The sequence below is a fragment of the Salmo salar genome, chromosome ssa12 (assembly GCF_905237065.1).
Source record: "Salmo salar chromosome ssa12, Ssal_v3.1, whole genome shotgun sequence".
NCBI lineage: Eukaryota > Metazoa > Chordata > Actinopteri > Salmoniformes > Salmonidae > Salmo > Salmo salar.
The window spans coordinates 3,926,114-3,998,202 of NC_059453.1; the positions used below are offsets into that span (position 1 = coordinate 3,926,114).

The window sequence follows — 72,089 nt, forward strand, 5'->3', positions numbered from 1 at the left end:
AGCAGTAAGAGTCCTTCAGAGGAACCAGACCCAGAGACTCCCAAACCAGTGAGACGACTCAACTGCTCTCAGTGTAATAAGAGTTTCAAGTTGTCATGGAACCTAAAAGAGCATGAGGGCACACACGGGAGAAAAGCCTTTCCACTGCTCCCAGTGTGGAAAGAGGTTTCCACGATCACAGAACCTAAAAATACATCAGAGGACACACACAGGGGAGAAGCCTTTTCTCTGCTCCCAGTGTGGAAAGTGTTTTACCCAGTTATGGAGCCTGAACAAACATAATAGAATACACACAGGAGAAAAACCTTACCACTGTTCCCATTGTGGAAAGAATTTTAGGTTGTTGGATAAGCTGAAGGAGCATGAGAGGACACACACAGGGGAGAAATCTTACCATTGCTCCTTGTGTGAAAATAGTTTTACCCAATTAGCTTACCGAAAAGAGCATGAAAGGAAACACACTGAAGAAAAAACTTACCAATGTTCCCAGTGTGGAAAGACATTTTCACGATCACAGGAACTAAATTCACATGAGAGGACACACACAGGGGAGAAACTTCACCACTGCTCCCATTGTGAAAAATGTTTTACGCACTTAGGGAGCCTGAACAAACATAATAGAATACACCCAGGAGAAAAGCCTTACCCCTGTGCCCATTGTGGAAAGAGATTTTCTAGATGAGAGGACACACACAGGGGAGAAACCTTACCACTGCTCCCTGTGCGGAAAGGATTTTACCCATTTAGGGAGCCTGAACAAACATAAGAAGAGAATACACTCTGGAGTGAAGCCTTACTCATGTTCCCATTGCCTAATGAATTTCAGGTTGTTAAATAACCTTAAGGAGCATGAAAGGACACACACATCTTACCATGCTCCCAGTGGAAAATATTTTACCAATTTAGGGAAACAATAAGATCATGAGAGGACACATGGGAGAAATCACGCAGTTGTTCCCAGTGTGGAAAGAGTTTTACCCAGTTAGGGAGCCTGAAAAGGCATGAGAACATACCCACACACACACACACACACACACACACACAGGGGAGGATAAGCTCACATTTTGGAAAGAGTTTTAGTTAGGGAACCTAATTGCGGAAAGACATTTTCCTAGACGGAGGACCTGAATTCACATGACAGAATGGACAGGCAGTGTTCTGACTTAAATCATATTGTTTATATGAAATATTAATCAAGAATAGGCATGTTTTATTATTTTTGTCATCTGGAGACATGATTATGTCTACAATCAGATCATTTTAAAATGTATTTTCTTTTGATTCTAGACTTTGATAGATTGGATACATGTAAGAACCCTTAGATGTTCATGACATGATTTCGATATATTAAAATGTAAATTATTAATTGGATGAATATTGTGTGTATTTCTTGATTCTACCCTTGAAACCTCAGGAAATGTAGTTGTTTGGTTTCATTTAGTTCATTTGTGTTCTAGTCCCCAAGCTAAAGATGTATGAAAATGTATTGATTTTCTGATAAAGTTGATAAGTTAACATGAAAACATTCACGACCTCTTGAATGTTCCCATTAGTATAATTCCACCATGTCAGAGAAAACACAGCTGCTGATTGTAAAACACATTTGATTAATGCAACATTTTTATCTGAATAAAAATGAACTTGATATTTTTAACTGTGTTAGCCACTAGTGGACATTGATTAAATACATCTACATCTATGTACTTATAGAAATGAGCTCTTCTGAATGGGTGATTGGATGGCTGGAAGGTAGACAACACAACATGTCAGTCAGAACATCACTAGAGGTCTTCTGAGTGGGTGATTGGATGGCTGGAAGGTGGACAACACAACATGTCAGTCAGAACATCACTAGAGGTCTTCTGAGTGGGTGATTGGATGGCTGGAAGGTGGACAACACAACATGTCAGTCAGAACATCACTAGAGGTCTTCTGAGTGGGTGAATGGATGGCTGGAAGGTAGACAACACAACATGTCAGTCAGAACACAAGGAGAGGGAAGTTTTAGCAATTTTTTTACAATGCTTTTGCTAATTTAATTCAAGGTGACAGACAGTGACACATTCAATATCACCTTACACACTCTTGCCTGCATCTAGCTGAATCATTACTCCATCAGTTGCAAAATATCATTTCTATTGGACAAATTCAGGTATGTTTATCCCCGTTTCGTAACGTTTTTCAACAGAATCAACAGACCCCTTTGCTCATGGTGTAATTCTTTCTCACATCTACGCGCTCTCCTCTTCTCACCTTTTCCTTCGTTTGTGGATTTCAATGCACAACACATCAGCTGTATGTGACCGGGTGAAAAAGCCTTTCCAAACCGTATCATAACCGCTACACACAGCTTTCATCATTGTCCTCATATTAGCTAATGTAACGTCATAGTCAACATAACTAATAGGACTAACATGTTAGTTACCCTGCTACAATCATGCAGTAACTTTACAGTGCAATTAATGAGTAAAACCAAAATCTTACCTTGACTTGGAAGAGTTCCAGTGTTGGATAGCCAGCTAGCTGACATGGCATCCTCTGTTTGAGCCGGGTGTCTGAGTACATTTACATTACATTTAAGTCATTTAGCAGACGCTCTTATCCAGAGCGACTTACAAATTGGTGCATTCACCTTATAATATCCAGTGGAACAACCACTTTACAATAGTGCATCTAAATCTTTTAAGGGGGGGGTTAGAAGGATTACTTTATCCTATCCCAGGTATTCCTTGAAGAGGTGGGGTTTCAGGTGTCTCCGGAAGGTGGTAATTGACTCCGCTGTCCTGGCGTCGTGAGAGAGCTTGTTCCACCATTGGGGTGCCAGAGCAGCGAACAGTTTTGACTGGGCTGAGCGGGAACTGTGCTTCCTCAGAGGTAGGGAGGCGAGCAGGCCAGAGGTGGATGAACGGAGTGCCCTTGTTTGGGTGTAGGGCCTGATCAGAGCCTGAAGGTACGGAGGTGCCGTTCCCCTCACAGCTCCGTAGGCAAGCACCATGGTCTTGTAGCGGATGCGAGCTTCGACTGGAAGCCAGTGGAGAGAGCGGAGGAGCGGGGTGACGTGAGAGAACTTGGGAAGGTTGAACACCAGACGGGCTGCGGCGTTCTGGATGAGTTGTAGGGGTTTAATGGCACAGGCAGGGAGCCCAGCCAACAGCGAGTTGCAATAATCCAGACGGGAGATGACAAGTGCCTGGATTAGGACCTGCGCCGCTTCCTGTGTGAGGCAGGGTCGTACTCTGCGAATGTTGTAGAGCATGAACCTACAGGATCGGGTCACCGCCTTGATGTTGGTGGAGAACGACAGGGTGTTGTCCAGGGTCACGCCAAGGCTCTTAGCACTCTGGGAGGAGGACACAAGGGAGTTGTCAACCGTGATGGCGAGATCATGGAACGGGCAGTCCTTCCCCGGGAGGAAGAGCAGCTCCGTCTTGCCGAGGTTCAGCTTGAGGTGGTGATCCGTCATCCACACTGATATGTCTGCCAGACATGCAGAGATGCGATTCGCCACCTGGTTGTCAGAAGGGGGAAAGAAGAAGATTAATTGTGTGTCATCTGCATAGCAATGATATGAGAGACCATGTGAGGATATGACAGAGCCAAGTGACTTGGTGTATAGCGAGAATAGGAGTGGGCCAAGAACAGAGCCCTGGGGGACACCAGTGGTGAGAGCACGTGGTGCGGAGACAGATTCTCGCCACGCCACCTGGTAGGAGCGACCTGTCAGGTAGGACGCAATCCAAGCGTGGGCGGCGCCGGAGATGCCCAGCTCGGAGAGGGTGGAGAGGAGGATCTGATGGTTCACGGTATCAAAGGCAGCAGATAGGTCTAGAAGGATGAGAGCAGAGGAGAGAGAGTTAGCTTTAGCAGTGCGGAGAGCCTCCGTGACACAGAGAAGAGCAGTCTCAGTTGAATGCCCAGTCTTGAAACCTGACTGATTAGGATCAAGAAGGTCATTCTGAGAGAGATAGCAAGAGAGCTGGCCAAGGACGGCGCGTTCAAGAGTTTTGGAGAGAAAGGAAAGAAGGGATACTGGTCTGTAGTTGTTGACATCGGAGGGATCGAGTGTAGGTTTTTTTCAGAAGGGGTGCGACTCTCGCTCTCTTGAAGACGGAAGGGACGTAGCCAGCGGTCAAGGATGAGTTGATGAGCGAGGTGAGGTAGGGGAGAAGGTCTCCGGAAATGGTCTGGAGAAGAGAGGAGGGGATAGGGTCAAGTGGGCAGGTTGTTGGGCGGCCGGCCGTCACAAGACGCGAGATTTCATCTGGAGAGAGGGGGAAAAAGAGGTCAAAGCACAGGGTAGGGCAGTGTGAGCAGGACCAGCAGTGTCGTTTGACTTAGCAAACGAGGATCGGATGTCGTCAACCTTCTTTTCAAAATGGTTGACGAAGTCATCCGCAGAGAGGGAGGAGGGGGGGGAGGAGGATTCAGGAGGGAGGAGAAGGTAGCAAAGAGCTTCCTAGGGTTAGAGGCAGATGCTTGGAGTTTAGAGTGGTAGAAAGTGGCTTTAGCAGCAGAGACAGAAGAGGAAAATGTAGAGAGGAGGGAGTGAAAGGATGCCAGGTCCGCAGGGAGGCGAGTTTTCCTCCATTTCCGCTCGGCTGCCCGGAACCCTGTTCTGTGAGCTCGCAGTGAGTCGTCGAGCCACGGAGCAGGAGGGGAGGACCGAGCCGGCCTGGAGGATAGGGGACAGAGGAAATCAAAGGATGCAGAGAGGGAGGAGATAAGGGTTGAGGAGTCAGAATCAGGAGATAGGTTGGAGAAGGTTTGAGCAGAGGGAAGTGATGATAGGATGGAAGAGGAGAGAGTAGCGGGAGAGAGAGAGCGAAGGTTGGGACGGCGCAATACCATCCGAGTAGGGGCAGAGTGAGAAGTGTTGGATGAGAGCGAGAGGGAAAAGGATACAAGGTAGTGGTCGGAGACTTGGAGGGGAGTTGCAATGAGATTAGTGGAAGAACAGCATCTAGTAAAGATGAGGTCAAGCGTATTGCCTGCCTTGTGAGTAGGGGGGGAAGGTGAGAGGGTGAGGTCGAAAGAGGAGAGGAGTGGAAAGAAGGAGGCAGAGAGGAATGAGTCGAAGGTAGACGTGGGGAGGTTAAAGTCACCCAGAACTGTGAGAGGTGAGCCATCCTCAGGAAAGGAACTTATCAAGGCGTCAAGCTCATTGATGAACTCTCCAAGGGAACCTGGAGGGCGATAAATGATAAGGATGTTAAGCTTGAAAGGGCTGGTAACTGTGACAGCATGGAATTCAAATGAGGAGATAGACAGATGGGTCAGGGGAGAAAGAGAGAATGTCCACTTGGGAGAGATGAGGATTCCAGTGCCACCACCCCGCTGGCTCGATGCTCTAGGGGTATGCGAGAACACGTAGTCAGACGAGGAGAGAGCAGTAGGAGTAGCAGTGTTATCTGTGGTAATCCATGTTTCCGTCAGCGCCAGGAAGTCTAGGGACTGGAGGGTAGCATAGGCTGAGATGAACTCAGCCTTGTTGGCCGCAGACCGGCAGTTCCAGAGGCTGCCGGAGACCTGGAACTCCACGTGGGTCGTGCGCGCTGGGACCACCAGGTTAGAGTGGCAGCGGCCACGCGGTGTGGAGCGTTTGTATGGCCTGTGCAGAGGAGAGAGAACAGGGATAGACAGACACATAGTAGACAAGCTACAGAAGAGGCTACGCTAATGCAAATGAGATTGGAATGACAAGTGGACTACACGTCTCGAATGTTCAGGAAGTTAAGCTTACGTTGCAAAAATCTTATTGACTAAAATGATACAGTACTGCTGGCTGGTGGAGTAGGCTAGCTAGCAGTGGCTGCGTTGTTGACTTTGAACGTGTAGCTGGCTAGGTAACCTCGGTAGTTTCAGTACTACACCTTGTCATGATACAAAGCAACTTTGTAGCTAGCTAGCTAACATAACACTAATCAAGACGTTCCTTGTGGTGTATTTAGTTTCAACAATGCTGCTCGTCGGTAATAGTTGGCTGGGTTAGGAAAAATGGCGTCGCGGGGGACGGAAATAGCTGGCTAGCTAACCTCGATGGCTGGCTAGCTAACAATTATCAAGCTATGACAAAGACAACTAAGTAGCTAGCTAGGTAACACTGCACTAGTCAAATCGTTCCGTTGTAAAGTATTAGTATCTACAGCGCTGCTAGTCGGTAACGGTTGGCTAGCTGGCAGTGGGTTAATGATGACTAGGTGTGTTGAGTAAGTCTGGCGCCGCGTCGCGGCTGGCTAGCTCACCTCGATAATACTCAAACTCAAACTACACAATTATCTTAGATACAGAGACAGCAAAGACAACTATGTAGCTGGCTAACTAACACTACGCTAATCAAGTCGTTACGTTGTAATGTAATAGTTTCTGCGGTGCTGCTAGTCGGTAGAAGTTGGCTAGCTAGCAGTGATAACTAGCTAGCTAGCAGCTAGCAGTGTTGACTACGTTAGGAGGACGAAGATAGCTAGCCTCGATAATTACTCAGTTACTCTAAACTACACAATTATCTTTGATACAAAGACGGCTATGTAGCTAGCTAAGAAGAATTGCTCAGATCAAACAAATCAAGCCGTTGTAATGTAGTGAAGTGTAATATTACCTGTGGAGCGCAGCGTGATGCGACTGCTCGCTCCAAACCGGAAGCTCTTGTAGGCTAAACTAGCTAAACTAGCTAGCTGCATTCGCTATTAAGTGAAAGTGAAAAACATACTATGAAATATAGCTAGCTCTCGCTTTTTCATTTTTGAATAAATTATTTGTTCAAAAATGTTCAACTATTGTCTTTCTCTCTTTGAGTCAACTACTCACCACGTGTTATGCACTGCAGTGCTAGCTAGCTGTAGCTTATGCTTTCAGTACTAGATTCATTCTCTGATCCTTTCATTGGGTCGACAACATGTCAGATCATGCTGCAAGAGCTGTGATATGTTGGAGGACGTCCTCCGGAAGTTGTCATAAGTATTGTATAAGTCTATGGAAGGGGGTGAAAACCATGAGCCTCCTAAGGTTTTGTATTGAAGTCAATGTACCAAGAGGAGGACGGAAGCCAGCTGTCCTCCGGCTACACCATGGTGCTACCCTACAGAGTGCTTTTGAGGCTACTGTAGACCTTCATTGAAAAACAGTGTGTTTCTATAAATTTATTTGGTGACGAGAATATATTTAGTATAGTTTTATCTACTTCTGAGGAGCCTCCAATGGAAGACATCTGTTGGGTTGGTAGCATGTCGAAAGAGGCTGTTGGGTTGGTAGCGTGTGGAAAGAGACTTTTGAGAGCAGTCCAAGACACGTCTGTTGGGTTGGTAGCGTGTGGAAAGAGGCTGTTGGGTTGGTAGCGTGTGGAAAGAGACTATTGAGAGCAGTCCAAGGCATTTTGGGCTGTTTTTCACTACTGTCATAACTCTCCTGTGACGATTTGAAGGATCAGGTTACAGTGGGTCCGCTCTACAGCATGCTCTCTCTCTAGTAGAGGGGGAATGTCATGACTCTCCTGTGATGATCTGAAAGATCAGGTTACAGTGGGTCCTCTCTACAGCGTGCTCTCTCTCGTAGAGGGGGAATTTCATGACTCTCCAGTGAAGATCAAAAGGATTAGGTTACATAGGGTCCTCTCTACAGCGTGCTCTCTCTCGTAGAAGGGGGGAGAGCGAGAAGTCGACTGTTTTATGGTCGGTCATACAATACGCTGCCCCTATGCTCTGTAGTGTTCGAGATTGGAATGTAAACTGTGGAACACGGAGAGACCCTTGGACAATCAAAAGTTTGAATAATTAAACAATATTTATATTTTTGAGAATATGGGAGTGCTCCGTGGACACTTAAGGGTCAGTCATGACGAGTGTGCTTTATTTAGTGATCTCATGAAGGACAGGAAACACTCCTTACTGTGTCTTTGGTTGTGTACACTTTTTAATTATTGGGGTTATATCTACATATTGTGAAACATATGTGATTAAACATGAAACTATTTGTGAAAAGATGTAATGTGATGTTAACCTTCTAAATGAGAAAATATGGGTTTTCATGTAAAGTTAACAAAACCAGGCGCCACGGCAATGTGAGCATAGACATCATGTCGGCATCATGGACCACCCTTTTCTCAGAAGTATATAAAACCCACTCTTGACGAAATTTACATCAGACCACGTAAACGTAAGCTAAGCTTGCAAATGGTTGAATTTCTAAGATCAGAAAATATGAAGCGGTAGCTACAAGTTCAAATGGTTGCACTACAACTCTACCAAAGGACAAGACTATACAGCGTGGAGCATTGGCTACACGGCTGGAAATGGTTAAACTCTGAGACTATCGATTCACTACAGAAGTAAGAAGTCCTAGGCCGTCAAACTACCAGTCTGCAGCCAGAAATGTACGAAGCCTAGGACAAGAATACCGACAACCGCCAAAACATCTACAGTATTCTATGCGACAACCATGCCTGACGTATCCATTATGAACACAACCAGACTTTGTCGATTGACTCTCCAGCAGATGGACCGGCGACCACAGAGAGAGACAACAAGACATAGTCGTAAATATGTCAATTAAATTTATTTTCAAATGGGCGGTAGTTCATGTTAACTTCTTTTGGCTCAAATCCCGTTAACGGGATCGATTTGACAACAGCCAGTGAAATTGCAGGGCGCCAAATTGCAGGGCGCCAAATTCAAACAACAGAAATCTCATAATTAAAATTCCTCAAACATACAAGTATTATACACCATTTTAAAGATAAACTTCTTGTTAATCCAACCACAGTGTCCAATTTCAGAAAAGGCTTTACGGCGAAAGCATATCATGCGATTATGTTAGGTCAGCGCCTACTCACAAAAAAACACAGCCATTCTCCAGCCAAAGAGAGGAGTCACAAAAAGCAGAAATGGAGATAAAATGAATCACTAACCTTTGGTGATCTTCATCAGATAGCACTCATAGGACTTCATGTTACACAATACATGTATGTTTTGTTCGATAAAGTTCATATTTATATCCAAAAATCTCAGTTTACATTGGCGCGTTATGTTCAGTAATGTTTTGCCTCCAAAACAACCGGTGAATTTGCAGAGAGCCACAATTTATAGAAATACTCAGCATAAACTTTGATGAAAGATACAAGTGTTATACATAGGATTAGAGATAAACTTCTCCTTAATGCAACCACTGTGTCAGATTTGAAAAAAGCTTTACGGTGAAAGCACACCATGTGATAATCTGAGTACAGCGCTCAGCCACCAAAACAAGCCATACAGATACCCGCCAAGTTGTGGAGTCAACAAAAGTCAGAAATAGCGTTATAAATATTCACTTACCTTTGATGATCTTCATCGGAATGCACTCCCAGGAATCCCAGTTCCACATTAAATGTTTGTTTTGTTCGATAAAGTCCTTCATTTATGTCCAAATACCTCCTTTTTGTTCGCGCATTTAGTTCACTAATCCAAATGCACAAAGCGCGGGCACTAAGTCCAGACGAAAAGTCAAAAAAGTTCCATTAAAGTTCGTAGAAACATGTCCAACGATGTATATAATTAATCTTTAGGATGTTTTTATCATAAATCTTGAATAATATTCCAACCAGACAATTCCGTTGTCATTAAAAAGGAAAGGGAACAGAGCTCATGGCCACGCGCTAGACTAAACTAAAGGCTTTCAGCCTGACCAATTGTTGAAACGGCTCTTATTTTCTCCCCTTTCACAATAGCAGCCTGAAACAACTTTCTAAAGACTGTTGACATCTACTGGAAGCTTTAGGAAGTGCAATCTGACTCAATTTACACTGGATATTGGATAGGCAATCACTTGAAAAACTACAAACCTCAGATTTCACACTTCCTGGTTGGATTTTTTTCAGGTTTTTGATTGCCATATGAGCTCTGTTATACTCAAAGACATTATTTTAACAGTTTTGGAAACTTTAGAGTATTTTCTATCCAAATCTACTAATTATATGCATATTCTAGCTTCTGGGCCTGAGTAACAGGCAGTTTACTTTGGGCACGCTTTTCATCTGGACGACAAAATACTGCCCCCTTGCATCAATTTCTATGAGTGTAGTTATCAGCTATGAGTTGACCGCTCTTGAGCAGTCCACACTAGAGGTCGACCGATTATGATTTTTCAACGCCGATACCGATACTGATTATTGGATTGCCAAAAAAAGCCGATCCCGATTATTAGGCCGATTTTAAAAAATTAAATAAAAAAAGATAACATTTTTTTTTTACATTTATTTGTGATAATGACAATTACAACAATACTGAATGAACACTTATTTTAACTTAATATGATGCATAAATACTACCAATTTAGCCTCAAATAAATAATGAAACATGTTCAATTTGGTTTAAATAATGCAAAAACAGTGTTGGAGAAGAAAGTAAAAGTGCAATATGTGCCATGTAAAAAAGCTAACGTTTAAGTTCCTTGCTCAGAACATGAGAACATATGAAAGCTGGTGGTTCCTTTTAACATGAGTCTTCAATATTCCCAGGTAAGAAGTTTTTGGTTGTAGTTATTATAGGAATTATAGGACTATTTCTCTCTATACGATTTGTATTTCATATACATTTGACTATTGGATGTTCTTATAGGTACTTTAGTATTGCCAGTGTAACAGTATAGCTTCCGTCCCTCTCCTCGCTCCTACCTGGGCTCGAACCAGGAACACATCGACAACAGCCACCCTTGAAGCAGCGTTACCCATGTAGAGCAAGGGGAACAACTACTCCAAGTCTCAGAGCGAGTGACGTTTGAAACGCTATTAGCGCGCACCCACTTACTAGCTAGCCATTTCACATCGGTTACACCAGCCTAATCTTGGGAGTTGATAGGCTTGAAGTCATAAACAGCGCAATGTTTGAAGAATTGCGAAGAGCTGCTGGAAAAACGCACGAAGGTGCTGTTTGAATGAATGCTTACGAGCCTGCTGCTGCCTACCATCGCTCAGTCAGACTGCTCTATCAAATATCAAATCATAGACTTAATTATAACATAATAACACACAGAAATACGACCCTTTGGTCATTAATATGGTCGAATCCGGAAACTATCTTTTCGAAAATGAAACGTTTATTATTTCAGTGAAATACGGAACCGTTCCGTATTTTATCTAACGGGTGGCATCCCTAAGTCTAAATATTCCTGTTACATTGCACAACCTTCAATGTTATGTCATAATTATGTACAATTCTGGCAAATTAATTATGGCCTTTGTTAGGAATAAATGGACTTCACACAGTCCACAATGAGCCAGGCGGCCCAAACTGCTGTACATACCCTGACTGCTTGCACAGAACGCTAGAGAAGTGACACACATTCATGTTAGCAGGCAATATTAACTAAATATGCAGGTTTAAAAATATATACTTGTGTATTGATTTTAAAGAAAGGCATTGATGTTTATGGTTAGGTACATTGGTGCAACGACAGTGCTTTTTTTCGCAAATGCGCTTGTTAAATCATCACCCGTTTGTCGAAGTAGGCTGTGATTCGATGAGAAATTAACAGGCACCGCATCGATTATATGCAACGCAGGACACGTTAGATAAACAAACTAGTAATATCATCAACCATGTGTAGTTAACTAGTGATTATGTTAAGATTGATAGTTTTTTATAAGATAAGTTTAATGCTAGCTAGCAACTTACCTTGGCTTCTTGCTGCCCTCTTGTAAGAGGTAGTCAGCCTGCCATGCAAGCTCCTTGTGGAGTGCAATGTAAGGCAGGTGGTTAGAGCGTTGGACTAGTAACCGGAAGGTTGCAAAAACGAGTCCCCCCTGAACAAGGCAGTGAACCCACGTTCCTAGGCCGTCATTGAAAATAAGAATGTGTTCTTAATCTGACTTGCCTAGTTAAATAAAGGTGTAAAAAAAAAGAAAAGTAAAAAAATATATACATAAATCGGCAAATCGGTGGCCAAAAATACCGAATACCGATTGTTATGAAAACTTGAAATCGGCCCTAATTAATCGGCCATTCCGATTAATCGGTCGACCTCTAGTCCACACCCCCTTTCTTTTGACTACCAAGCCGTCATATCAGTTTCGTCCACTAGGGACTTTTTCTTTGTATCATGTAATACCCCTTGTATGAACTAATTGTGTGTGTTTTCATGTATTTCTGTGACTTGATTAGTTAGTTAGTAAATAAATAATTAAACCAATTTGTATACAGCTGATTCATAATTTATGCTAGGGTTCGTGCAGATATCCAAGGGTTTGCGATGTTCAGTAATCAGAACTGATGAGGTACAATTCATTAATAAGCGACTGTTTTGATAAGATATGAAAAGAGTTGATTTGGGAAATAGATACTATAAACATTTTCTCGTGGTGCCCCGACTTCTTAGTTAAAGTTTAAATGATTAGTATAATCACATAATAATAATTACACAGAGAATTGATTTGATAAAATAAGTCTTCACATTTTTAATGATAGTCACGGAATGACACTACCTTGACATTTTGTCTTCTACAGTGGTCCTCCTTTATGGGATAAACCAGTCCTTTATGGTTATGGGTTCAGCTGTATAGGATAAACCAGTCCTTTATGGTTATGGGTTCAGCTGTATAGGATAAACCAGTCCTTTATGTTTATGGCTTCAGCTGTATAGGATAAACCAGTCCTTTATGTTTATGGGTTCAGCTGTATAGGATAATCCAGTCCTTTATGTTTATGGGTTCAGCTGTATAGGATAAACCAGTCCTTTATGGTTATGGGTTCAGCTGTATAGGATAAACCAGTCCTTTATGTTTATGGCTTCAGCTGTATAGGATAAACCAGTCCTTTTATGTTTATGGGTTCAGCTGTATAGGATAAACCAGTCCTTTATGTTTATGGGTTCAGCTGTATAGGATAAACCAGTCCTTTATGTTTATGGGTTCAGCTGTATAGGATAATCCGTGTTGACTCACCCTGTCGGCATCTCCGAGTTCCATCGGTCACTCACAGAGGCTTCGGTATGAAACCGCTACCCAGCTTACCAGCTTCACTTGAAGTCAGGTCACTTCTTCCTGTGGAGAACACGATGTCCAGGACTTCAAACAAATGTCTATAGAGCTCAGCCTCCGGCATCTAGCCAGGAGCTCCCCCGTACTGAACTAAAACATCCCCTTAAATTTCCCAGGTGTGTTGCAGCCGAACGAGGCTGAGTGGCCTTAGGTGTAGGCGTTCTATAGTTTCTAGCCAATCACACTGGTTGTTCATTCTATAGTTTCTAGCCAATCACACTGGTTGTTCATTCTATAGTTTCTAGCCAATCACACTGGTTGTTCATTCTATAGTTTCTAGCCAATCACATTGGTTGTTCATTCTAAACAGAAATGGTTGCTATGCAGGCTGACGAACATTCTTCTCCCTTGCTAGCTAGCCAACTAAAGCTAATAGTCACATCAACCTCTGCAGCTGGAATGAAACTAAACAAACTAGATGTATTGTTTTAGACTGTTTTTCTATTGATATTTCTTTGTATAAGATAATAATATATTCCTAATAGTGCTGATGCTTGATTTCACCAGGCTGGTTTAGAAAAGATTGTCTCATCCGGTCAGTTTGTTCCTTATGGCAGGGCAGAGATCACGTTCGTTCCCTATGGCAGGGCAGAGATTACGTTCGTTCCTTATGGCAGGGCAGAGATTACGTTCGTTCCCTATGGCAGGGCAGAGATTACGTTCGTTCCTTATGGCAGGGCAGAGATCACGTTCGTTCCCTATGGCAGGGCAGAGATTACGTTCGTTCCTTATGGCAGGGCAGAGATCACGTTCGTTCCTTATGGCAGGGCATAGATCACGTTCGTTCCTTATGGCAGGGCAGAGATTACGTTCGTTCCTTATGGCAGGGCAGAGATCACGTTCGTTCCCTATGGCAGGGCAGAGATTACGTTCGTTCCCTATGGCAGGGCAGAGATCACGTTCGTTCCCTATGGCAGGGTAGAGATCACGTTCGTTCCCTATGGCAGGGCAGAGATTACGTTCGTTCCCTATGGCAGGGCAAAGATCACGTTCGTTCCCTATGGCAGGGCAGAGATCACGTTCGTTCCTTATGGCAGGGCAGAGATCACGTTCGTTCCTTATGGCAGGGCAGAGATTACGTTCGTTCCCTATGGCAGGGCAGAGATCACGTTCGTTCCTTATGGCAGGGCAGAGGTCACGTTCGTTCCCTATGGCAGGGCAGAGATCACGTTCGTTCCTTATGGCAGGGCAGAGATCACGTTCGTTCCTTATGGCAGGGCAGAGATCACGTTTTAAAATGTCAACATTGTTTCTGTAGTGGCTTCAAACAACGTCTCAATATTCTAATTAGCCACTTCCTTTAGACCTTTACAAGGATGTTTTAACACGTCTCCATGTGTCCATGAAAAGGCCTAAGATATATTTTATTGGTTGAACAAAATCACATTTATTACATTTAAGGGTTTGTCACAGTTGTTTTGTTGTTGAATGGTAAAGAAAGCAATTTATCCTGGTAAACACAGACCGGTCCCAGATGATAATGATGGTAAACACAGACCGGTCCCAGATAATAATGATAATGATGGTAAACACAGACCGGTCCCAGTTGATAATAATGTTAAACACAGACCGGTCCCAGATGATAATGATGGTAAACACAGACCGATCCCAGTTGATAATGATTGTAAACACAGACCGGTCCCAGATGATAATGATGGTAAACACAGACCGGTCCCAGTTGATAATGATAATGATGGTAAACACAGACCGGTCCCAGTTGATAATGATAATGATGGTAAACACAGACCGGTCCCAGTTGATAATGATAATGATGGTAAACACAGACCGATCCCAGTTGATAATGATGGTAAACACAGACCGGTCCCAGATGATAATGATGGTAAACACAGACCGGTCCCAGTTGGTAATAATGGTAAACACAGACCGATCCCAGTTGATAATGATGGTAAACACAGACCGGTCCCAGTTGATAATGATGGTAAACACAGACCGATCCCAGTTGATAATGATAATGATGGTAAACACAGACCGATCCCAGTTGATAATGATGGTGAACACAGACCGGTCCCAGATGATAATGATGGTAAACACAGACCGGTCCCAGTTGATAATGATAATGATGGTAAACACAGACCGATCCCAGTTGATAATGATGGTAAACACAGACCGGTCCCAGATGATAATGATGGTAAACACAGACCGGTCCCAGTTGATAATGATAATGATGGTAAACACAGACCGATCCCAGATGATAATGATGGTAGAAACAGACCGGTCCCAGTTGATAATGATGGTAAACACAGACCGGTCCCAGTTGATAATGATAATGATGGTAAACACAGACCGATCCCAGATGATAATGATGGTAAACACAGACCGGTCCCAGTTGATAATGATGGTAAACACAGACCGGTCCCAGTTGATAATGATAATGATGGTAAACACAGACCGGTCCCAGATGATAATGATGGTAAACACAGACCGGTCCCAGTTGGTAATAATGGTAAACACAGACCGATCCCAGTTGGTAATAATGGTAAACACAGACCGATCCCAGTTGGTAATGATGGTAAACACAGACCGGTCCTGGTTGGTAATAATGGTAAACACAGACCGATCCCAGTTGGTAATGATGGTAAACACAGACCGATCCCAGTTGATAAAACAGGTTGTAATTGATATTGATGGTAAAACAGGTTGTAATTGAAATTGAGGGTAAAACAGGTTGTAATTGATATTGATGGTAAAACAGGTTGTAATTGATATTGATGGTAAAACAGGTTGTAATGTGATATTGATGGTAAAACAGGTTGTAATTGATATTGATGGTAAAACAGGTTGTAATTGATATTGATGGTAAAACAGGTTGTAATTGATATTGATGGTAAAACAGGTTGTAATTGATGTTGATGGTAAAACAGGTTGTAATTGATATTGATGGTAAAACAGGTTGTAATGTGATATTGATGGTAAAACAGGTTGTAATGTGGTGTTGATGGTAAAACAGGTTGTAATTGATGTTGATGGTAAAACAGGTTGTAATTGATGTTGATGGTAAAACAGGGTGTAATTGATATTGATGGTAAAACAGGTTGTAATTGATATTGATGTTAAAACAGGTTTTAATTGATATTGATGGTAAAACAGGTTGTAATTGATATTGATGGTAAAACAGGTTGTAATTGATATTGATGGTAAAACAGGTTGTAATTGATATTGATGGTAAAACAGGTTGTAATTGATATTGAGGGTAAAACAGGTTGTAATTGATATTGACGGTAAAACAGGTTGGAATTGATATTGATGGTAAAATAGGTTGTAATTGATATTGATGGTAAAACAGGTTGGAATTGATGGTAAAACAGGTTGGAATTGATATTGATGGTAAAATAGGTTGTAATTGATATTGATGGTAAAACAGGTCCCAGTTGATATTGTTAGTAACCCCTTATGTACCATTCTAGCCCCATCTTAACTTAACCCCTTATGTACCATTCTAGCCCCATCTTAACTTAACCCCTTATCTACCATTCTAGCCCCATCTTAACCACTTATGTACCATTGTAGCCCCATCTTAACTTAACCTTTTATGTACCATTCTAGTAGCAAACCAACAATTAGCCACTAAGTGTCATTATAGTAATTAAAGAGATTACACATAAATATATAAACATGTTCCATACATTGCTGTTTAATAATGAGTCACCAAAATAAGTTTTATACATATTTTCTTTTACATACAAAATGTGTAACATTTGCCGAGGTTGGAGAGGCAAATAGCACGATTTGTACAAATCCCTTCTGTTGCAAACCAAATGCTAGTCTGTAAGCATGGGGTAATAATGTCTAGATGAGTCTTTTTAGTGGAGATTAGTTTATGAATTGCCTGGCAGGGCTGTGGGACAGTGGTTGTGTAGGAATAATTCAAATGGAACTGCTAACAGCCATTACCTGGGATGAATGTGAATAACTAACAGCTATCAACCAATCAGGATCCACATTTTGTGTTTCATAATAAGGGATCTAGTCTGGATTAAACCTCATAGGAAAACAGTTTTATAATGGAGGTTTCATTCAGGTCTCTCTGTTTAACTAAATACTCTGTTTAACTAAATACTCTGTTTGTCTTTGGCAGGAGAGAGACTAGACTCTCAATCTGACAGCAGAAAGAGTCCTTCAGGGGAACCAGACCCTGAGATGCCCAATCCAGCGATGCAACACCACTGCTCCCAGTGTAATATGAGTTTTAAGTGGTTATGGAAGCTGAAAGAGCATGAAAGGAAACACACAGGAGAAAAGCCCTTCCAATGCTCCCAGTGTGGAAATAGATTCTCACGATCACATGACCTAAAATCACACGAGAGGACACACACAGGGGAAAAACCACACAATTGCTCACAGTGTGGAAAGCTTTTTTCCCATTTAGGGAACCTGAACAAACATAAGAGAATACACTCTGGAGAGAAGCCTTACCCCTGTTCCCATTGTGGAAAGAATTTTAGGTTGTCAGGTAACCTGAAAACGCATGAGAGGACACACACAGGGGAGAAACCTTACCATTGCTCCCTGTGTGGAAAGGATTTTACCAAGTTAGGAAACCTGAAAGATCATGAGAAGAAACACACAGGAGAAAAGCCTTACCACTGCTCCAATTGTGGAAAGAGATTTTCAACATCATCGGACTTAAAAAAGCATGAGATGACGCACACAGGGGAGAAATCTTACCATTGCTCTCAGTGTGGAAATAGTTTTTTACGATCACATGACCTAAAATCACATGAGCGGACACACACAGGGGAAAAACCACACAGTTGCCCCCAGTGTGGAAAGTGTTTTTTGCATTTAGGAAACCTGAACAAACATAAGAAAATACACTCTGGAGAGAAGCCTTATCCTTGTTCCCATTGTGGAAAGTTCTTTAGGTCGTTAGATAACATGAGGGAGCATGAAAAGACACACACAGGTAAGAAGCTTTACCATTGCGCCTTGTGCGGAAAGAGATATTCACGATCACATGACCTAAAATCACATAAAAGGAAACACACAGGGGAAGAAAACACACAATTACACACACAAGGGAAAAATCACACAATTGGTCCCAGTGTGGAAAGAATTTAACGCAGTTAGAGAACCGTTCCCATTGTGTAACTATATTTTCCTGATCACATGACCTAATTTCACCTCAAATTAAACCAAGCAATATTTATACCGCACATTTCAGACATGGAATGCAACACAATGGGCTTCACAGGAAAAAAAATATATAAATGAAATGAAATATTTACGACACAACAAACATAAGAGGATAAAAAAGATTAGCAATAAAAACATTTGTGCCCAACTGTGGATAAAAACACTGTTGGGCTAGCACTGCTAGCATTTGTCTGCTCCGTTTTCATGATGGCTAGCAGCTAATTGCTACTTAACAGGAATTGCTACTTAAGGCTGACTGCATTGCGGAACCAGTAGCAATTTATTTTTTTGTTTTTTTTAATTATGGAATATTACAGCATACAATCTACCTGCAGTGAAGCCGTTCAACATTTACATTACATTCAGTCATCTAGCAGACTCCCATCCAGAGAGATCCACAGGAGCAACCAGGGTCAAGCGTCCCGCCCAAAGGGATGTCGACAGATCTCCCACCAAGTCAAATCGAGGACTCAAACCATTTATATATTTTGTGAAATTAATACCAAGTATGTTTACTTCACCATCAGCACATTTTATAGGTAAACTACAGGGTCATGTATAAGCTGTATTTTTTTTAAGTTCCAATTCGTAGTATTGTACACTTATCATAATTAGGAGTCCGGAAAAGTTATCTAGATCTTCAGTGAGACATTGCAGGGATCTAGCTTGCAGACTTAATATAAAACGTGAGTCATTGGCATACATGGACACCTTGTTGTTTTTAAGTCTTGGATTTCTAATCGTCTAATGTTGTTGTTAGAGCCAATTTGGACATATTAGTATAAAAGACAGAACATACAGAGCTCCATGTACGTTTGTGTAAATTATTATATATTTATGTATATGATGAAATATTAGGTACCTTTATGATTTATGTTGACCTGATTGAGATATATTCCTTTATTAGTGGAACTTCATTAGTGGAACAAGTTTTTGGTTCCCTCTCTTGCCTATTCATTGTACTGTGGTAAGTGTGTTAGTGATAGGATAAAGGTAGGAAGTTGGGACTTTGGGGGAGGGGAGTCCTAGCTAGGCACAGGTGCGGTATAGTCTTTTGACCATACAAACAGGCCATTTTATGTATTTTTCATGTCAAGTAATCTATGCTTTAAGTTGATTGGAGAACCATTTTTTGTTAGATATAAAAATAATAAAACTTTTTGTTGCACCATATCCCTGGATCTCATTGAATGTTTTTGCCGTTTTGGAACTTTGAATGTGGACTGTATTTGTCCGAAACAACCCCGCTTCAGGCTTGGGCAGTGGCTGTGGTGAATTGGTAAGGAAGCCACTACAGTTGTTATCTGATTTTAAAAGCAAGCATTTCGATGGCCATAACGAATTGATATGTTGACAGCGGACACCCTTGTTTAACTCCTCTTGACAATTCAAAACTCTCTGAGAAGTAGCCGCTGTTTACTATTTTATACCTGGCGTTGCTATACATAACTTTTACCTATTGAATGAGAGACTCAACAAAAAATTTAAAATCCAGGCATGTATATATGAAATCCAGTCTTGCTTTATCAAAGGCCTTTTCAAAATCTGCTATAAATACCAGGCCTGACTTCTTAGATGTTTCATGGTGTCCTATTATTTCAAGTAGTATATTATATCCCAATGTAGTGTCCATGTAAAAAACCTGTCTGATCAGGATGGACAATACCTGGTAAAACCTTTTTAATTCTGACTGCTTTGCATTTTGCTAGTATTTTTGCATCAACATTGATGTGTAAGGGGCCTCCAGTTTTTTAGATAGACTGGGTCTTTATATTTGCCATCTGGGTCTTGTTTTAATAATAGAGAAATCAGACCTTCCTGCTGAGTACCTGACAGACTACCATTTCTATAGGAGTAGTTAAAACAAGCTAATAAGGGAGCTTTGAGTATATAAAAAAAGGCTTGATATACCTCTACCTGTATGCCATCAAGCTCTGGGGTTTTTACAGACTGAAAGGATTTAATAGCCTCAAAAAGTTATTCCTCTGTAATTTGGCCCTCGTAATGGTCTTTCTGTGCATTAGTTAATTTTCCATTTTATTTTTTGGAAAGAATTCCTTACAGTAATCATCATTCAGAGTATGAGACGGAAAGGAACATATCTGCTTAAAATATTTAACTTCCTCTTTTAAAATATCATTCGGAGAATCATAGATGACTTTGTCTTTAATAAGTTTCTGCCAATTATTTTGGTAGCGTTTCTGTGTTGGCGATTCAGGAAGAATTTGGTGCATTTTTCTCCATATTCCATCATTTGCTTTTTTTTGTAATAGATTACATTAGATCGTTCTTGAATAAGTTCCTCCAGTTCTTTTTGTTTTTCCTCTAACTTATTTTGTATCTCTGTAGTATCATTTTTATTGCTATCTATCTGAAATATAGGTTCATGTATTTCCATTGTTAGTCTTGTCTCTTTAGACAGAAACTACTTTTTTATTATTGATGAATATTGAATTGAATGATCTCTGAAGGTACATTTAAAGGTATCCCAAACAATAAGGGGATTTGCTGAACCTATATTGTACTGGGAAAAAATCTGTTATAAATTATTTAGTCTTAGTTAAGAGTAAATTGTCCTGCAGTAGACTTTGATAAAATGTCAATATCCCCGTCCACATGAACATTCTGTAAGAGTTAGGTGAAGGCCAATTAGATGATGGTCTGATCACATTCTGTCTCCTATCAGTAGTTGTTTAACCTTTGATGCGAGAGAGAAAGAGACAAGAAAGTAGTCAAGACGACTAGCTTAATTATGTCTCCTCCAAGTATATCGCAATAGGTCAGGGATTGTTAGTCTCTAAATATCCACTATTTCTAATGAGTCCATAATATTTGTGATCTCCGTAAGGACACGGTGATGAGTGATTAGCTTTACGGTCCATTGAGGTACTTAACACTGTGTTATAGTCTACTAGTATAATAATATGATCATTTGTTGCCTGTAAGTTCAATAAATTGCTATAAATGTTTTCTATTAAGTATGGATCATCCTGATTTGGACCATATTGATTAATACCATATAGATTAATGAGCCAAATCAGTTTTTCCATCCACTTTTATATTCAAAAGGATCCACCTTCCTTGCGAATCATTCCTGACTCTTTACACATTCGGATCGACATTTTTGTTAATTAATATCATCACACCTTTTGAGTTCCTTTGTCCATGACAGAACATCACCACCCCAGTCCTTTTTCCACGCAACTTCATCTAAGAATGTAGATTGAGTTTCCTTTAAATAGTATATGTTATATTCCTTTTTTTTCAGCCTCATAAAGACTTATCTTTTCCTATAATCTCTTAAGCCGTTACAATTATAACTGGCTATACTTATTGTAGCCCTTACTATAACTATATACTATTCTCAGTCTAAATGGACCATAATTAGTGCTTGTAAAGTTACTGCCATAAGAGGTATTATGACGGTCAAAAATAGAGATTTCAAATGTCTGATGTTTAGAATTCAAGAAACAAGTTCGAGCAACATTTGTTTGGTTTTGTTTGCCTGTGAGCCAATGCCACAGATGTTAGAAAATTGAGTCAAGATATTATGTGTGTAGTAGATCTGTGTATGATCGTGGATGTGATTTAGTGAGAGTGTGTACGATGTCTGGATTAGAGTAAGACTATAATGTGTGATGTCTAAATAAAGAATAACCCGGCCAGTTCGCAGGGTTGAGTGTCTGTGTGTGTGTTTTTTTATGTTTTTTTTTTAACCATTATTTTTACCAGGTAAGTTGACTGAGAACACATTCTCATTTACAGAAACGACCTGGGGAATAGTTACAGGGGAGAGGAGGGGGATGAATGAGCCGATTGTAAGCTGGGGATGATTAGGTGGAACATGGAGTGTAGCCTTAATATTCATGATGATGATTGTAATCCGTATCGTATCATCGTCATAGTTACATTAAACTTCATTTTCATAGAAAAACACATCCCAGCATTTCGATAGTAATTGACGTTTCACATGATTATGAAAGAGACCTTGCATTACTATAGAGACAGCTTCACTACAATACAAATGTATCCCGTACATTATCTTATTATTCCCCAACGTTTCTGTTCTGATATCTTCCCATTGCTTGTTGTAAACATAAATAAACATGTAGACAAAGACACAAAAGATAGACAAACAAAAATCATATTTAATTACAGAAAAGTTCTCGACAATAGAGAGAGACAGAGTGAGAAGAAAAGAGAGGGGAGAGGAGAGAGAGAAGCTACTGGGGAATCCTCCACAAGCTACTGGGGAATCCTCCACAAGCTACTGGGGAATCCTCCACAAGCTACTGGGGAATCCTCAACAAGCTACTGGGGAATCCTCCACAAGCTACTGGGGAATCCTCCACAAGCTACTGGGGAATCCTCCACAAGCTACTGGGGAATCCTCCACAAGCTACTGGGGAATCCTTCACAAGCTACTGGGGAATCCTCAACAAGCTACTGGGGAATCCTCCACAAGCTACTGGGGAATCCTCCACAAGCTACTGGGGAATCCTCCACAAGCTACTGGGGAATCATCCACAAGCCAAGAGTGTGCAAAGCTGTCATCAAGGCAAAGGGTGGCTACTTTGAAGAATCTGAAATATAACATATATTTTGATTTGTTTAGCACTGTTTTGGTTACTACATGATTCCATATGTGTTATTTCATAGTTTGATGTCTTCACTATTAAAGAAATAAAGAAACACCCTGGAATGAGTAGGTGTGTCCAAACGTTTGATTGGTACTGTATGTTGGGTTGGTAACATGTGGAAAGACCCAAAATATAGATTAGTACTCACAGTAGTAGACATCTGTTGGGTTGGTAACATGTGGAACGACCCACCACAGTCCACACACCACAATGGTTAGTTTTCTCCGGGTAATGAGTAATGCAGTTTATTAAGGGCAGTGGTGCATTTTGAAGCCACAACCCAGTCCCTCCCTGTTTTTCAACTAGATGCTCAGTACAGCACTGTTGACGTTTAATGGAATGTTCTACTACTTTTTTGTACTCAACACAGCTCAGTACTGTTACACCATGTAGGATCAGTTTGGACATACTCAGTACTGTTACACCGTGTAGGAGCAGTTTGGACCTACTCAGTACTGTTACACCGTGTAGGAGCAGTTTGAACCTACTCAGTACTGTTACACTGTGTAGGAACAGTTTGGACCTACTCAGTACTGTTACACCGTGTAGGAGCAGTTTGGACCTACTCAGTACTGTTCCACCGTGTAGGAGCAGTTTGGACCTACTCAGTACTGTTACACCGTGTAGGAGCAGTTTGGACCTACTCAGTACTGGTCCACCGTGTAGGAGCAGTTTGGACCTACTCAGTACTGTTACACCGTGTAGGATCTGTTTGGACCTACTCAGTACTGTTACACCGTGTAGGAGCAGTTTGGACCTACTCAGTACTGTTACACCGTGTAGGAGCAGTTTGGACCTACTCAGTACTGTTACACCGTGTAGGAGCAGTTTGGACCTACTCAGTACTGTTACACCGTGTAGGAGCATTTTGGACCTACTCAGTACTTTTACACTGTATAGGAGCGGTTTGGACCTACTCAGTACTGGTACACCGTGTAGGAGCAGTTTGGACCTACTCAGTACTGTTACACTGTGAAGGAGCAGTTTGGACCTACTCAGTACTGTTACACCGTGTAGGAGCAGTTTGGACCTACTCAGTACTGTTACACCGTGTAGGAGCAGTTTGGACCTACTCAGTACTGTTACACCGTGTAGGATCTGTTTGGACCTACTCAGTACTGTTACACCGTGTAGCAGCAGTTTGGACCTACTCAGTACTGTTACACAGTGTAGGAGCAGTTTGGACCTACTCAGTACTGTTACACCGTGTAGGAGCAGTTTGGACCTAGCTACCTTATTGTGATATTATCTGTTTGTTTCATTGATTTCCTGAATGCAGATGTACAGTAGTATGGTAGGGTGTTTTAAATTCTCACTCATTAAAGATATTCACTAATCAACACATAATATTATATAATAAAATAAAATAAAAAAATCTACTTTTTGTCTCAAAATAAAATAAACATTTCCATTGACTCTTACCCTCCCACCCAGCAGATGGCGATGTGCCTGTTTCAGGCAATGCTGCCAGTGTGACGTATAATCTAATGGACGGGACGCTTCAACAACAACAGCGAGTTATCCACCTCGGTAGCTTTCAGCCAACATAGCCGAAAATATTCAAGCTCTTTATAAGCTTTCGGTGTTATAAACACACGTGTCGTATCTACTAGCTAGTTACTCAATTGAATTGAATATTTACGTTAGTTGTTAGTTGTTAGTCAGCTAGCTGGCTGGGTAAATTAGCAGTAGTGCTAGTCTAGTCACTAATGCTAACTAGCTATCTAGCTATCATCCCGACCATGAGCTCACTAAACGACTCCCCCACTTCTAAAGAGGGGGTCTGCTGGACGGAGAAAGAAACTCTGGGGCTGAACATTGTCGTGAAAGAGGAGAAGGAAGAGGAGGATGTTACAGTAAAAAAAGAAGCAGCGATTGAGGCTGTTACAGTGAAAGAAGAAGAGAAAGAAGTTAAATTGACAGAAGATGAAGAAGCGTTCAGAGTGAAAGCGGAGGAGGATGTTACAGTAAAAGAAGAGGAGGAAAAGAAAGAGGTGGATGCAGTATTTGGATTGGGGGAGATGACTGTCACAGTGAAAGAAGAGGAAGACATTTTTGGAATGAAGGAAGTGGGGGAGATTACTGTCACATTGGAAGAGGAGGAGACAGGAGATCTGATTAACAACAGTGAGTAATATCTTAAAAACAGGGGTACAAACTCTGCAGTTGTTGAACTACTGTGTGGTTTTAAAGGGACATTATACTGAAGTTCTACACTTTAATAGTTCTGTGCTGTAGGAATTGTGAAAGCTACAAAGAGTGGGGGGCGGCCAACAAAACGTTTATGGATCAAATGCTTCCCGTTATATTTTTTACAACATTTGTAAACATCTGAATATCTCTTTCTGTAGTGCTTTGCTTGACATCACATTAAAACAAAAATCAACTCATGTCTGACTTCAAATGACGAAGAGGACAGAATCAAGACAAGGAAGGATAGTTTTGATCAGAATGAAATGTATACAAAATAATTTCCACAGGTTATTTAAAAGCTGATGGAGTTAGTTTTGTGCCAACAGAAATAAGGGGTTAAATGTGTGTGCCATAGGGCGGCACACAATTGGCCCAGCGTCGTCCGGGTTAGGGGAGGGTTTACTTGGGGTAGGCTGTCATTGAAAAATAAGAATTTGTTCTTAACTGGCTTGCATAGTTGATCATTTAACGCCATAACCATCTTAAAACAATTCCATATGCACCAACATTCCCAATGTTGGAAATTAAGGAAATAATGACCATTTCTGTCAAACAGTAACACTGTTTATTTTATTAACCTTTTGTTACACAAGTTGATGTTTTAAATTCCCCAAAATAAGCATATATTAAAACATTTGTACACATTTATTTGTCAAATTTTCTGTTTACAAATATGTTTTTCATGTTTTGAACAGTTATTTTGATATATTTAATCTATTCCATGTTATTCATTCAAGAGTTTCTGTGATAGGCTGAGAAATTGGCAATTGAGCTAATCTGACGACCTAAAATAGCCACTGATAAGGAACGCTATGTACTCTGGAACTCAACTCCGTTATGTCATGTCCTAAGTGTAAAACGAACAGTAACTCCATGATTCAGGCCTTCTGGGAGTGCTATAAAGGCCAAAAATTCTGGGCGAGAGTTAGAAAGTTGTCTGTCAGAAGTTTTACAATATGTACAACTTTTAATCCGTCTATCTTCATATTTCAAGACATGGCAAATGGGGGTGCGGTGAGATACCCAATGGGTTCAACCGTCCTTTTCTCGTCAATCATTTTGAAAAAAACTTGGGCTTAAAAACTGGAAATCAAATGACCCTCCATTGTTAAGACAGTGGATAAATTAATACAAAAATGAATTAATAAAAAAAAAAACTGAGATCCATCCAAAAAGGACGGTGAGAAACAGAGCCAAACAGACCCGTGCTGGTTCGGATCCGAGAGACCCGTTCAGATCCGAGTGGAGAAAGAGAAATAGACCTCCCACTGGGTGTTGCCAGGGCAATGAATACAGATCTATAGGCTTAGGAGTCCACTGTATGATATTAATAGGGTTAGGAGTCCACTGTGTGATATTAATAGGAGTCCACTATGATATTAATAGGCTTAGGAGTCCACTGTATGATATTAATAGGGTTAGGAGTCCACTGTGTGATATTAATAGGGTTAGGAGTCCACTGTGTGATATTAATAGGAGTCCACTGTATGATATTAATAGGGTTAGGAGTCCACTGTGTGATATTAATAGGGTTAGGAGTCCACTACTGTGTGATATTAATAGGAGTCCACTGCATGGTATTAATAGGAGTCCACTGTATGATATTAATAGGAGTCCACTGTGTGATATTAATAGGGTTAGGAGTCCACTGCGTGGTATTAATAGGAGTCCACTGCGTGGTATTAATAGGAGTCCACTGCGTGGTATTAATAGGAGTCCACTGCGTGGTATTAATAGGAGTCCACTGCGTGATATTAATAGGAGTCCACTGCGTGATATTAATAGGAGTCCACTGCGTGATATTAATAGGAGTCCACTGCGTGATATTAATAGGAGTCCACTGCGTGGTATTAATAGGAGTCCACTGCATGATATTAATAGGGTTAGGAGTCCACTGCATGGTATTAATAGGAGTCCACTGCATGGTATTAATAGGAGTCCACTGCATGGTATTAATAGGAGTCCACTGCATGGTATTAATAGGAGTCCACTGCATGGTATTTATAGGAGTCCACTGCATGATATTAATAGGGTTAGGAGTCCACTGCATGGTATTAATAGGAGTCCACTGCGTGGTATTAATAGGAGTCCACTGCGTGGTATTAATAGGAGTCCACTGCATGGTATTAATAGGAGTCCACTGCATGGTATTAATAGGAGTCCACTGCGTGGTATTAATAGGAGTCCACTGCATGATATTAATAGGGTTAAGAGTCCACTGCATCGTATTAATAGGAGTCCACTGCATGGTATTAATAGGAGTCCACTGCATGGTATTAATAGGAGTCCACTGCATGGTATTAATAGGAGTCCACTGCGTGGTATTAATAGGGTTAGGAGTCCACTGATATTAATATGGGTCAACTGTATGATATTAATAGGAGTCCACTGCATGGTATTAATAGGAGTCCACTGCATGGTATTAATAGGAGTCCACTGCGTGGTATTAATAGGATTAGGAGTCCACTGTATGATATTAATAGGAGTCCACTGCGTGGTATTAATAGGATTAGGAGTCCACTGTATGATATTAATAGGATTAGGAGTCCACTGTATGATATTAATAGGATTAGGAGTCCACTGTATGATATTAATAGGAGTCCACTGCGTGGTATTAATAGGATTAGGAGTCCACTGTATGATATTAATAGGATTAGGAGTCCACTGTATGATATTAATAGGATTAGGAGTCCACTGTATGATATTAATAGGATTAGGAGTCCACTCTATGATATAAACAGATATAGGTGTACAGATAGGCTACTACTTTTAGGTTACTAGTGTTATAGATATAGGTGTCCAGAAGGAGTTAAATAAATAAATACATTTTTATTAAATTTGCTGTTATATAAGTCTGTTCAAAACTTTTGTGAAGGTTTAAACCAGCTTTAAATACACTGCAACAAGTGTTTTGTTTAATTCTGTTGAGACATTTTCTGTTGTGTTTGAATGGTACATAAGGGGTTAAGATGCGGCTAGAATGGTACATAAGGGGTTAAGATGGGGCTAAAATGGTAGATAAGGGGTTAAGATGGGGCTAGAATGGTAGATAAGGGGTTAAGATGGGGCTAGAATGGTACATAAGGGGTTAAGATGGGGTTAGAGTGGTACATAAGGGGTTAAGATGGGGTTAGAGTGGTACATAAGGGGTTAAGATGGGGTTAGAGTGGTACATAAGGGGTTAAGATGGGGTTAGCGTGGTACATAAGGGGTTAAGTTAATTATCAGGACATGTAAACACCTTATGCTGTTAGTTTCCACTTAACACATGACTCTGCCGTTGTGCTGTAGAATTTGAATAGACTGAACAAAAATATAAACGCAACATGCAACAATTTCAAAGATTTTACTGAGTTACAGTTCATAGAAGGAAATCATCCAATTGAAATAAATTCATTAGGCCCTAATCTATGGACTTCACATGACTGGGAATACAGATATGCATCTGTTGTTCACAGATACCTAAAATAAAAGGTAGGGTTGTGGATCAGAAAACCAGTCAGTATCTGGTGTGACCACCATTTGCCTCATGCAGCGAGACATCTCCTTCACATAGAGTTGATCATACTGTTGATTGTGGCTTGTGGAATATTGTCCCACTCCTCTTCAATGGCTTTGCAAGAGTTGCTGGAAATGGGTGGGAACTGAAAGACGCTGTCATACACGTCGATCCAGAGCATTCCAAGCATACTCAATGGGTGACATGTCTGGTGAGTATGCAGGCCATGGAAGAACTGGGACATTTTCAGCTTAGAGTAATTGAGTACAGATCCTTGAGACATGGGGCCGTGCATTATCATGCTGAAACATGAGGTGATGGCGGCGGATAAATGGCACGACATTGGGCCTCAGGATCTTGTCACGGTATCTCTGTCCATTCAAATTGCCATCGATAAAATGCGATTAGTTGACATCAGCAAACCGCTCGTCCACACGACACCATACCTGGGGTCTACCATCTACCTGGTACAGTTGAAACCGGAATTTATCCGTGAAGAGCACACTTCTCCAGCGTGCCAGTGGCCAATGAATGTGCGCATTTTCCCACTGAAGTAGGTTACGACGCCAAACTGCAATCAGGTCAAAACCCTGTTGAGGATGACGAGCACGCAGATGAGCTTCCCTGAGACGGTTTCTGACAGTTTGTGCATAAATTCTTTGGTTGTGCAATCCCACAGTTCATCAGCTGTCCGGTGGCTGGTCTCAGACGATCGCTGGATGTGGAGGTCCTGGGCATATTGCCAAATTTGGCATACTGCCAAATTCTCTAAAACGACGTTGGAGGCGGCTTATGGCAGAGAAATTAACATAAAAAAATTGGCAAACACCCTGGTGGACTTTCCTGTAGTCAGCATGCCAATTGCACACTCCCTCAAAACTTTAGACATCTGTGGAGTGGCCTTTTATTGTCCCCAGCACAAGGTGCATCTGTGTAATGATCATGCTGTTTAACCAGCTTCTTGATATGCCACACCTGTCAGGTGGATGGATTATCTTGGCAAAGGAGAAATGCTCACTAACAGGGATTTAAACACATTTGTGCACCAAATTTGAGAAGCTTTTTTGTGCGTATGGAACATTTCTGGGATCTTTTATTTCAGCTCATGAAACATGGGACCAACACTTTACATGTTGCGTTTATATTTTTGTTCAGAGTATTAAGATTTACAAATCTGTAATGAAATACAGTAGAGTACAGTACAGAAAAGTGGAGTATAGTAGAGTTGAGTAGAGTTCATTACACACTAGAGTTGAACACACTATAATGTGCGTTATTGTACTGTACTGAGCTCTATTGTACTAAACTCTGTTTTCCATCAGCGCTGGCCGTCGGCTAATCAGCCAGTTACCACTCATTTTCAGCCCACTATTTTACCCACTTCATATTACTAGGTATACTTTTCATCTAACAGTTTTAACTGGCTAGTCTGTCGAGCCCTCTCCTGCTAGAATGAACAATATGCATATTCTAGTCATCTATTGAGAGGAGAAGCACCTCACAAAGTGAATATTGACAGGGACTCGTAGTCTGTACCCCCTCCCGGTACAATCTGTGTGCTCTGTAGACAGAGGAGGGAGAGAATTTGAACGTCCCATGTCATAGAAGTGGTAATGATGATTTGAAATCCAGTAGGGAATCAACTAAATGTATATAAAATGAATTAAAACAAAACATTTGTTGCATACCATTCTAGCCCCATCTTAACCCCTTATCTACCATTCTAGCCCCATCTTAACCCCTTATCTACCATTCTAGCCCCATCTTAACCCCTTATCTACCATTCTAGCCCCCATCTTAACCCCTAATGTACCACTCTAACCCCATCTTAACCCCTTATGTACCAGTCTAGCCCCATCTTAACCCCTTATGTACCATTCTAGCCCCATCTTAACCCCTTATGTACCATTCTAGTAGCAAACCAACAATTGGCCACTAGGCGTCATTATAGCAAGTAAAGGGAGATAAAACATTTCTATTCAATAATAAATCCCCCAAATAAGTTCTATACATATTTTATTTTACATACAAAATGGCTCAGTTGCAGAGGTCGGAGAGACAGATAGCAAGGATTAAACAAGATGCTTTTTTCCCAGTGGAGATTAGTTTATGAATTGCCTGGCTGGGCTGTGGGACAGTGGAGATTAGTTTATACATTGCCTGGCTGGGCAGTGGAACAGTGGAGATTAGTTGATGAATTACCTGGCTCGGCTGTGGGACAGTGGAGATTAGTTTATGAATTTCCTGGGAGGGCTGTAGGATTGATTCAAATGGAACTGTTAACAGCCAACATTACCCGGGTAGTATTGTGAATAACTAATGGCTATTAACCAATTGTTATCCAGGATCCAAATGTAAAGTTTAATAATGAGGGATCTAGTAATCAAATCAGATTTTATTTGTCACATGCACTGAATACAACAGGAATAAAAAGCAGTTTTAAGAAAAATAAGAGTTAAGTAACAAATAGATAAATAAAAATAACTAATAATTAAAGAGCAGCAGTAGACGGTGGCAGAAACATTATGTACAAACTAAGTTACAAATAACGTGAAAAAACACACACAATAGCACAATTGGTTAAGAGCCTGTAAAACGGCAGCCATCTCCTCTGGCGCCACTATTTATTACAACAGGGTAATGGGTTAAACCTCATAGGAAGAGCAGGAGATTTCATTCAGATCTCTCTGTTTAACTAAATACTCTGTCTTTGGCAGGAGAGAGACCAGACTCTCACTCTGACAGATGGAAGAAGAGTCCTTCAGGAGAACCAGACCCAGAGACGCCCAAACCAGTGAGACGACACCACTGCTCCCAGTGTAATTTGAGTTTTAAGTGGTTATGGAAGCTGAAACAGCATGATAGGACACACATAGGGGAGAAGCCACACCACTGCTCCCAGTGTGGAAAGAGTTTTACCCTGTTAGGGAACCTGAAAAAGCATAAAGGAATACACACAGGAGAAAAGCCTTTCCAATGTTCCCAGTGTGGAAAGAGATTTTCACGATCACAGGAACGAAAATCACATGAGATGAAACACACAGGTGATAAACCACACCACTGCTCCCATTGTGGAAAGAGTTTTACCCAGTTAGGGAGCCTGAACAAACATAAGAGAATACACACAGGAGAAAAGCCTTACCACTGCTCCCAGTGTGGAAAGAGTTTTATACAGTTAGGGAACCTGAACAACCATAATATAATACACACAGAAGAAAAGCCTTTCCAGTGTTTCTACTGTGGAAAGAGATTTTCAAGATCACAGGACCTAAAATCACATGAGATGATACACACAGGGGAGAAACCACACCACTGCTCCCATTGTGCAAAGAGTTTTACCCAGTTAGGAAGCCTGAACAAACATAAGAAGAGAATACACTCTGGAGAGAAATCTTAACATACTTTCCTGGACAGAGGACCTGAAATCACATGACAGAATAGAGAGGCTGTGTTCTGACTTATGTTTTTGAGGTTGTTTTTAAATAAATGTTGATATGAAAAATATGATTTGGATATTTTAAATTACAATTATTAAATAGATTAGTAGAATGTGCATTTCTTGATTTTAACCTAGAAATGTTATGAATTTAGTCGTGATTCATTGAGTTAAATTGTGTAGTAGTCTTCACGCTAAAGGTGTATGAACATTCTTGATGATGTTGTTCTGATAACGTTGACAATTTTTCGACGTGAAGAACACTCACTTCCTCATGCATGTTCCCATCAGTATTATTCCACCATGTCAGAGAAAACACAGGTGCTGATTTGATTAATGGAACATATTGTTGTCTGAATATAAATATAATGTGGAAAGGCACTAGTGGACATTCATTATATACTTCTGTGTATTGTTACATGTAGGACCATTATAGACCTAGGTGCTTCTTTTGTTGATATATATGTTTGTTTGACTGAATGAATCAGAAATTGCCTAATGTGCATATGTGTAGTAGATGTTAAGTTTGTTTTAAATTCTAACTCATTAAAAATATTCACTAATCAATCAACACGTTTCTCTTTATACATCTCACTGCTTCTTGACACACTGCTCACTTAATCCGGAAGTCAGCCACACCAATGTGTCTTAGGAAACACAGTACACAGCAACTAAAATCACATGAGAGGACACACACCGGGGAGAAACCTTACCACTGCTCCCTGACATAAGAAGATCATATACTCTGGAGTGAAGCCTTACTCATGTTCCCATTGCCTAATGAATTTCAGGTTGTTAAATAACCTTAAGGAGCATGAAAGGACACACACATCTTACCATGCTCCCAGTGGAAAATATTTGACCAATTTAGGGAAACAATAAGATCATGAGAGGACACATGGGAGAAATCACGCAGTTGTTCCCAGTGTGGAAAGAGTTTTACCCAGTTAGGGAGCCTGAAAAGGCATGAGAACATACACACACACACACACACACACACACACACACAGGGGAGGATAAGCTCACAGTTTGGAAAGGGTTTTAGTTAGGGAACCTAATTGTGGAAAGACATTTTCCTAGACGGAAGACCTGAATTCACATGACAGAATGGACAGGCTGTGTTCTGACTTATATTTGATTGTTGTTTTATGCCACATTAAATCATATTGTTTATATTAAATCTTAATCAACAATAGGCCTGTTTTATTTTTTTCCTCTGGAGACATGAGTATGTCTAAAATCAGATTATAATTTTTAAATGTATTTTGTTTTGATTCTACACTTTGATAGATTGGATACATGTTAGAACCCTTAGATGTTCATGATATGATTTAGATATTTTAAAATGTAAATTAGTAATTGGATGAATATTGTGTGTATTTCTTGATTCTAACCTTGAATTCTCAAGAAATGTAGTTGTTTGGTTTCATTGAGTTAATGAATGTTCTAGTCTCCAAGCTAAAGATGTATGAAAATGTGTTGATTTTCTGATAACATTGGTAAGTTGTTGTCATGAAGAACATTCACGACCTCTTCAATGTTCCCATCAGTATTATTCCACCATGTTAGAGAAAACACAGGTCCTGATCAAATCAAGTCAAATAAATGTTTATTTGTCACATGTGCCGAATACAACAGGTGTAGGTAGACCTTACAGTGAAATGCTTACCTACAAGCCCTTAACCAACAATGCAGTTTTAAGAAAAATACAAAAAGAACAAAGTAACAAATAATTAAAGAGCAGTAGTAAAATAACAATAGCGAGGCTTTATACAGGGGATACTGGTACAGAGTCAATGTGGAGACTATATACAGAGGGCACTGGTACAGAGTCAATGTGGAGACTATATACAGGGGGCACTGGTACAGAGTCAATGTGGAGACTATATACAGGGGGCACTGGTACAGAGTCAATGTGGAGGCTATATACAGGGGATACTGGTACAGAGTCAATGTGGAGACTATATACAGGGGGCACTGGTACAGAGTCAATGTGGAGGCTATATACAGGGGATACTGGTACAGAGTCAATGTGGAGACTATATACAGGGGGCACTGGTACAGAGTCAATGTGGAGGCTATATACAGGGTGTTATGGTACAGAGTCAATGTGGAGGCTATATACAGGTGGTACTGGGACAGAGTCAATGTGGAGGCTTTATACAGGGGGTACTGGTACAGAGTCAATGTGGAGACTATATACAGGGGGTACCGGGACAGAGTCAATGTGGAGACTATATACAGGGGGCACTGGTACAGAGTCAATGTGGAGACTATATACAGGGGGTACCGGTACAGAGTCAATGTGGAGACTATATACAGGGGGCACTGGTACAGAGTCAATGTGGAGGCTATATACAGGGGGTACCGGGACAGAGTCAATGTGGAGACTATGTACAGGGGGTACTGGGACAGAGTCAATGTGGAGGCTATATACAGGGGGTACCGGGACAGAGTCAATGTGGAGACTATGTACAGGGGGTTCTGGGACAGAGTCAATGTGGAGACTATATACAGGGGGTACCGGTACAGAGTCAATGTGCAGGGGTTGATTGTAGACCTACACAAGGCTGGAATGGGCTACAAGACCATCGCCAAGCAGCTTGGTGAGAAGGTGACAGGTGATTATTCGCAAATGGAAGAAACACAAAAGAACTGTCAATCAACCTCGGCCTGGGGCTCCATGCAAGATCTCACCTCGTGGAGTTGCAATGATCATGAGAACGGTGAGGAATCAGCCCAGAACTACACGGGAGGATCTTGTCAATGATCTCAAGGCAGCTGGGACCATAGTCACCAAGAAAACAATTGGTAACACACTACGCCGTGAAGGACTGAAATCCCGCAGCTCAAGAAAGCACATATACATGCCCATCTGAAGTTTGCCAATGAACATCTGAATGATTCAGAGGACAACTGGGTGAAAGTCTTGTGGTCAGATGAGACCAAAATGGAGCTCTTTGGCATCAACTCAACTCGCCGTGTTTAGAGGAGGAGGAATGCTGCCTATGACCCCAAGAACACCATCCCCACCGTCAAACATGGAGGTGGAAACATTATGCTTTGGGGGTGTTTTTCTGCTAAGGGGACAGGACAACTTCACCGCATCAAAGGGACGATGGACGGGGCCATGTACCGTCAAATCTTGGGTGAGATCATCCTTCCCTCAGCCAGGGCATTGAAAATGGGTCGTGGATGGGTATTCCAGCATGACAATGACCCAAAACACACGGCCAAGGCAACAAAGGAGTGGCTCAAGAAGAAGCACATTAAGGTCCTGGAGTGGCCTAGCCAGTCTCCAGACCTTAATCCCATAGAAAATCTGTGGAGGGAGCTGAAAGTTCGAGTTGCCAAACGTCAGCCTTGAAACCTTATTAATGACTTGGAGAAGATTTGCAAAGAGGAGTGGGACAAAATCCCTCCTGAGATGTGTGCAAACCTGGTGGCCAACTACAAGAAACGTCTGACCTCTGTGATTGCCAACAAGGGTTTTGCCACCAAGTACTAAGTCATGTTTTGCAGAGGGGTCAAATACTTTTTTCCCTCATTAAAATGCAAGTCATTTCATAACATTTTTGACATGCGTTTTTCTGGATTTTTTTGTTGTTATTCTGTCTCTCACTGTTCAAGTAAACCTACCATTAAAATTATAGACTGATCATTTCTTTGTCAGTTGGCAAACGTACAAAATCAGCAGGGGATCAAATACTTTTTTCCCTCACTGTAGGTAGAGTTATTAAAGTGACTATGCATCGATAAGAACAGAGTTGCAGCAGTGTAAAAGGCGGGCAATGCAAATAGTCTGGGTAGCCATTTGATTAGATGTTCAGGAGTCTTATGGCTTGGGGGTAGAAACTGTTTAAAAGCCTCTTGGACCTAGACTTGGCGCTCCTGTACTGCTTGCCGTGCGGTAGCAGAGAGAAGAGTCTATGACTAGGGTGGCTGGAGTCTTTGACAATTTTTAGGACCTTCCCCCGACACCGCCTGGTATATAAGTCCTGGATGGCAGGAAGCTTGGCCCCAGTGATGTACTGCGCCGTACGCACTACCCTCTGTAGTGCCTTGCGGTCGGAGGCCGAGCAGTTGAGCACGCACCCCTGATGGGCCCCCATGTTGAGGATCAGCGTGGAGGATGTGTTATTACCTACCCTTACCACCTGGGGGCGGCCCGTCAGGAAGTCCAGGATCCAGTTGCAGAGGGAGGTGTTTAGTCCCAGGGTCCTTAGCTTATTGATGAGCTTTGAGGGCACTATGGTTTTGAATGCTGAGCTGTGGTCAATGAACAGCATTCTCACATAGGTGTTCCTTTTGTCCAGGTATGAAAGGGCAGTGTGGAGTGCAAAAGAGGTTGCATCATCTGTGGATCTGTTTGGGTGGTATGCAAATTGGAGTGGGTCTAGGGTTTCTTGGATAATGGTGTTGATGTGAGCCATGACCAGCCTTTCAAAGCACTTCATGGCTACGGATGTGAGTGCTACGGGTCGGTAGTCATTTAGGCAGGTTACCTTAGTGTTCTTGGGCACAGGGACTATGGTGGTCTGCTTGAAACATGTTGGTATTACAGACTCAGTCAGGGACTGGTTGAAAATGTCAGTGAAGACACTTGCCAGTTGGTCAGCGCATGCTTTGTGTACACGTCCTGGTAACCCGTCTAGCCCTGCGGCCTTGTGAATGTTGACCTATTTAAAGGTCTTACCGACATCGGCTGCGGAGAGCGTATTCACACAGTCGTCCGGAACAGCTGATGCTGTCATGCATGTTTCAGTGTTACTTGCCTCGAAGCGATCATAGAAGTTATTTAGCTCATCTGGTAGGCTCGTGTCACGTGGCAGCTCTCGGCTGTGCTTCCCTTTGTAGTCTGTAATAGATTGCAAGCCCTGCCACATCCGACAAGTGTCGGAGCAGGTCTAGTAAGATTCGACCGTAGTCCTGTATCGATGCTTTGCCTGTTTGATGGTTTGTCGGAGAGCATTACGTGATTTTTTTATAAGCTTCCGGATTAGAGTCTCGCTCCTTGAAAAGTGGTAGCTCAGTGCGAATGTTGCCTGTAATTCATGGCTTCTGGTTGGGGTATGTACGTACAGTCACTGTGGGGACAACGTCATCGATGCACTTATTGATGAAGCCAGTGACTGATGTGATGTACTCCTCAATGCCATTGGAAGAATCCTGGAACATATTCCGGTCTGTGATAGCAAAACAGTCCTTAGCATCTGCTTCATCTGACCACTTTCTTATTGACCGAGTCACTGGTGCTTCCTGCTTTAGTTTTTGCTTGTAAGCAGGAATCAGGAGGATAGAATTATGGTCAGATTTGCCAAATGGAGGGTGAGGGAGAGCATTGTATGCGTCGCTATATTTGGAGTAAAGGTGGACTAGAGTTTTTTTCCCCCCTCTGGTTCCACATTTAACATGTTGGCAGAAATTAGGTAAAACGTATTTGAGTTTCCCTGCATTAAAGTCCCCGGCCACTAGGAGCGCCACCTCTGGATGAGCATTTTTCTGTTTGCTTATGACCTTATACAGCTCATTGAGTGCGGTCTTAGTGCCAGCATTGGTTTGCGGTAGTAAATAGTTAGCTACGAAGAATATAGATGAAAACTCTCTAGGTAGATAGTGTAGTCTACAGCTTATCATGAGATACTCTACCTCAGGCGAGCAAACCTTGAGACTTCCTTAGATATCGTGCACCCAGCTGTTGTTTACAAATATACATAGATCGTCGCCCCTTGTCTTACCAGAGGCCGCTGTTCTATCCTGCTGATACAGTGTAATACCAGCCAGCTGTATGTTATTCATGTTGTCATTCAGTCATGACTAGGTGAAAAATAAGATATTACAGTTTTTAATGTCCTGTTGGTAGGCTATACGCGCTTGTAGTTCGTCCACTTTATTATCAAGCGATTGTACGTTGGCCAATAGTACCGATGGCAAAGGCAGATTAGCCACTTGTCGCCGGATCCTCACAAGGCACCCCGATCTGCTTCCGCGAAACCTCCGTCAAGTAACAATTAAACAATTAGTAACAATTAAACATAATTAGTTTGATAAAATAAGTAACAGTCATCAGATTAATGATAGTCACATCACAACAATTTTTATCTGAATAAGAAGAAAATGAATATTTTTAACTGTGTTAGTCACTAGTGGACATTGATTATATACATCTACATCTATGTACTGACAGAAATGAGCTCTTCTGAGTGGGTGATTGGATGGCTGGAAGGTAGACAACACAACATGTCAGTCAGAACATCACTAGAGGTCTTCTGAGTGGGTGATTGGATGGCTGGAAGGTAGACAACACAAAATGTCAGTCAGAACATCACTAGAGGTCTTCTGAGTGGGTGATTGGATGGCTGGAAGGTAGACAACACAACATGTCAGTCAGAACATCACTAGAGGTCTTCTGAGTGGGTGATTGGATGGCTGGAAGGTAGACAACACAACATGTCAGTCAGAACATCACTAGAGGTCTTCTGAGTGGGTGAATGGATGGCTGGAAGGTAGACAACACAACATGTCAGTCAGAACATCAGGAGTATTTTTCCAGGTTAGAACAGATGTTTCGACTACAGTGAATACACCAATGAGGTGGGTCTTTCCACATTCTACCAACCCAACAGATGTTTATACTACAGTGAATATTAACCAATGAGGTGGGTCTTTCCACATTCTACCAACCCAACAAATGTTTCTACAACTGGGAATACTAACCAATGAAGTGGGTCGTTCCACATCCTACAACCCAACAGATGTCTACTACAGTGAGTATTAACCAAAATTGAAACTTCCCTCGACTGTGTTACTCTCCACCCAGCAGATGGCGATGTGCCTGTTTCAGGCAATGCTGCCAGTGTGACGTATAATCTAATGGACGGGACGCCTCAACAACAACAGCGAGTTGTCCACCTCGGTAGCTTTTAGCCAACATAGCCGAAAACATTCAAGCTCTTTATAAGCTTTCGGTGTTATAAACACACGTGTCGTATCTACTAACTAGTTACCCAATTGAATTGAATATTTACGTTGTTGTTCGTCAGCTAGCTGGCTGGGTAAATTAGCAGTAGTGCTAGTCTAGTCACTAACGCTACCTAGCGATCTAGCTAACATCCCGACCATGAGCTCACTAAACGACTCCCCCACTTCTAAAGAGGGGATCTGCTGGACGGAGAAAGAAACTCTGGGGCTGAACATTGTCGTGAAAGAGGAGAAGGAAGAGGAGGATGTCACAGTAAAAAAAGAAGCAGCGATTGAGGCTGTTACAGTGAAAGAAGAAGAGAAAGAAGTTAAATTGACAGAAGATGAAGAAGCGTTCAGAGTGAAAGCGGAGGATGTTACAGTAAAAGAAGAGGAGGAAAAGAAAGAGGTGGATGCAGTATTTGGATTGGGGGAGATGACTGTCATAGTGAAAGAAGAGGAAGACATTTTTGGAATGAAGGAAGTGGGGGAGATTACTGTCACATTGGAAGAAGAAGAAGAGGAGGAGACAGGAGATCTGATTAACAACAGTGAGTAATATCTTAAAAACAGGGGTACAAACTCTGCAGTTGTTGAACCGATGTGTGGTTTTAAAGGGGCATTCTACTGAAGTTCTACACTTTAATAGTTCTGTGCTGTAGGAATTGTGAAAGCTACAAAGAGCGGGGGCGGCCAACAAAACGTTTATGGATCAAATGCTTCCCGTTATATTTTTTACAACATTTGTAAACATCTGAATATCTCTTTCTGTAGTGCTTTGCTTGACATCACATTAAAACAAAAATCAACTCATGTCTGACTTCAAATGATGAAGAGGACAGAATCAAGACAAGGAAAGATCATTTTGATCAGGATGAAATGTAAAAAAGAAAATATCCACACCAAACCATAGCTAAACCCTGTAATATCCACACCAAACCATAGCTAAGCCCAATAATATTCACACCAAACCATAGCTAAACCCTATAATATCCACACCAAACCATAGCTAAACCCAATAATATCCACACCAAACCATAGCTAAACCCAATAATATCCACACCAAACCATAGCTAAACCCTGTAATATCCACACCAAACCATAGCTAAACCCAATAATATCCATACCAAACCCTATAATATCCACACCAAACCATAGCTATACCCTGTAATATCCACACCAAACCATAGCTAAGCCCAATAATATCCACACCAAACCATAGCTAAGCCCAATAATATCCACACCAAACCATAGCTAAACCCTATAATATCCACACCAAACCATAGCTAAACCCAATAATATCCACACCAAACCATAGCTAAACCCTGTAATATCCACACCAAACCATAGCTAAGCCCAATAATATTCACACCAAACCATAGCTAAACCCTATAATATCCACACCAAACCATAGCTAAACTCTATAATATCCACACCAAACCATAGCTAAGCCCAATAATATCCGCACCAAACCATAGCTAAACCCAATAATATCCACACCAAACCATAGCTAAGCCCAATAATATCCACACCAAACCATAGCTAAACCCAATAATATCCACACCAAACCATAGCTAAACCCTATAATATCCACACCAAACCATAGCTAAGCCCAATAATATCCGCACCAAACCATAGCTAAGCCCTGTAATATCCACACCAAACAGAAACAAAAGTTTCTTAACTTTATTAGGGTAAATTCAAACGTAGGCCTGAGTCAAGTCATTGTTTATGGGGAAAATGTGAACAGGTTATTATATTGCAGCATTAAATTAAGTTTATCATCTGTCATTAAATTAAGTTTAGCATCTGTCATTAAATTACGTTTAGCATCTCACACTTTTTCCGTTTCATGGTTTGAGTGAGTAGCCCTATAGGCCTACTGGTAATTACATTATGTTGCAGAGAACACAACAGTAACTTAATTTTTAAAACAGAATTAAACAAAACACTTGTTGCATACCATTCTAGCCCCATCTTAACCCCTTATGTACCATTCTAGCCCCATCTTAACCCCTAATGTACCATTCTAGCCCCATCTTAACCCCTTATGTACCATTCTAGCCCCATATGTACCATTCTAGCCCCATCTTAACCCCTTATGTACCATTCTAGCCCCATCTTAACCCCTAATGTACCATTCTAGCCCCATCTTAACCCCTAATGTACCATTCTAGCCCCATCTTAACCCCTTATGTACCATTCTAGCCCCATATGTACCATTCTAGACCCATCTTAACCCCTTATGTACCATTCTAGCCCCATCTTAACCCCTAATGTACCATTCTAGCCCCATCTTAACCCCTAATGTACCATTCTAGCCCCATCTTAACCCCTAATGTACCATTCTAGCCCCATCTTAACCCCTAATGTACCATTCTAGCCCCATCTTAACCCCTAATCTACCACTCTAGCCCCATCTTAACCCCTTATGTACCATTCTAGCCCCATCTTAACCCCTTATGTACCATTCTAGCCCCATCTTAACCCCTTATGTACCATTCTATCCCCCATCTAAACCCCTTATGTACCATTCTAGCCCCATCTTAACCCCTAATGTACCATTCTAGCCCCATCTTAACCACTTATGTACCATTCTAGCCCCATCTTAACCACTTATGTACCATTCTAGCCCCATCTAAACCCCTTATGTACCATTCAAGCCCCATCTAAACCCCTTATGTACCATTCTAGCCCCATCTTAACCCCTAATGTACCATTCTAGCCCCATCTTAACCCCTAATGTACCATTCTAGCCCCGTCTTAACCCCTAATGTACCATTCTAGCCCCGTCTAAAACCCTTATGTACCATTCTAGCTCCGTCTTAACCCCTAATGTACCATTCTAGCCCCATCTTAACCCCTAATGTACCATTCTAGCCCCATCTAAACCCCTTATGTACCATTCTAGCCCCATCTTAACCCCTAATGTACCATTCTAGCCCCATCTTAACCCCTAATGTACCATTCTAGCCCCATCTTAACCCCTAATCTACCACTCTAGCCCCATCTTAACCCCTTATGTACCACTCTAGCCCATCTTAACCCCTTATGTACCATTCTAGCCCCATCTTAACCCCTTATGTACCATTCTAGCCCCATTCTAGCCCCATCTTAACCCCTTATGTACCATTCTAGCCCCATCTAAACCCCTTATGTACCATTCTAGCCCCATCTAAACCCCTAATGTACCATTCTAGCCCCGTCTAAACCCCTTATGTACCATTCTAGCCCCATCTAAACCCCTAATGTACCATTCTAGCCCCATCTTAACCCCTAATGTACCATTCTAGCCCCATCTAAACCCCTTATGTACCATTCTAGCCCCATCTAACCTTAACCCCTTATGTACCATTCTAGTAGCAAACCAACAATTGGCCACTAGGTGTCATTATAGCAAGTAAAGGGAGATAATACATCCCCCAAATAAGTTCTATACATATTTTATTTTACATACAAAATGGCTCAGTTGCAGAGGTCGGAGAGACAGATAGCAAGGATTATACAAGATGCTTTTTTCCAGTGGAGATTAGTTTATGAATTGCCTGGCTGGGCTGTGGGACAGTGGAGATTAGTTGATGAATTACCTGGCTGGGCTGTGGGACAATGAATGTATAGGATTGATTCAAATGGAACTGTTCACATTACCCAGGTAGTATTGTGAATAACTTATGGCTATTAACCAATCGGCATCCAGGATCCAAATGCAAGTTGAATAATGAGTGATCTCGTAATCAAATAAATAAAAAATACAACTGGAATACAACAGGAATACAACAAGCCCTTAACCAACAATGAAGGTTTAAGAAAAATAAGTGTTAAGTAACAAATAGATAAATAAAAACAAATAAAGAGCAGCAGTAGACTGTGGCAGAAACTTTATGTACAAACTAAGTTACAAATAATGCGAAAAAACACACACAATAGCACAATTGGTTAAGAGCCTGTAAAACGGCAGCCATCTCCTCCGGCGCCACTATATATTACAACAGGGTAATGGGTTAAACCTCATAGGAAGAGCAGGAGATTTCATTCAGATCTCTCTGTTTAACTAAATACTCTGTCTTTGGCAGGAGAGAGACCAGACTCTCACTCTGACAGATGGAAGAAGAGTCCTTCAGGAGAACCAGACCCAGAGATGCCCAAACCAGTGAGACGACACCACTGCTCCCAGTGTAATTTGAGTTTTAAGTGGTTATGGAAGCTGAAACAGCATGATAGGAAACACATAGGGGAGAAGCCACACCACTGCTCCCAGTGTGGAAAGCGTTTTACCCTGTTAGGGAACCTGAAAAAGCATAAAGGAATACACACAGGAGAAAAGCCTTTCCAATGTTCCCAGTGTGGAAAGAGATTTTCACGATCACAGCACCTAAAATCACATGAGAGGACACACACAGGTGATAAACCACACCACTGCTCCCAGTGTGGAAAGAGATTTACCCAGTTAGGGAGCCTGAAAAAGCATAAAGGAATACACACAGGAGAAAAACCTTTCCAATGTTCCCAGTGTGGAAAGAGATTTTCAGGATTGCAGCACCTAAAATCACACGAGAGGACACACACAGGGGAGAAGCCACACCATTGTGCCCTGTGTGGAAAGGATTTTACTCAGTTAGGGAACCTAAAAAAACATCAGATGAAACACACAGGAGAAAAGCCTTTCCAATGTTCCCAGTGTGGGAAAAGATTTTCACGATCACAGGAACTAAAATCACATGAGATGACACACACAGGGGAGAAACCACACCACTGCTCCCATTGTGGGAAAAGTTTTACCCAGTTAGGGAGCCTGAACAAACATAAGAGAATACACTCAGGAGAAAAGCCTTACCACTGCTCCCAGTGTGGAAAGAGTTTTACCCAGTTAGGGAACCTGAACAACCATAATATAATACACACAGAAGAAAAGCCGTTCCAATGTTCCCACTGTGGAAAGAGATTTTCACGATCACAGGACCTAAAATCACATGAAAGGACACACACGGGGGAGAAACCACACCACTGCTCACATTGTGGAAAGAGTTTTACCCAGTTAGGAAGCCTGAACAAACATAAGAAGAGATTACACTCTGGAGAGAAATCTTAACACACTTTCCTGGACAGAGGACCTGAGATCACATGACAGAATAGAGAGGCTGTGTTCTGACGTCTGTTTTTTTATTAAATGTTGATATGAAAAATATGATTTGGATATTTTAAAATTACAGTTATTATTTAGATTAGTAGAATGTGCATTTCTTGATTTTAGCCTAGAAATGTGATGAATTTAGTCAAAAGCATTTCATTAAAGCAACATATCTTTTAATATAAATCTGAATATAAATATAATGTGGAACAGCACTAGTGGACATTCATTATATACATCTGTGTATTGTTACATGTAGACCTAGATGACCTAGATGCTTATTTTGAAATATTTTGATATTATCCGTTTTATTTTACTGAATGAATCAGAAATTGCCTAAATACAGATATGTAAAGTTTGTTTTCAATTCTCACTCATAAAAATGTTTCACTAATCAATCAACACATGCTTATCTTTATACATCTCAATATAATATTGTTAGCTTTCTAGTAAAAAAAAAATATATATACTTTTGGTCTGAAAACAAAAATATATATTTTTTTACCCCTTATTCTCCCCAATTTAGTGGTAGTTACAGTCTTGACCCATCGCTGCAACTCCCGTGCAGCCTCGGGAGAGGCGAAGGTTGAGAGCCGTGCGTCCTCTGAAACACGACCCTGCCGCACTGCTTCTTGACACACTGTTCGCTTAACCCGGAAGCCAGCCGCACCCAATGTGTCTTAGGAAACACTGTACAACTGGCAACCGTGTCAACGTGCACCTGGCCCGCCACAGGAGTTGCTAGACTGGCACTCACAAGTGGCTGAATGATTTATTGCCATCATTGCGTCACACACAACCTGTATCATAGACACAGAAAACACTGGAGACTGTACAGTTCACACCTGGTTAACACATTGTGTAAAAATATCAAATACTTACAAATAACTGAGGTGAGCTTGATGCTAAAACAGGCAATTTGCAGTTGCTACATCCATTATAAATGAATGATCTGCACCCATTGATTCATGAGCTTAGTTGTAACTGTTATAACAGACAATATAAGCTTGTTTTACTCTTATGTTTAGAAACAAAGAAAATGTAAACAAACACTGTGTAGCCTCAAAACACTGTTAAAACTATAATTGTGATATCATGGATGGTCAGTTATTGCATTCATATCTTTGTCTATGAATTTGAAAGTGGTTCCATTTCTCCAGGGTCATCCCTAAGCTTTTCGCCCAAACAGTGGTGGGGAACTAGTTTCCCCTTTTAAGGAACTATTCCATTGGTTTCATTATCCAACAGTTGAGAAGAATATATCCAGCTCAAGTATTTATAAGTATTTGACATGAACAATATAGTACCGTTCAAAAGTTTGGGGTCACTTAGAAATGTCCTTGTTTTTTAAAGAAAAGCACATTTTTGTCCATTAAAATAACATAAAATTGATCAGAAATACAGTTTAGACATTGTTAATGTTGTAAATGACTATTGTAGCTGGAAACGGCTGATTTTTTTAAATGGAATATCTACATAGGCATACAGAGGCCCATTATCGTTGTGTTTGCTAATCCAAGTTTATCATTTTAAAAAGGCTAATTGATCATTAGATAACCCTTTTGCAATTATGTTAGCACAGCTGAAAGCTGTTGTGCTGATTAAAGAAGCAATAAACCTGGCCTTCTTTAGACTAGTTGAGTATCTGGAGCATCAGCATTTGTGGGTTCGATTACAGGCTCAAAATGGCCAGAAACAAAGACCTTTCTTCTGAAACTCGTCAGTCTATTCTTTTTCTGAGAAATGAAGGCTATTCCATGGGAGAAATTGACAAGAACCTGAAGATCTTGTACAACGCTGTGTACTACTCCCTTCACAGAAAAGCCGAAAACTGGCACTAACCAGAATAGAAAGAGGAGTGGGAGGCCCCGGTGCACAACTGAACAACTATTGGATATCAGAGAGACTTCAACTTACCAGCACAACCAGCACTACGACCAGGAATACGACTTTCCCAAAGCGAATCCTTTGTCTACACCTCCCAGGGCATTTTAACTGATTCCAGAGGCCTACCCAAAACAATGGCGCCGGAGGAGAGTGTACCGGAGCGGCCTTCTAGTGAGGCTTCGGATGCGCGCACACCACCCAGTATATTACTCGCTAATGTTCAGTCCCTAGTTAACAAAGTCAACGAAATCTGGGCAAGAGTTGCTTTCCAAAGAGATATCCGGGATTGTAACATACTCTGTTTCATGGAAACATGACTAGCTGGGAACGTGCTGTCGGAGTCCATACAGCCAACGGGATTCTCAGTGCATCGTGCTGACAGGAATAAACATCTCTCCGGTAAGAAGAAGGGAGGGGGTGTATGTTTGATGATTAACGACTCATTGTGTAATTGTAACAACATACAGGAACTCAAGTCCTTTTGTTCACTTGACCTAGAATTCCTCACAATCAAATGCCGACCGTATTATCTCCCAAGAGAACTCTCCTCGGTTATCGTCACTGCTGTGTACATCAACGTCTTGCTTCCAGACAAATTAAACAACTTCTTTGGGTGCTTTGAGGACAATACAGTGCCACCGACGTGGCCCGCTACCAAAGACTGTGGACTCTCCATCTCCGTTGCAGACATGAGTAAAGATTTTAACCTGTTATCCCTCGCAAGGCTGCTGGCCCAGACGGCATCCCTAGCCGTGTCCTCAGAGCATGCGCAGACCAGCTGGCTGGTGTGTTTACGGACATATTCAATCAATACCTATCCCAGTCTGCTGTCCCCACATGCTTCAAGATGGCCACCATTGTTCCTGTTCCCAAGAAAGCCAAGGTAACTGAACTAAACCATGAAGTGCTTTGAGAGACTAGTCAAGGATCATATCACCTCCACCTTACCTGTCACCCTAGACCCACTTCAATTTGCTTACCGCCCCAATAGGTCTACAGACAATGCAATCGCCATCACACTGCACACTGCCCTATCCCATCTGGACAAGAATGCTGTTCATTGACTACAACTCAGCATTCAACACCATAGTACCCTCCAAACTCATCATTAATCTTACATCTAGATGTTCCGCTAGCGGAACGCCTCGCCAATATTCAATGATAGAGCGTGGCGCGAATTACAAACACCTCAAAAATCCCAAAACTTCAATTTTTCAAACATTTGACTATTTTACTATTTTACACCATTTTAAAGACAAGACTCTCCTTTATCTAACCACATTGTCCGATTCCAAAAAGGCTTTACGACGAAAGCAAAACATTAGATTATGTCAGGAGAGTACCCAGCCAGAAATAATCACACACCCATTTTTCAAGCTAGCATATAATGTCACAAAAACCAAAACCACAGCTAAATGCAGCACTAACCTTTAATGATCTTCATCAGATGACACTCCTAGGACATTATGTTATACAATACATGCATGTTTTGTTCAATCAAGTTCATATTTATATCAAAAACCAGCTTTTTACATTAGCATGTGACGTTCAGAACTAGCATACCCACCGAAAACTTCCGGTGAATTTACTAAATTACTCACAAAAAACAAAACAATTATTTTAAGAATTATAGATACAGAACTCCTTTATGCAATCGCGGTGTCCGATTTTAAAATAGCTTTTCGGTGAAAGCACATTTTGCAATATTCTGAGTAGATAGCCCGGCCATCATGGCTAGCTATTTTGACACCCTCCAAGTTTGGCACTCACCAAACTCAGATTTACTATAAGAAAAATTGGATTACCTTTGCTGTTCTTCGTCAGAATGCACTCCCAGGACTTCTACTTCAACACCCAATGTTGTTTTGGTTCCAAATAATCCATAGTTATATCCAAATAGCTGCGTTTTGTTCTTGCGTTCAAGACACTATCTGAAGGGTGACGCGCCGGCGCGTATCGTGACAAAAAAAAATCTAAATATTCCATTACCATACTTCGAAGCATGTCAAACGCTGTTTAAAATACATTCTTATGCGATTTTTCTCGTAAAATAGCGATAATATTCCGACCGGGAGACCTTGTTTTCGTTCAAACACTGAAAATAGAAAATGGAGTCTTCACATGCACGCGCGCACCCGTGTCATTGTTCTCAGAACGACCACTTTCCAGAAGCCCTACTGTTTTTCGCCCAGGGACTGCAGAGATCTCATTCCACGTTCTGGCACCTTCTGAGAGCCTATGGGAGCCTTAGAAAATGTCACGTTACAGCAGAGATCCTCTATTTTTGATAAAGAGGCTATAGAAGGCCAAGAAATGGTCAGAGAGGGCACTTCCTGTATGGAATCTTCTCAGGTTTTGGCCTGCCATATGAGTTCTGTTATACTCACAGACACCATTCAAACAGTTTTAGAATCTTTAGAGTGTTTTCTATCCAAATAAAAAAAGTATATGCATATTCTAGTTTCTGGGCAGGAGTAATAACCAGATTAAATCGGGTACGTTTTTTATCCGGCCGTGAAAATACTGCCCCCTATCCTAAACAGGTTAAGCTGGAGTCCATGGGTCTCAACCCTGACCTGTGCAACTGGGTCCTGTACTTCCTGATGGGTCACCCCCAGGTGGTGAAGGCAGGAAACAATATCTCCACTTCGCTGATCCTCAACACTGGGGCCCCACAAGGGTGTGTTTTCAGCCCCCTCCTGTAGTCACTGTTCACTCACAACTGCGTGGCCATGCATGCCTCTAACTCAATCATCAAGTTTGCAGATGACACAACAGTGGTAGGCTTGATTACCAACAACTATGAGACATCCTACAAGGAGAAAGTGAGGGCCCTTGGAGTGTGGTGTCAGGAAAATAACCTCTCACTCAATGTCAGCAAAAACAAAAGAGATGATTGGTTGGTTAAGGGCTTGTAAGTAAGCATTTCAAGGTAAGGTCTACACATGTTGCATTCGTCTCATGTGACAAATAAAGTATGATTTGATTTACTATCTATTGCATCAGCCGCTCTGTCACTGCTCATCCATATATTTATATATTCTCATCTCATTCCTTTACTAGATTGTGTGTATTAGGTTTTGTTGTGGAATTGTTAGATATTACCTGTTAGATACTGCTGCACTGTCAGATCTAGAAGCATAAGCATTTCACTACACTCACAATAACATCTGTAACCATGTGTATATGACCAATAACATCTGCTAACCATGTGTATGTCACCAATAACATCTGCTAACCATGTGTATGTCACCAATAACATCTGCTAACCATGTGTATGTCACCAATAACATCTGCTAACCATGCGTATGTCACCAATAACATCTGATTTGATTTGAAGTGCTAAATGTGATTATGTTCTTTTTTTAATGTAGGAATTGTAAAAACAACACTATGTAGGCTAATAATGGACTGAATGAGCCTGACGGCTTACAGGAGATGTTGAATATGGAGATTCTCCTTTTCAAGCTTAATAATGTCAAAATACATTCTGGACTTTTAACAAAATAATTGATTTTCACTGAACAACTATGATCATTACTGCTGTCCCAACCGGTATGTACTTCCAAAAATGTTTTAAATAAAAAGTTACATGCAACCTAAAATAACACCTTTAAATAACTTGTCTGGGAAATAAGTGTCCATTTTTAGGCCCAAATCCACCTCCGGCACACCAGGAGGATAAAAATGTAGATGTTCTCTGTGTGTACCCATAGTGATTACGCCCTCTCCTGGTGAGAAGACGTTAGTGTAGCGTACCCCATAGTGATTACGCCCTCTCCTGGTGAGAAGACGTTAGTGTAGCGTACCCCGTAGTGATTACGCCCTCTCCTTGTGAGAAGACGTTAGTGTAGCGTACCCCATAGTGATTACGCCCTCTCCTGGTGAGAAGACGTTAGTGTAGCGTACCCCATAGTGATTACGCCCTCTCCTGGTGAGAAGACGTTAGTGTAGCGCACCCCATAGTGATTACGCCCTCTCCTGGTGAGAAGACGTTAGTGTAGCGCACCCCATAGTGATTACGCCCTCTCCTGGTGAGAAGACGTTAGTGTAGGCTATCTTTAGTATATTGTTATGTAGGCCTACAGTGTTTTACAGGCTATGCATTATTATTATAATGCTCCACTATCGTCACATGCGTTTTGAATGGAGCATTAAAGACGTCAATGAACAGTTGATGGGAGGGGGGGCTCTAAACCCATGGTTAAAGTTCTCTATTGATTTAGTCAACAGCTTTAGCAGTGTGTACCACTTAGAAGTGATGTTGATAACAGTAGCCTACAGGACTGCTATCTGACAAATCCAGAAGGCTCTTTGTTTGTTGTAAACACCTCATTTATCTTTTCCATAAAAGCACATGGATGTGTGAAACAGATAAACAAAAATTAAAATGTTGTCCAAAGTTAGTAGTAGCTGGTAGTCTAGTCAACGTTAGCAATAGCTGGTAGTCTAGTCAACGTTAGCAGTAGCTGGTAGTCTAGTCGACGTTAGCAGTAGCTGGTAGTCTAGTCGACGTTAGCAGTAGCTGGTAGTCTGGTCGACGTTAGCAGTAGCTGGTAGTCTAGTCGACGTTAGCAGTAGCTGGTAGTCTAGTCGACGTTAGCAGTAGCTGGTAGTCTAGTCGACGTTAGCAGTAGCTGGTAGTCTAGTCGACGTTAGCAGTAGCTGGTAGTCTAGTCGACGTTAGCAGTAGCTGGTAGTCTAGTCGACGTTAGCAGTAGCTGGTAGTCTAGTCGACGTTAGCAGTAGCTGGTAGTCTAGTCGATGTTAGCAGTAGCTGGTAGTCTGGTCAACGTTAGCAGTAGCTGGTAGTCTAGTCGACGTTAGCAGTAGCTGGTAGTCTAGTCGACGTTAGCAGTAGCTGGTAGTCTAGTCGACGTTAGCAGTAGCTGGTAGTCTAGTCGACGTTAGCAGTAGCTGGTAGTCTAGTCGACGTTAGCAGTAGCTGGTAGTCTAGTCAACGTTAGCAGTAGCTGGTAGTCTAGTCAACGTTAGCAGTAGCTGGTAGTCTAGTCAAGGATGCATCAGTTCAATATTGAAACACAACATTTTGTTACGGAACAAAAGGAAACATTGAATTTGTAGGTTTAAAATATCCCTCTAGTGTCCAGGGTTAACCTATTTTAAGAAATGCCATGTGGATCTAAAGTCTAAGATCTTTGATAGGCTGAAGAATTTGCAACATGATATAAATCACTGCCTCCTGGTTAGGTTAGCATAATGCTAACTTGTGCCATGTTATCTGATGGGACCAGCTACAATTTAGCGTTCTGTCACGTGCAAGTAAATCAACTATTTTAATGTTGAGCAGGAGAACCTGTTTAAATGTAAATGTTTGCTTATTGTTAGCTAGTGGTGATAGACTGTTCGCAAGTATGGCCGCTTCAAAACATGGATAACTATGACATTATCTATTATTATAGGGCTCTGCTCAGCCTGTAGACATGACATTACCTATTATTATAGAGCTCTGCTCAGCCTATAAACATGACATTATCTATTATTATAGAGCTCTGCTCAGCCTATAAACATGACATTATCTATTATTATAGAGCTCTGCTCAGCCTGTAAACATGACATTATCTATTATTATAGAGCTCTGCTCAGCCTATAAACATGACATTATCTATTATTATAGAGCTTTGCTCAGTCTATAAACATGACATTCCATGAGAGCAGGATTATTTTTATTTATTTATTTTATTTCACCTTTATTTAACCAGGTAGGCAAGTTGAGAACAAGTTCTCATTTACAATTGCGACCTGGCCAAGATAAAGCAAAGCAGTTCGACAACATACAAAAACACAGAGTTACACATGGAGTAAAACAACATACAATCAATGATGCAGTAGAAAAAAAATAAAAATAAGATTATATACAATGTGAGCAAATGATGTGAGATAAGGGAGGTAAAGGCAAAAAAAATGCCATGGTGGCAAAGTAAATAAAGTATAGCAAGAAAAACACTGGAATGGTAGATTTGTAGTTTGAAGAAAGTTCAGAGATAAAATATAAATAATATGGTGCAAAGGAGCAAAATAAATAAAATAAATAAATACAGTAGGGGAAGAGGTAGTAGTTTGGGCTAAATTATAGATGGGCTATGTACAGGTGCAGTGATCTGTGCGCTGCTCTGACAGCTGGTGCTTAAAGCTAGTGAGGGAGATAAGTGTTTCCAGTTTCAGAGATTTTTGTAGTTCGTTCCAGTCATTGGCAGCAGAGAACTGGAAGGAGAGACGACCAAAGGAGGAGTTGGCTTTAGGGGTGACCAGAGAGATATACCTGCTGGAGCGCGTGCTACAGGTGGGTTCTGCTTTGGTGACCAGTTAGCGGAGATAAGGGGGGACTTTACCTCGCAGGGTCTTGTAGATGACCTGGAGCCAATGTGTTTGGCGACGATTATGAAGCGAAGGCCAGCCAACGAGAGCGTACAGGTCGTAGTGGTGGGTAGTATATGGGGCTTTGGTGACAAAACGGATGGCACTGTGATAGACTGCATCCAGCTTGTTGAGTAGGGTATTGGAAGCTATTTTGTAAATGACATCGCCGAAGTCGAGGATTGGTAGGATGGTCAGTTTTACGAGGGTATGTTTGGCAGCATGAGTGAAGGATGCTTTGTTGCGAAATAGGAAGCCAATTCGAGATTTCACTTTGGATTGGAGATGATTGATGTGAGTCTGGAAGGAGAGTTTACAGTCTAACCAGACACCTAGGTATTTGTAGTTGTCCACAAATTCTAAGTTAGAACCGTCCAGAGAAGTGATGCTGGACAGGCGGGCAGGTGCAGGCAGCGATCGGTTGAAGAGCATGCATTTAGTTTTACTTGTGTTTAGGAGCAGTTGGAGACCACGGAAGGAGAGTTGAATGGCATTGAAGCTCGTCTGGAGGGTTGTTAACACAGTGTCCAAAGAAGGGCCAGAAGTGTACAGAATGGTGTCGTCTGCGTAGAGGTGGATCAGAGATTCACCAGCAGCAAGAGCGACATCATTTATGTATACAGAGAAAAGAGTTGGCCCAAGAATTGAACCCTGTGGTACCCCCATAGAGACTGCCAGAGGTCCAGACAGTAGGCCCTCCGATTTGACACACTGAACTCTGTCAGAGAAGTAGTTGGTGAACCAGGCGACGCAATCGTTTGAGAAACCAAGGCTACTGAGTCTGCAGATGAGGATGTGGTGATTAACAGAGTCAAAAGCTTTGGCCAGGTCAATGAATACGGCAGCACAGTATTGTTTCTTATCGATGGCGGTTACGATGTCGTTTAGGACCTTGAGCGTGGCTGAGGTGCACCCATGACCAGCTCTGAAACCAGATTGCATAGCGGAGAGGGTGCGGTGGGATTCGAAATGGTCGGTAATCTGTTTGTTAACTTGGCTTTCGAAGACCTTAGAAAGGCAGGGTAGGATGGATATAGGTCTGTAGCAATTTGGGTCAAGAGTGTCACCTCCTTTGAAGAGGGGGATGACAGCAGCTGCTTTCCAATCTATGGGAATCTCAGACGACACGAAAGAGAGGTTGAACAGGCTAGTAATAGGGGTTGTAATAATTTCGGCAGATAATTTTAGAAAGAAAGGGTCCAGATTGTCAAGCCCAGCTGATTTGTAGGGGTCCAGATTTTGCAGCTCTTTCAGAACATCAGCTGAATGGATTTGGGAGAAGGAGAAATGGGGGAGGCTTGGGCGAGTAGCTGTGGGGGGTGCAGTGCTGTTGAATGCAGTAGGGGTAGTTAGGTGGAAAGCATGGCCAGCCGTAGAAAAATGCTTGTTGAAATTCTCAATTATAGTGGGCTTATCGGTGGTGACAGAGTTTCCTATCCTCAGTGCAGTGGGCAGTTGGGAGGAGGTGTTCTTATTCTCCATGGACTTTACAATGTCCCAGAACTTTTTAGAGTTGGAGTTGCACGAAGCGAATTTCTGTTTGAAAAAGCTAGCCTTGGCGTTTCTAACTGCCTGTGTGTATTGGTTTCTAACTTCCCTAAAAAGTTGCATATCGCGGGGGCAGTTCGATGCTAATGCAGAACGCCACAGGATATTTTTGTGTTGGTTAAGGGCAGTCAGGTCTGGGGAGAACCAAGGGCTATATCTGTTCCTGGTTCTAAATTTCTTGAAAGGGGCATGCTTATTTAAGATGGAGAGGAAGGCATTTAAAAAAAATAACCAGGCATCCTCTACTGACGGGATGAGGTCAATATCCTTCCAGGATACCAGGGCCAGGTCGATTAGAAAGGCTTGCTCGTTGAAATGTTTCAGGGAGCGTTTGACAGTGATGAGTGGAGGTCGTTTGACCGCTGACCCATTACGGGTGCAGGCAATGAGGCAGTGATCGCTGAGATCTTGGTTGAAAACAGCAGAGGTGTATTTAGAGGGCACGTTGGTTAGGATGATATCTATGAGGGTGCCAGTGTTTGCGGCTTTGGGGTTGTACCTGGTGGGTTCATTAATAATTTGTGTGAGATTGAGGGCATCAAGCTTGGATTGTAGGATGGCTGGGGTGTTAAGCATGTCCCAGTTTAGGTCACCTAGTAGCACGAGCTCTGAAGATAGATGGGGGGCAATCAGTTCACATATGGTGTCCAGAGCACAACTAGGGGCCGAGGGGGGTCTATAGCAGGCGGCAACGGTGAGAGACTTGTTTTTGGAGAGGTGGATTTTTAAAAGTAGAAGTTCAAATTGTTTGGGTACAGACCTGGATTGCAGGACAGAACTCTGCAGGCTATCTCTGCAGTAGATTGCAACACCGCCCCCTTTGGTCGTTCTATCTTGTCTGAAAACGTTGTAGTTAGGGATGAAGATTTCAGAGTTTTTGGTGGACTTCCTAAGCCAAGATTCAGACACAGCTAGGACATCCGGGTTGGCAGAGTGTGCTAAATCAGTGAATAAAACAAACTTAGGGAGGAGGCTTCTAATGTTAACATGCATGAAACCAAGGTTATTAAGGTTACAGAAGTCATCAAAAGAGAGCGCCTGGGGAGTAGGAGTGGAGCCAGGCACTGCAGGGCCTGGATTCACCTCTACATCCCCAGAGGAGCAGAGAAGAATAAGTATGAGGGTACGGCTAAAAGCTATAAGAATTGGTCGTCTGTGACGTCCAGAATAGAGAGAAAAAGGAGCAGGTTTCTGGGGGCGATAAAATAGCTTCAAGGTATAATGTACAGACAAAGGTATGGTGGTATGTGAGTACAGAGGAGGTAAACCTAGGCATTTAGTGATTATGAGAGAGATATTGTCTCTAGAAACATCATTGAAACCAGAAGATGTCATAGCATGTGTGGGTGGAGGAACTGAGAGGTTGGATAAGGTATAATGAGCAGGGCTAGAGGCTCTACAGTGAAATAAGCCAATAAACACTAACCAGAACAGCAATGGAGAAGGCATATTGACATTAAGGAGAGGCATGCTTAGCCGAGTGATCAAAGGGTCCAGTGAGATTCAGACAGCTAGCCGGGCCATAGGTAGCAAGCTGGTGGAAGATGGGAGGGAGGTCTGTTTTTAGCCACCTCGTGCGTTTCCGTCTGTGGGTTAGTGGGGTTCCGTGTGGAAGGGGGGACCAGTCCAAGTTGGCAAAATAGTTAGTTATAGTGGCCCAAGAAAAGTGTCCGATAGACCTATTCAGATCGCAGCCGAAAAGACAGCTAACGATTAGCGGGCCGCAGATGGGCGATCAGGTTACGTCGCGACGGAGGGGCCAGTTGGATAACTCCCCGGGCAGATAACGTCGGTGGTCCAGTCGTGAAGACCCGATGGGGCTCCGCATCGGCAGTAAAACGGGTCAGGATAGGTGAGTTGTAGCCCAGGAGACACTTCAGCTGGCTAGCTCAGGAATAGCCCAGGAGTGGCTGACGGAACTCTTCAGCTGGCTAAGCTGGCTAGCTCCGTAATAATGTGTGTTAATTCCGTGACCGACGTTGCCAATAGTCACTCAGGTAGCAGCTAGTTAGCTGCAAGATCCAGGTGTAAATGTCCAGAGCCTGCGGTAGAAATCGGGGAAAGGAGAGAGAATAGGTCCGGTATGCTCTGGTCTGAGTCGCGCTGTACAAAAACTGGCGATAGCTTTTCGAGCTAATGGATAGCTGAGGACAGCTAACCGTGGCTAGCTGAACTTCAACGTTAGCCAGTGAAAATGGCTAACCTCTTGCTAGCTTCTGTTGTGGAATTCAGATGAGGTAAATAATACTTTCTTTTTAAAATTGGTGAGTCGGGTTGCAGGAGAGTGCTTTGAGGTTGACTTTTTAGAATAAAAAAAATATATATATAAAAAGATAAGTGAAGAAAAAATATGTAAATATATATATACACGGGACACGACAAGAGGAGGGTAGAGGACGTCTGAACTGCTACGCCATCTTGGAAAAAAAAAAAATAAATGCTCGTCTAATGCTCGTCTTTCATAATTTTATCAGTTATACTTGGATGTGTTGTGTCAGCTTTTGTTATTGGCATGTCATGCCTTAGTTTGCTAATCTACTGCAGAGATAGCCTGCAGAGTTCTATTTTACTATCCAGGTCTGTACCAAAACAATTCGAGCTTCTACTTCTAAAAATTCACCTTTCCAGAGACAAGTCTCTCACTGTTGTCGCTTGCTATAGACCACCTTCTGCCCCCAGCTGTGCCCTGGACACCATATGTGAATTGATTGCCCCCCATCTATCTTCTGAGCTCTTGCTGCTAGGTGACCTAAACTGGGACATGCTTAAAACCTGTTAGGGACAGACGTTCCGCTAGCGGAACGCCTCACCAATATCCAATAGTATAGCGTGGCGCGAAATACAAACACCCAAAAAATGCTATAACTTCAATTTCTCAAACATATGACTATTTTACACCATTTTAAAGATAAGACTCTTGTTAATCTAACCACACTGTCCGATTTCAAAAAGGCTTCACAGCGAAAGCAAAACAATAGATTATGTCAGGAGAGTACCCTCCCAAAAATAATCACACAGCCATTTTCAAAGCAAGCATGTATGTCACAAAAACCAAAACCACAGCTAAATGCAGCACTAACCTTTGATGATCTTCATCAGATGACACTCCTAGGACATTATGTTATACAATACATGCATGTTTTGTTCAATCAAGTTCATATTTATATCAAAAACCAGCTTTTTACATTAGCATATGATGCTCAGAACTAGCATACCCACCGAAAACTTCCGGTGAATTTACTAAATTACTCACGATAAACATTGACAAAAAACATAACAATTATTTTAAGAATTATAGATACAGAACTCCTTTATGCAATCCCGGCGTCCGATTTTAAAATAGCTTTTCGGTGAAAGCACATTTTGCAATATTCTGAGTACATAGCCCGGCCATCACGGCTAGCTATTTTGACCCCCACCAAGTTTGGCACTCACCAAACTCAGATTTACTATTAGAAAAATTGGATTACCTTTGCTGTTCTTCGTCAGAATGCACTCCCAGGACTTCTACTTCAACAACAAATGTTGTTTTGGTTCGAAATAATCCATAGTTATATTGAAATAGCTCCGTTTTGTTCAGGAACTAGCTGAAGGGTGACGCGCCGGCGTGTTTCGTGACAAAAAAAAATCCAAATATTCCATTACCGTACTTTGAAGCATGTCAAACGCTATTTAAAATACATTTTTATGCGATTTTTCTCGTAAAATAGCGATAATATTCCAAACGGGAGACGTTGTATCCGTTCAAACAGTGAAAGAAAAAAATGGACTCGTCTGGTGCACGCTGGCGCCAGTGTCATTGTCCTCAGAAGGACCACTCACAAAAACCCCTTCTGTTTTTCGCCCAGAGACTGCAGAGCTATCATTCCACGTTCTGCCACCTTCCTAGAGCCAATGGAAGCCTTAGAAAATGTCACGTTACAGCAAAGATGCTGTATTTTTGATAGAGAGGCTACAGAAGGCCAAGAAATGGTCAGACAGGGCACTTCCTGTATAGAATCTTCTCAGGTTTTGGCCTGCCATATGAGTTCTGTTATACTCACAGACACCATTCAAACAGTTTTAGAAACTTTAGAGTGTTTTCTATCCAAATCTACTAATTATATGCATATTCTAGTTTCTGGGCAGGAGTAGTAACCAGATTAAATCAGGATCGTTTTTTATCCGGCCGTGAAAATACTGCCCCCTATCCCTAACAGGTTTTAACACCCCAGCAATCCTACAATCCAAGCTAGATGCCCTCAATCTCACACAAATTATCAAGGAACCTACCAGGTACAACCCCAAATCTTTAAACACGGGCACCCTCATAGACATCATCCTAACCAACTTGCCCTCTAAATACACCTCTGCTGTTTTCAACCAAGATCTCAGCGATCACTGCCTTATTGCCTGCATCCGTAATGGTTCTGCGACAAACGACTACCCCTCATCACTGTCAAACGCTCCCTAAAACACTTCTACGAGCAAGCCTTTCTAATCGACCTGGCCGGGGTATCTTGGAATGACATTGACCTCATCCCGTCAGTAGATGATGCCTGGTTATTCTATAAAAGTGCCTTCCTCACCATCTTAAATAAGCATGCCCCATTCAAAAAATGTAGAACCAGGAATAGATATAGCCCTTGGTTCACTCCAGACCTGTCTGCCCTTGACCAGCACAAAAACATCCTGTGGCGTTCTGCATTAGCATCGAATAGCCCCCATGATATGCAGGGAAGGGAAGTTAGGAACCAGGAACCAGTTAGGAATTCAGGGAAGTTAGGAACCAATATACACAGGCAGTTAGGAAAGCTAAGGCTAGCTTTTTCAAACAGAAATTTGCATCCTGTAGTACAAACTCAAAAAGGTTCTGGGACACTGTAAAGTCCATGGAGAATAAGAGCACCTCCTCCCAGCTGCCCACTGCTCTGAGGCTAGGAAACACTGTCACTACCGATAAATCCACAATAATTGAGAATTTCAAGAAGCATTTCTCTACGGCTGGCCATGCTTTCCTCCTGGCTACCCCAACCCCGGCCAACAGCTCCGCAGCTACTTGCCCAAGCCTCCCCAGCTTCTCCTTCACCCAAATCCAGATAGCTGATGTTCTGAAAGAGCTGCAAAATCTGGACCCCTACAAATCAGCCGGGCTAGAAAATCTGGGCCCTCTCTTTCTAAAATTATCTGCCAAAATTGTTGCAACCCCTATTACTAGCCTGTTCAACCTCTCTTTCATATCGTCTGAGATTCCCATAGATTGGAAAGCTGTATCTACTCTACCCTGCCTTTCTAAGGTCTTTGAAATCCAAGTTCACAAACAGATTACCGACCATTTCGAATCTGACCGTACCTTCTCCGCTATGCAATATGGTTTCAGAGCTGGTCATGGGTGCACCTCAGCCACGCTCAACGTTCTAAATGATATCATAACCGCCATCGATAAGAGACATTACTGTGCAGCCGTATTCATCGACCTGGCTAAGGCTTTCGACTCTGTCAGTCACAACATTCTTATTGGCAGACTCAACAGCCTTGGTTTCTCAAATGATTGCCTCGCTTGGTTCACCAACAACTTCTCTGATAGAGTTCAGTATGTCAAATCAGAGGGCCTGTTGTCCGAACCTCTGGCAGTCTCTGTGGGGGTGCCACAGGGTCCAATTCTCAGGACGACTCTCTTCTCTGTATACAGCAATTATGTCGCTCTCACTGCTGGTGATTCTTTGATCCACCTCTACGCAGACGACACCATTCTGTATACCTCTGGCTCTTCGTTGGACACTGTGTTAACTAACCTCCAGACCAGCTTCAATGCCATACAACTCTCCTTATGTGGCCTCCAACTGCTCTTAAATGCAAGTAAAACTAAATGCATGCTCTTCAACCGATCACTGCCCGCACCTGCCCGCCCGTCCAGCATCACTACTCTGGACGGTTCTGACTTAGAATATGTGGACAACTACAAATACCTAGGTGTCTGGTTAGACTGTAAACTCTCCTTCCAGACTCACATTAAACATCTCCAATCCAAATCTAGAATCGGCTTCCTATTTCGCAAACAAAGCATCCTTCACTCATGCTGCCAAACATACCCTCGTAAACCTGACCATCCTACCGATCCTCGACTTCGGCGATGTCATTTACAAAATAGCCTCCAACACTCTACTCAACAAATTGGATGCAGTCTATCACAGTGCCATCTGTTTTGCCACCACAGCCCCATATAGTACCCACCACTGCGACCTGTATGCTTTCGTTGGCTGGCCCTCGCTTCATACTCGTCGTCAAACCCACTGGCTCCAGGTCATCTACAAGTCTCTGCTAGGTAAAGCCCCGCCTTCTCTCAGCTCACTGGTCACCATAGCAGCTCATTAGTAACTGGAATAAGCAATTTCATAAATGTGTCAAGTGCTGCGTCTGGTTGCTCCTCATTACACACCACAGACCAACAAATATTCTTTACATGAACAACATATGAATCACTACAAAACTTCTCCAAGGGAAGTTGTGGTTCCTGTCTTCATTGGTCCAATGCCAAGGGAAGATGTGGTTCCTGTCTTCAGTGGTCCAATGCCAAGGAAGTTGTGGTTCATGTCTTCAGTCGTCCAATGCCAAGGGAAGATGTGGTTCCTGTCTTCAGTCGTCCAATGCCAAGGGAAGATGTGGTTCCTGTCTTCAGTGGTCCAATGCCAAGGAAGTTGTGGTTCCTGTCTTCAGTCGTCCAATGCCAAGGGAAGATGTGTTTGTTACTATTATTGGTTCCTGTGTTCAGTGTTAGCTCTCTGTGTACATCCAAGGGCCAGCCGTGCTACCCTGTTCTGAGCCAATTGTAATACTCCTAGGTCCCTCTTTGTGGCACCTGATCACACGACTGAACAGTAGTCCAGGTGGGACAAAACTAAGGCCTGTATGACCTGCCTTGCTGTTATGATGGCAGAGCAGCGCTTTATTATGGACAGACCTCTCCCCATCTTAGCTACTGTTGAATCAATATGTTTTGACCGTGACAGTTTACAATCCAGGTTTACTCCAAGCAGTTTAGTCACCTCAACTTGCTCAATTTCCACATTATTCATTACAAGATTTAGTTGAGGTTTAGGCTATTATCCTCAGTAATGTTCTGTCCAAGTTGTCAGACCCCTGTGGCTTGACATTGTTGATACACCCCAATATTTTTTTAACTATTCCACACTCACTTTTACAGAATTCAAAATTACAATGCTTTTCTTTCACAATTTGATTATATATACTTGGATGTGTAGTGTCAGCGTTTGTTGCTGGCATGTTATGCCTAAGTTTGATAATCTTGCCAATTAAAAAAGCATTAAAGTAGTTGGCAATATCAGTGGGTTTTGTGATGAATGAGCCATCTGATTCAATGAATGATGAAGCTGAATTTGCCTTTTTTTGGCCAAAACTTCATTTAAGGTGCTCCAAAGCTTTTTAATATCATTCTTTATATCATTTATCTTTGTTTCATAGTCACATGATTTCTACCTTTTCCAATCGGTTGTGCAGCCAGACCTATTTGCCATTCCTTTTGCCTCATCCTTCTCAACCATAAAAATGTTTCAATTCCTCATCAATCCACGGGGATTTAACAGTTTCTACAGTAATTTTCTTAATGGGTGCTCATTAGTAACTGGAATAAGCAATTTCATAAATGTGTCAAGTGCAGCATCTGGTTGCTCCTCATTAAACACCACAGACCAGCAAATATTATTTACATCATCAACATACGAATTACTACAAAACTTATTGTATGACCTCTTAAACACTATATTAGGCCAAGTCTTTGGAACTTTGGTGTTCCTAGATATGGCTATTATATTGTGATCACTATATCCAATGGATTTGGATACTGCTTTAAAGCACATTTCTGCAGAATTAGTAAAGATGTGATCAATACATGTTGATGATTTAATTCCTGTGCTGTTTGTAACAACGCTGGTCTGTTGTCTGATAACCTGAACCGGCTTGCAGTTACTAGTTACAGTTTGAAGCTTTTTCTTGAGTGGTCATCTTGATGAAAGACAGTCAATATTTAAATCACCCAGAAAATATACCTCTCTGTTGAAATCACATACATTATCAAGCATTTCAAAAATGTTATCCAGATACTGTGTTAGCACTTGGTGATCTATAGCAGCTTCCCATCAGAATGGGCTTTAGGTGAGGCAGATGAACCTGTTACTTCAACAGTATTTAACATGAGATCCTCTCTAAGCTTTACAGGAATGTGGTTCTGAATATAAAACAGCCACACCTCCACCTTTGGCAATTCTGTCTTTTCTGTAGATGTTATAACCATTCATTGCTACCACTGTATCATCAAATGTATTATGTAAGTGAGTTTCAGAGATAGTCAGAATTTGAATGTCAACTGTTACTAGCAAATAATTGTTGTTTTGTAAGCTACATATGTTAACGTGGGCTATTTTAGCACTTTTCTGGGATGCTTGATTGTTTTAATTGCTTTACTGGGATGCTTAGCGAAGTAGACATGCTCATGTTATTTATGTTAGTGCAGGGTGAACTTCCTACTAGGGCACACCGCCTCGAGTTTTTCTTTTCTTTTTACTATTTTCTATGTTGAACAAACAGTGAAGACATCAAAACTATAAAATAACTCATATGGAATCATGTAGTAAGCAAAGTGTTAGTGTTATTCTTTAAAGTAGACACCAAAAACCATTGATTGCAAAGTTTAACAAACAATACACCTACAGTACCAGTCAAAAGTTTGAACACACCTACTCATTCAAGGGTTTTTCTTTATTTTTTACTATTTTCTACATTGTAGAATAATAGTGAAGACATCAAAACTATGAAATAACACACATGGAATCATGTAATAACAAAAAAAGTGTTAAACAAATCAAAATATATTTTAGATTCTTCAAAGTAACCCTTTGCGTTGATGACAGTTTTGCATTCTCTCAACCATCTTCACCTGGAATGATTTTCCAACAATCTTGAAGGAATTCCCACATATGCTGAGCACTTGTTGGCTGCTTTTCCTTCACTCTGCCATCCAACTCATCACAAACCATCGCAATTAGTTTGAGGTCGAGTGATTGTGGAGGCCAGGTCATCTGATGCAGTACTCCATCACTCTCCTTCTTGGTCAAATAGCCCTTACACAGCCTGGAGGTGTGTTGGGTCATTGTCCTGTTGAAAAACAAATTATAGTCCCACTAAGTGTAAATCAGATGGGATGGTGTATCGCAGCAGAATGCTGAGGAAGCCATGCTGGTTGTGCCTTGAATTCTAAATAAATCCCAGACAGAGTCACCAGCAAAGCACCCCCACGCATCACACCTTCTCCTCCATGCTTCACGATGGGAACCACACATGCAGAGATCATCCGTTCACCTACTCTGCGTCTCACAAAGACACGGCGGTTGGAAACAAAAATCTCACATTTAGACTCATCAGACCAAAGGACAGATTTCCACTGGTCTAATGTCCATTGCTCGTGTTTCTTGGCCCAAGCAAGTTTCCTTATTGGTGTCCTTTAGTAGTGGTTTCTTTGCAGCAATTTGACCATGAAGGCCTGATTCATACGGTCTCCTCTGAACAGTTGATGTTGAGATGTGTCTGTTATTTGAACTCTGTGAAGCATTTATTTGAGCTGCAATTTCTGAGGCTGGTAACTCTAATGAACTTATCCTCTGCAGCAGAGGTAACTCTGGGTCTTCCTTTCCTGTGGCGGTCCTCATGAGAGACAATTTCATCATAGCGCTTGATGGTTTTTGCGACTGCACTTGAAGAAACTTGACATTTTCCGGATTGACTGGCCTTCATGTCTTAGAGTAAGGATGGACAGTCGTTTTTCTTTGCATATTTGAGCTGTTCTTGCCATAATATGGACTTGGTCTTTCACCAAATAGGGCTGTGTCCTGTATACCAACCCTACCTTGTCACAACACAACTGATTGTCTCAAAAGCATTAAGAGGGAAAGAAATTCAACAAATTAGCATTCAACTGTTCATTGAAATGCATTGAAAATGCATAATTGAAATGCTTTTAGGAATCTCAAATATAACATATTTTGATTTGTTGAACACTTTTTTTTGTTTGTTTACTACATGATTCCATATGTGTTATTTCATGGTTTTGATGTCTTCACTATTATTCTACAATGTAGAAAATAGTAAAAAATAAAGAAAAACCCTTAAAAGCACTGAGGCAGTGTGCCCTAGTAGGAAGTCCACTGTGTGCAGTTCACCCTGCACTAACATAAATAACATGAGCATGTCTACTGTCTACATGTCTACTCAAACAAGCAGTTTCTACAATGTAGAATTTTTTTTGAAAAACCCTTGAATGAGTAGGTGTGTCCAAAACTTTTGACTGGTACTGTATGTGTTTTTGTGAGAGACTTACCTTTCCACAGAGGGGTCGTATCAGTGTTTAGCCCAAACTGTTCGGACGCTACAGGCGTTTTTGTTAGAAGGCTGATGATTGGCTGATGTGGTGGATTGAGATGCAAAAAAATAGAAAAATCTCTTGAAGCTTTAAACAAACAGCTTTTTATTTTATTTGGTTTTATCTTATTAGATGTCGGGGGGGGGTGCAGACATCCAACTCTTAACTCTTAACCTTTCTCCTACCCCTCTCTGATTCACCTGGTCGGTGTATGTCATGGAAAGAGCAATGTTTTGCATATTCAGTGTACAGTGCATTCGGAAAGTATTCAGACCCCTTGACTTTTTTCCACATTTTGTTACGTTACAGGCTTATTCTAAAATGGATTAAAAAAATGTAAAAAATAAAGTATAAATTGGTTGATTTGCGACGATGACACAAACATTATATTAAGTAGGACAAACAAGCCTTACAATTTGAATCCAAAAGTAGTTTGAAATTGACTCATAAGCAACCTGTAAATGGAGGCTGTATTTGCTGTCAGCCTATGAGAACTCCCCTGGTGTTCCCCCATGGTGGATAAGAGCGTAGTGAATAGTGACACAGAGCTTAATGTGAGTTTCCTTGAGTAGCACTCCTGATCTTGCCCTGATAATGTGTAGTAATATTCAGAATACATTGTGGAAAACTACAATCGTCGCTCACCATTTTTGCTCAACGTAGATATACCACATCCTTAACTAACCGTTTCTTCTTCAGCGGGGAGAAGTTTCTGCAACCAAATGTATCCTCGTGTGGCAAATTTTAGCAAACACAGAAAGGGGCCTATATTCTAGAATCATCAACTTTACGACTAAAGTGAAAAAAAAATAAGACAGTATGACTGTTGTTGTTGTTCACTGATTGTCAAATAAGTTTGTAAAAGCATTTAAACATTCATTAAGAATGTCAATTTTTGTACAACGTCATGGGCATCGCTTTTATAGCTAAAAATAAACAGTGGATTTCTGTTGTTTTGGGCCTTTAACCATCTGTCTGACTTTGTTGTTCACACAGGAGAGAGACGGGACTATCGTGGATCCTCTGGGGAGCCTCAACTACATCATGATGCTGATGAGGCAGAGAAGAATCTCTCCACATCAGAACATCTCAAGCGGAAACCCACACGGAAGAAATCTCACCACTGCTCTGACTGTGGGAAGAGTTACTCAAGATTTGATTCACTAAAAGTACACCTGAGAATTCACACAGGTGATACAGCTCACTGCTCTGACTGTGGGAAGAGATTCACCTCTTCAGCAGACCTAAAAAGACATGAGAGAATCCATACAGGAGAGAAGCCTTATAGCTGTGATCAATGTGGGGAAGAGTTTTAATGCTCCAAGCAGCCTGAAAACACACCAGAGAACACACACTGGAAAGAAACTTATAGCTGCTCTGACTGTGGGAAGACCTTTTCAAAATTATATACATTACAATCTCACCAGAGAATTCACACTGGAGAGAAACCTCATAGCTGTTATCAATGTGGGAAGAGTTTTACTACATCTAGCCATCTGACTATTCACCAGAGAACACACACAGGAGAGAAATCTTATAGCTGCACTGACTGTGGGAAGACATTTTCAAAATTATATGCATTACAATCACACCAGAGAATTCACACTGGAGAGAAACCTCATGGCTGTGATCAATGTGGGAAGAGTTTTACTACATCTAGCATTCTGACTATTCACCAGAGAACACACAGGAGAGAAACCATATAGCTGTAATCAATGCGGAAAGTGTTTTGCTCATGCAGGCAACCTGGTAGCACACCTGAGAATACACACGGGAGAGAATCCTTATAGCTGTGATCAATGTGGGAACAATTTTGTTACATCTAGCCATCTGACTACACACCTGAGAACACACACAGGAGAGAAACCTCATAGCTGTCATAAATGTGGGAAGAGATACTCTGATAAAAGATCTGTGATTTAAACATCAGAAAATACATGAAGTATTTGTTTCATGAAATAATGTCACAATGTAGAATGTTTTAACGTCACAGAAGGAGTAGTTTAATATCACAATGTACAATGTTTTTAAAATTGTAGTAATGTAACCTTTATTTAACTAGGCAAGTCAGTTAAGAACAAAGTCTTATTTACAAAATGTAAATAAAAAGACGTTGAAAAGAAGACATCCAATATAATTTCAACGTATTTGCAGCCTATACTTGGTCTATGAACAATTTTATTGACAGTCACATCACTCCAGTATTTACACACAGTATTTCTTTACAACATTCAAGTGCTAATTGTCTTTATTCCACTATTGAAGAAGCATGACTCAAATCACCTCATATTTCAAACATTCAGCCTGACAAAAGATACATGTTTTATTATTCCATGCCTCACCATTAAGTTCATTATTGCCAATACATATTAACAAAGGGGTGTACATTTGGTTTTGATATTTTCATAATCTTTCAATGTAATGTAACATTTAGTAATCACAATTTATGAGACTAACTGAATTTTATTGGCACAATTATATCGTTATTAACAATGTTGTAAAACAAGCTTATATTTTGGGTTGGATATTACATCCTATTCTTACTATTTTAATCAATGTCATTTCCTTAGAATGCTCATTAGTCTTTCAGTTTGTTATTCTTCTGTTTTAATCCTCTTATGTTTGTTGTGTAGTAAATATTAAAGTTTTTTATTTTCATAGTGATTTTATTCATTTTTTCCCTGTAAAGCGCAGTGCATGGATCCATGTCTGAAATGTGTTACATTAGAGTTGCAAAGAAAAAGCCATATCTCAGACTGGCCAATAAAAATAAAAGATTAAGATGGGCAAAAAAACACAGGCACTGGACAGAGGAACTCTGCCTAGAAGGCCAGCATCCCGGAGTCGCCTCTTCACTGTTGACGTTGAGACTGGTGTTTTATTATTTACTATTTAATGAAACTGCCAGTTGAGGACTTGTGAGGCGTCTGTTTCTCAAACTAGACACTCTAATGTACTTGTCCTCTTGCTCAGTTGTGCACCGGGGCCTCCCACTCCTTTTTCTATTCTGGTTAGAGACAGTTTGCGCTGTTCTGTGAAGGGAGTAGTACACAGCGTTGTACGAGATCTTCAGTTTCTTGTCAATTTCTCGCATGGAATAGCCTTCATTTCTCAGAACAAGAATAGACTGACGAGTTTCAGAAGAAAGGTCTTTGTTTCTGGCCATTTTGAGCCACTAATCGAACCCACACTTGCTGATGCTCCAGATACTCAACAAGTCTAAAGAAGGCCAGATTTATTGCTTCTTTAATCAGAACAACAATTTTCAGCTGTGCTGACATAATTGCAGAAGAGTTTTCTAATGATCAATTAGCCTTTTTAAAATGATCAACTTGGATTAGCTAACACAACGTGCCATTGGAACACAGGAGTGATGGTTGCTGATAATGGGCCTCTGTACGCCTATGTAGATATTCCATAAAAAATCTGCCGTTTCCAGCCACAATAGTCATTTACAATATTAACAATGTCTACACTGTATTTCTGATCAATTTGATGTTATTTTAATGGACAAAAAAATTGCATTTCTTTCAAAAACAAGGACATTTCTAAGTGTCCCCAAACTTTTGAATGGTAGTATATATCTACATGATGTATTGTTACACCATGTAGGAGCAGTATAGAGCTAAATGCTTATTTTAAAGTTATGTCTATTTGACTGAATACATCAGAAAATGCTTAAATACAAATCAAATTGTATTGGTCACATACACATATCTAGCAGATGTTATTGCGGTTTTGAGAAATGCTTGTGTTCCTAGCTCCAAACAGTGCAGTAGTATTTAACAATTCCCAACAATCTAAAAGTAAAAGAATGGAATGAAGAAATATGTAAATGTCGAAGTGGCATTGACTAAAATACAGTAGAATAGAATACAGGTAAGCAACACTGAGACACACGAGAGCACCAGCTGTTCTGGATGACTGTGATAACGCTCTCGGTAGCCAATGTGAACAAACCCTTTAAACAGGTCAACATTCACAAGGCCAGTGGGCCAGACGGATTACCAGGACGTGTACTCCGAGCATGCGCTGACCAACTGGCAAATGTCTTCACTGACATTTTTAACCTGTCCTTTTTTGAGTCTGTAATAATAACATGTTTCAAGCAGACCACCATAGTCCCTGTGCCCAAGAACACTAAGGTAACCTGCCTAAATGACTACCGACCCGTAGCACTCACGGTCTGTAGCCATGAAATGCTTTGAAAGGCTGGTCATGGCTCACATCAACACCATTATCCCAGAAACCCTAGACCCACTCCAATTTGCATACCGCCCCAACAGATCCACAGGTGATGCAATCTCTATTGCACTCCACACTGCCCTTTCCCACCTGGACAAAAGGAACAACTATGTGAGAATGCTATTCATTGACTACAGCTCAGCGTTCAACACCATAGTACCCTCAAAGCTCATCACTAAGTTAAGGACCCTGGGACTAAACACCTCCCTCTGCAACTGGATCCTGGACTTCCTGATGGGCCGCCCCCAGGTGGTAAGGGTAGGTAACAACACATCTACCACAACACGGGGGTCCATCAGGGGTGCGTGCTCAGTCCCCTCCTGTACTCTCTGTTCACTCATGACTGCACGGCCAGGCACAACTCCAACACCATCATTAAGTTTGCTGATGACACAACAGAGGTAGGCCTGATCACTGACAATGATTAGACAGCCTATAGGGAGGAGGTCAGAGACCAGACCATGTGGTGCAAGGACAACAACCTCTCCTTCAATGTGATCAAGACAAAGGAGATGATTGCGGATTATATGAAAAAGAGGACCGAGCACGCCCCCATTCTCAACGACGGGGTTGTAGTGGAGCAGGTTGAGAGCTTCAAGTTCCTTGGCGTCCACATCACCAACAAGCTAACATGATCCAAGCTACCCAAGACAGTCGTGAAGAGGCCACGACAAAACCTATTCCCCCCCAGGAGACTGAAAAGATTTGGCATGGGTCCTCAGATCCTCAAAAGGTTCTACAGCTGCACCATCGAGAGCAACCTGACGGGTTGCATCACTGCCTGGTATGGCAACTGCTCCACCTCTGACCGCGAGGCACTACAGAGGGTAGTGCGTACGGCCCAGTACATCACTGGGGCCAAGCTTCCTGCCATCCAGGACCTCTATACTAGGCGGTGTCAGAGGAAGGCCCTAAAAATCATCAAAGACTCCAGCCACCTTAGTCATAGACTGTTCTCTTTGCTACCGCATAGCAAGTGGTACCGGAGCGCCAAGTCTAGGTCCAAGAGGCTTCTAAACAGCTTCTACCCCCAAGCCATAAGACTCCTGAACAGCTAATCAAATGGCTAACCAGACTATTTGCCCCCCCAACGCTGCTACTACTCTCTGTTATTATCTACGCACTGCAACTTTAACAAGCCTACCTGCATGTACATAATTATCTCAATTACCGTGACACCGCACATTGACTCTATACCGGTACCCCCTGTATATAGTCTCCACATTGACTCTGTACCGGTACCCCCTGTATATAGCCTCCACATTGACTCTACCGGTACCCCCTGTATATAGCCTCCACATTGACTCTGTACCGGTACCCCCTGTATATAGCCTCCACATTGACTCTACCGGTACCCCCTGTATATAGCCTCCACATTGACTCTGTACCGGTACCCCCTGTATATAGCCTCCACATTGACTCTGTACCGTAACACCCTGTATATAGCCTCCACATTGACTCTGTACCGGTACCCCCTGTATATAGCCTCCACATTGACTCTGTACCGGTACCCCCTGTATATAGCCTCCACATTGACTCTGTACCGGTACCCCCTGTATATAGCCTCCACATTGACTCTGTACTGGGACCCCATGTATATAATCTCCACATTGACTCTGTACCGGTACCCCCTGTATATAGCCTCCACATTGACTCTGTACTGGTACCCCCTGTATATAGCCTCCACATTGACTCTGTACTGGGACCCCATGTATATAATCTCCACATTGACTCTGTACCAGTACCCCCTGTATATAGCCTCCACATTGACTCTGTACTGGTACCCCCTGTATATAGCCCCGCTATTGTTATTTACTGCTGCTCTTTAATTATTTGTTTTTCTTATCTCTTACTTTTTTCTTACTTTTGATTTTTTGGGGGATTTTCTTAAAACTGCATCGTTGGTTAAGGGCTTGTAAGTAAGCATTTCACTGTAAGGTCTACACCTGTTGTATTTCGCACATGTGACAAATACAATTTGATATGATTTGATTGAGTAAAGCAGTAATGAGTAAAGCAGAATGTAAACATTATTAAAGTGACCAGTGTTTCCATGTCTATGTCTATAGGGCAGCAGCCTTGAAGGTGCAGGGTTGAGTAACTGGGTGGTAGTCAGCTAGTGATGGCTGTTTAACAGTCTGATGGCCTTGAGACAGGAGCTGTTTTTCAGTCTCTCGGCCCCAGCTTTGATGCACCTTTACTGACCATGACTTCTGGATGATAGTGGGGTGAACAGGCAGTGGCTCGGGTAGTTGATGTCCTTGATGATCTTTTTGGCCTTCCTGTGACATCGGGTGCTGTAGGTGTCCTGGAGGGCAAGTAGTTTGCCCCCGGTGATGCGTTGTGCAGACTGCACCACCCTCTGGAGAGCCCTGTGGCTGTGGGTGAGGCTGTTGCCGTACCAGGTGTGATACAGCCTGAAAGGAAGCTCTCAATTGTGCACCTGTAAAAGTTTGTGAGGGTCTTAGGGGCCAAGCCAAAATGTGTAGTAGATGTTGAGTTTGATTAACATTTTAACTCATTAAAAATCTGCACTAATCAATCAACACATGCTTCTATTTGTACGTCTCTATATAATTGTATTTTATAATGAAATAACTTTTCTCTCAACTGCGTTACCAACTCCAGTCAGCAGATGGCGATGAGCGTCTTTCAGGAGATGCTGCTGTGTGACGTATAATCTAGTGGACGGGACGCTTCAACAACAACAGTAGCTCGTCAGACACCTCGGTAGTTTGGTAGCCAACAAAGCCGAAACATTAAAGCTATTTCGACTGCTCCGGTGTTTTACAAGCTATGTTTTAAACCCACTTCTGTCGTATCTACTTGTTACACAATTTAATGTAATATTCATGCCAACGTTGTTAGTTACCGTAGTCATCTACCTGGCTGGTTAAATTAGCAGTAGCACTAGGCTAATCGTTAATGCTAACTAGTTAGCTAGATAACGTCCCCGAACATGAGCTCCCTAAACTACTCCCCTCCTGTTAAAGAAGAGGAGGTCTGCTGGACGGAGAAAGAAGCTCTGGGGCTGAACATTGTCGTGAAAGAGGAGAAGGAAGAGGAGGATGTTACAGTAAAACAAGAAGTAGAGGGTGAGGCTGTTACAGTGAAAGAGGAAGAGAAAGACGTTTCAGTGAAAGAAGAAGAGAAAGAGGAGGATGTTACTGTGAAAGAAGAGGAGGAGGATGTTACTGTGAAAGAAGCGGAAGGGAAAGAGGTGGATGCGGTTTTTGGAGTGAAAGAGGAGGAGGAGGAGATTACCGTTACATTGGGGGAGGAGGAAGAAGAACAAGAAGAGAAAACCGGAGATCTGATTAACACTAGTAAGTACTGTCTTAAAAAACAAGGGCACAAACTCTGCAGTTGTTGAACTAATGTGTGCTTTTTAAAGGGTATTCTACACTTGAATATGTTGTGCTGTAGGAATTGTTAAAGCTACAGAGTGGGGACTCAACCAACAAAATGTTAATGGATAAAATGCTCACCATTATATTTTTCACAATTTCACAATTCCTGACATTTAATCCTAGTAAAAATTCCCTGTTTTAGGTCAGTTAGGATCACCAATTTATTTTAAGAATGTGAAATGTCAGAATAATAGTAG

General features: G+C 41.7%; 4 protein-coding genes across 4 annotated transcripts in view; all 4 read left to right on the forward strand.

Annotated features, from left to right (window-relative positions):
- Window positions 1-17,105: 17,105 nt before the first annotated feature.
- LOC106607542 (oocyte zinc finger protein XlCOF19-like) lies at window positions 17,106-20,386 on the forward strand. Its single transcript, XM_014204575.2, has one exon. The coding sequence runs from the start codon at window positions 17,162-17,164 to the stop codon at window positions 18,080-18,082; it is 921 nt and encodes a 306-aa protein (XP_014060050.1). The 5' UTR covers window positions 17,106-17,161; the 3' UTR covers window positions 18,083-20,386.
- A 3,903-nt stretch (window positions 20,387-24,289) lies between these two features.
- Window positions 24,290-32,496, forward strand: LOC106607541 (zinc finger protein 239-like). Its single transcript, XM_045690501.1, has 2 exons — window positions 24,290-24,924; window positions 31,207-32,496. Exons 1-2 carry the CDS (start codon window positions 24,507-24,509, stop codon window positions 31,884-31,886), a joined length of 1,098 nt encoding a protein of 365 aa, XP_045546457.1. The 5' UTR covers window positions 24,290-24,506; the 3' UTR covers window positions 31,887-32,496.
- A 6,262-nt stretch (window positions 32,497-38,758) lies between these two features.
- Window positions 38,759-44,411, forward strand: LOC106607538 (zinc finger protein OZF-like). Its single transcript, XM_045690502.1, has 2 exons — window positions 38,759-39,436; window positions 42,959-44,411. Exons 1-2 carry the CDS (start codon window positions 39,046-39,048, stop codon window positions 43,972-43,974), a joined length of 1,407 nt encoding a protein of 468 aa, XP_045546458.1. The 5' UTR covers window positions 38,759-39,045; the 3' UTR covers window positions 43,975-44,411.
- Window positions 44,412-71,177: 26,766 nt separating this feature from the next.
- The window catches only part of LOC106592850 (zinc finger protein 239-like), a 4,586-nt gene continuing 3,674 nt past the window's right edge, over window positions 71,178-72,089 (forward strand). The window contains exon 1 of the mRNA XM_014184200.2: window positions 71,178-71,808. Within this exon, the coding sequence (XP_014039675.2) occupies window positions 71,442-71,808 (367 nt within the window). The 5' untranslated portion in view covers window positions 71,178-71,441. The remainder of the gene's footprint in view (window positions 71,809-72,089) is intronic.

Coding starts and splice junctions, on each gene's coding strand:
- LOC106607538 (XM_045690502.1), top strand. CDS start 39,046: ATGAGCTCACTAAACGACTCCCCCACTTCTAAAGAGGGGATCTGCTGG. Junction 39,437..42,958: donor AGGAGATCTGATTAACAACA/GTGAGTAATATC, acceptor TGTCTTTGGCAG/GAGAGAGACCAGACTCTCAC.
- LOC106607541 (XM_045690501.1), top strand. CDS start 24,507: ATGCTAACTAGCTATCTAGCTATCATCCCGACCATGAGCTCACTAAAC. Junction 24,925..31,206: donor AGGAGATCTGATTAACAACA/GTGAGTAATATC, acceptor TGTCTTTGGCAG/GAGAGAGACCAGACTCTCAC.
- LOC106607542 (XM_014204575.2), top strand. CDS start 17,162: ATGCCCAATCCAGCGATGCAACACCACTGCTCCCAGTGTAATATGAGT.